Below are 72,089 nucleotides of genomic sequence, written 5' to 3'. Positions count from 1 at the left end.
ATTTGCTTTTCAGGAAATCCGTGGTGGAAAACTTGAGTTATGGCCTAGCTGCACAGCGCGTTTGGACCGAAGGCCGAGAAATATTGTAAGTATGAGATTTTGCTTTTGGGCTGTTTGGGGGTGTTGTGCTTTTTTGAGGGTGGGTTGGCAGATCTTCGGGCATTCCTGGGAAGGTCTAATACCGGATAGAAGTGGTTGGGACAAAATCCACGCTGATTTTTTTTTTGCTATTTCTGACATTTTGCTCAATGTAGCATTTTCGGGGGCCTGTTTGGGGGGCTTCCTGGTGTTTGTGGGTGGGTTTTGGGGTCTGGGAGCACTGCTGGCTATGGATACTTTAGTTTGCAGGAGGTTTGAAGCAAATCCATGGTGGCAGAGGGGAGTTAGGGCCTAGCTGCAGAGCCCGCGCGGAGTGATTTGGGAAATTGGAAAAAAAAATGACTAAGTCCCCATTTTTGTACTTTTGCTCTTTGGCTGTTTAGGGGTCTTCTACTCATTTTCTCCTGGGTTGACGGCTCTGGGGCCATTGCTGGGAAGCTCTAATACCGGATAAAAGTGGTTTGGACCAAATCGGAGGCAGAATTTTTTGTGTGTTTTTGCTGACTTGCTTGCCTTTGAGGTGCTCTTTGGGGAGGTTCCAGCTGTTTGTGGGTGAGTTTTGGGGTCTGGGAGCACTGCTGGGACACTCTAATCTTGATTGCATTTGCTTTTCAGGAATTCCGTGGTGGAAAACTGGAGTTATGGCCTAGCTGCACAGAGCGTTTGGACCGAAGGCAGAGAAATATTGTAAGTATGAGATTTTGCTTTTAGGCTGTTTGGGGGTGTTGTGATTTTTGGCGGGTGGGTTGGTGGGTCTTGGGGCATTCCTGGGAAGGTCTAATACCGGATAGAAGTGGTTGGGACAAAATCCACGCTGATTTTTTTTGTGCTATTTCTGACATTTTGCTCAATGTAGCATGCTCGGGGGCCTGTTTGGGGGGCTTCCTGGTGTTTGTGGGTGGGTTTCGGGGTCTGGGAGCACTGCTGGCTATGGATACTTTAGTTTGCAAGAGGTTTGAAGCAAATCCATGGTGGCAGAGGGGAGTTAGGGCCTAGCTGCAGAGCGCGCGCGGAGTGATTTGGGAAATTGGCAAAAAAATGACTAGGTCCCCATTTTTGTACTTTTGCTCTTTGGCTGTTTGGGGGTCTTCTACTCGTTTTCTCCTGGTTGACAGCTCTGGGGCCAATGCTGGGAAGCTCTAATACCGGATAAAAGTGGTTTGGACCAAATCGGAGGCGGAAATTTTTTTGTGTTTTTGCTGACTTGCTTCCCCTTGAGGAGCTCTTTGGGGGTGTTCCGGCTGTTAGTGGGTGAGTTTTGGTGTCTGGGAGCACTGCTGGGACACTCTAATCTTGATTGCATTTGCTTTTCAGGAAATCCGTGGTGGAAAACTGGAGTTATGGCGTAGCTGCACAGCGCGTTTGGACCGAAGGCTGAGAAATATTGTAAGTATGAGATTTTGCTTTTGGGCTGTTGTGCTTTTTGGCGGGTGGGTTGGCGGGTCTTGAGGCATTCCTGGGAAGGTCTAATGCCGGATAGAAGTGGTTGGGACAAAATCCACGCGGATTTTTTTTTGCTATTTCTGACATTTTGCTCAATATAGCGTTTTCAGGGGCCTGTTTGGGGGGCTTCCTGGTGTTTGAGGGTGGGTTTCGGGGTCTGGGAGCACTGCTGGCTATGTATACTTTAGTTTGCAAGAGGTTTGAAGCAAATCCATGGTGGCAGAGGGGAGTTAGGGCCTAGCTGCAGAGCGCGCGCAGAGTGATTTGGGAAATTGGCAAAAAAATGACTAAGTCCCCATTTTTGTACTTTTGCTCTTTGGCTGTTTGGGGGTCTTCTACTAATTTTCCCCTGGGTTGACGGCTCTGGGGCCATTGCTGGGAAGCTCTAATACCGGATAAAAGTGGTTTGGACCAAATCGGAGGCAGAATTATTTGTGTGTTTTTGCTGACTTGCTTGCCTTTGTGGTGCTCTTTGGGGGGTTCCAGCTGTTTGTGGGTGAGGTTTGGGGTCTGGGAGCATTGCTGGGACACTCTAATCTTGATTGCATTTGCTTTTCAGGAAATCCGTGGTGGAAAACTGGAGTTATGGCCTAGCTGCACAGCGCGTTTGGACCGAAGGCCGAGAAATATTGTAAGTATGAGATTTTGCTTTTGGGCTGTTTGGGGGTGTTGTGCTTTTTGGCCGGTGGGTTGGTGGGTCTTGGGGCATTCCTGGGAAGGTGTAATACCGGATAGAAGTGGTTGGGACAAAATCCAGGCTGATTTTTTTTGTGCTATTTCTGACATTTTGCTCAATGTAGCGTTTTCGGGGACCTGTTTGGGGGGCTTCCTGGTGTTTGTGGGTGGGTTTCGGGGTCTGGGAGCACTGCTGGCTAAGGATACTTAAGTTTGTAAGAGGTTTGAAGCAAATCCATGGTGGCAGAGGGGAGTTAGGGCCTAGCTGCAGAGCGCGCGCAGAGTGATTTGGGAAATTGGCAAAAAAAATGACTAAGTCCCCATTTTTTTACTTTTACTCTTTGGCTGTTTGGGGGTCTTCTACTCATTTTCTCCTGGGTTTACGACTCTGGGGCCATTACTGGGAAGCTCTAATACCGGATTAAAGTGGTTTGGACAAAATCGGAGACAGAATTTTTTTTGTGTTTTTGCTGACTTGCTTGCCTTTGAGGTGCTCTTTGGGGGGGGTCCAGCTGTTTGTGGGGGAGTTTTGGGGTCTGGGAGCACTGCTGGGACACTCTAATCTTGATTGCATTTGCTTTGCAGGAAATCCGTGGTGGAAAACTGGAGTTATGGCCTAGCTGCACTGCGCGTTTGGACCGAAGGTCGAGAAATATTGTAAGTATGAGATTTTGCTTTTGGGCTGTTTGGGGGTGTCGTGCTTTTTGGCGGGTGGGTTGGCGGGTCTTGGGGCCTTCCTGGGAAGGTCTAATACCGGATAGAAGGGGTTGGGACAAAATCCACGCTGATTTTTGTTGTTGCTATTTCTGACATTTTGCTCAATGTAGCGTTTTCAGGGGGCTATTTGGGGGGCTTCCTGGTGTTTGTGGGTGGGTTTCGGGGTCTGGGAGCACTGCTGGCTATTGATACTTTAGTTTGCAAGAGAATTGAAGCAAATCCATGGTGGCAGAGGGGAGTTAGGGCCTAGATGCAGAGCGCGCGCGGAGTGATTTGGGAAATTGGCAAAAGAAATGACTAAGTCCCCATTTTTGTACTTTTGCTCTTTGGCTGTTTGGGGGTCTTCTACTCATTTTCTCCTGGGTTGACGGCTCTGGGGCCATTGCTGGGAAGCTCTAATACCGGATAAAAGTGGTTTGGACCAAATCGGAGGCAGAATTTTTTGTGTGTTTTTGCTGACTTGCTTGCCTTTGAGGTGCTCTTGGGGGGGGTTCCAGCTGTTTGTGGGTGAGTTTTGGGGTCTGGGAGCACTTCTGGGACACTCTAATCTTGATTGCATTTGCTTTTCAGGAAATCCGTGGTGGAAAACTGGAGTTATGGCCTAGCTGCACAGAGCGTTTGGACCGAAGGCCAAAAAATATTGTAAGTATGAGATTTTGCTTTTGGGCTGTTTGGCGGTGTTATGCTTTTTGGCGGGTGGGTTGGCGGGTCTTGGGGCATTCCTGGGAAGGTCTAATACCGGATAGAAGTGGTTGGGACAAAATCCACGCTGATTTTTTTGTTGCTATTTCTGACATTTTGCTCAATGTAGCGTTTTCGGGGGCCTGTTTGGGGGGCTTCCTGGTGATTGTGGGTGGGTTTTGGGGTCTGGGAGCACTGCTGGCTATGGATACTTTTGTTTGCAAGAGGTATGAAGCAAATCCATGGTGGCAGAGGGGAGTTAGGGCCTAGCTGCAGAGCGCGCGCGGAGTTATTTGGGATATTGGCAAAAAAATGACCAGGTCCCCATTTTGTACTTTTGCTCTTTGGCTGTTTGGGGGTCTTCTACTCGTTTTCTCCTAGGTTGACGGCTCTGGGGCCATTGCTGGGAATCTCTAATACCGGATAAAAGTGGTTTGGACCAAATCGGAGGCGGAATTAATATTTTTTGTGTTTTTTCTGACTTGCTTGCCTTTGAGGTGCTCTTTGGGGGGGTTCTGGCTGTTTGTGGGTGAGTTTTGGGGTCTGGGAGCACTGCTGGGACACTCTAATCTTGATTGCATTTGCTTTTCAGGAAATCCGTGGTGGAAAACTGGAGTTATGGCCTAGCTGCACAGCTCGTTTGGACCGAAGGCCGAGAAATATTGTAAGTATGAGATTTTGCTTTTGGGCTGTTTGGGGGTGTTGTGCTTTTTGGCGGGTGGGTTGGCGGGTCTTGGGGCATTCCTGGGAAGGTCTAATACCTAATATCTGAAAGAAGTGGTTGGGACAAAATCCACGCTGATTTTTTGTGTGCTATTTCTGACATTTTGCTCAATGTAGCGTTTTCGGGGGCCTGTTTGGGGGGCTTCCTGGTGTTTGTGGGTGGGTTTCGGGGCCTGGGAGCACTGCTGGCTAAGGATACTTTAGTTTGCAAGAGGTTTGAAGCAAATCCATGGTGGCAGAGGGGAGTTAGGGCCTAGCTGCAGAGCGCGCGCGGAGTGATTTGGGAAATTGGCAAAAAAAATGACTAAGTCCCCATTTTTTTACTTTTACTCTTTGGCTGTTTGGGGGTCTTCTACTCGTTTTCTCCTGGGTTGGCGGCTCTGGGGCCATTGCTGGGAAGCTCTAATACCGGATAAAAGTGGTTTGGACCAAATCGGAGGCAGAATTTATTTTGTGTTTTTGCTGACTTGCTTGCCTTTGAGGTGCTCTTTGGGGGGGTTCCAGCTGTTTGTGGGTAAGTTTTGGGGTCTGGGAGCACTGCTGGGACACTCTAATCTTGATTGCATTTGCTTTTCAGGAAATCCGTGGTGGATAACTGGAGTTATGGCCTAGCTGCACAGCGCGTTTGGACCGAAGGCCGAGAAATATTGTAAGTATGAGATTTTGCTTTTCGGCTGTTTGGGGGTGTTGTGCTTTTTGGCGGGTGGTTTGGCGGGTCTTGGGGCATTCCTGGGAAGGTCTAATACCGGATAGAAGTGGTTGGGACAAAATCCACGCTGATTTTTTTTGTTGCTATTTCTGACATTTTGCTCAATGTAGCGTTTTCGGGGGCCTCTTTGGGGGGCTTCCTGGTGTTTGTGGGAGGGTTTCGGGGTCTGGGAGCACTGCTGGCTATGGATACTTTAGTTTGCAAGAGGTTTGAAGCAAATCCATGGTGGCAGAGAGGAGTTAGGGCCTAGCTGCAGAGCGCGCGCGGAGTGATTTGGGAAATTGGCAAAAAAATGACTAAGTCCCCTTTTATGTACTTTTGCTCTTTGGCTGTTTGGGGGTCTTTTACTCGTTTTCTCCTGGGTTGACGGCTCTGGGGCCATTGCTGGGAAGCTCTAATACCGGATAAAAGTGGTTTGGACCAAATCGGAGGCGGGAATTTCTTTTGTGTTTTTGCTGACTTGCTTGCCTTTGAGGTGCTCTTTGGGGGGTCTCCAGCTGTTTGTGGGTGAGTTTTGGGGTCTGGGAGCACTGCTGGGACACTCTAATCTTGATTGCATTTGCTTTTCAGGAAATCCGTGGTGGAAAACTGGAGTTATGGCCTAGCTGCACAGCGCGTTTGGACCGAAGGTCGAGAAATATTGTAAGTATGAGATTTTGCTTTTGGGCTGTTTGGGGGTGTTGTGCTTTTTGGCGGGTGGGTTGGTGGGGTCTTGGGGCATTCTTGGGAAGGTCTAATACCGGATAGAAGTGGTTGAGACAAAATCCATAAGGGAAAGCCTTTTGGCACTTCTTGTAACTTAGGGTTCGTTAGGGTTAGCAGCAGGATTGCATGTGTTTTGGGGTGTTCTAGATTTTTGCAACTGAGTTATGGGGTCTTAGAGCACTCGAGAGAATGTGTAATTTTGGTTGCAAGTCATTTGAAGAAAATCCATGGTGGGAAAGGGGGGATTTGGCATAGTTAAAGAAAGCCTCTGCCACTATTCTTAACTTAGGGCTCGTTAGGGTTAGCAGTATTTCTATTGCATGTGTTTGGCTGGGGGGTTTTCGAGTCTTGGAGCGATGCTGGCTATGGATACTTTTGCTTGCTTGCAAGTGGTTTGAATACAATCCACGGTGGGTAAGGGGGTATTTGGGCCTACTTTTACTTTCGAAGTACATTTTGTCACCAGTTTTCTGCTATGCCTCGTTTTTTGAGATCTGATTGGGGGTCTTCCACATTTTTGCAACCGGCTTTAGTAAGGGTCTGGGTGGAAGCACTGCTGGGAAGGTCTAATTTTGTTCTAAAACACAGTTTACAGTACACCTAGCTTGAGGGGAAAGATCCGCTAAATTAATTTGCCCATACTTATTTATCCTTCAAAAGGTGACTCAGACAGAGTACGCACTTTCAAAAATGTTGTACTGTCTATTAGGAAAATCCAAGTGTGACTTTTTGCACTACACAGCGTACATACCTTATATTTATTTATCAGTGCTGTTTTTCGTTCAATAATTACAGGCCGGGTTTCAGTCTGTGCAATGGGGAAAAAAGGATGGAGTCAGGCTTCACATTAGCGAGCCGCAATTCAGCATCCGCCAGGCAGGCAGTGGACAGGGTGTCTTCTGGTCACCAACATTGATAGACGAACCGTCAGCGGGAATGGAGGAGTGCCGCTAATAAGAGGAATTGTTTGCTGCATGCAACTTACTTACCAAATTCAACAGGACAACTACAACAATACAGATACAGTATCCTTTCTTTTCTGCAATGAGTGTGTGTGACTGCATTTCTTGGATCTCTTTCTGCTTCTAAATTGATCCCTACAGCCATTCTATAGGTTTTACTTCGGCTATTTTTTAAACCTAATTTAATGTAGCCCTGTACTGTCGCATTCTGTCATTCACGGTTGTCGAAAGTACTACTTACTTTTCTGTATCAATGCATTCAGTAGTGCATGCACTTCCTTTATGTCACGTAAAAGATATATGGTTAGCTTTGTACCCAAAAATTTCTTTATGTTCAATTATTGTTTGTCCATGCTGTGCTTTTTTTTTCTCTCAACAAAACCTACCCAAAAAGAAACCCCCATTCCCATCCATTTTACAAACCCTAACCCTCTTCCCCCGGGTTGTGTGGTTTTGCTTGATGTGTGACTAAATGACATCAATAATTCCACACACTTGCTGGGGAGGATAAGGTCATAGCAACAGGCTGGTGAAGGAATCCAAGGATATATTCTAGACTTACTCAGCTTCAGTACTATTTCTTGTAGTAGTAGCCAATGTCAAAGAAATCCTACACAAGTACAAGTTATACTATCAATACTTTACCATTTGTTTGGCTACATTGTGGCACTGTTGTAGTCTAGTGTACTGTCACCTGCTATATTCTCTATCGTACCGTTGTAATGCTACAGTAAGGACAAACAAGGTTTCCTTTTCTTTTTTTTCCATAGCCATGCAACTGCCACTGTGTCACACCACTAGTACCACCGCAATGAGGAGGAAATTTCAGCCGCCCTGGATTGCAACCTTAATCGCCATTTCCCGTGGAGCCAGCCCTGGGCCTAGCCCTACTTTCAAACAGAAATTACAGGTAAGATAAGCGATTGGTTAGAGGTAGTATAATGGAGTATTAGGAGAGACGAGAGATTGACGGTAGTACTACTAAAGTCCTAGGGCTATTCAGGAAAACAAACTTACTGTTAAACCCCCACCCACCAGGCTCAAAAGCATTAAAAAACAGGTATGGTCAGATAAAGTTTCAAAAAGTATATTTTTATAGCCCTAACAAAATAATCTCCCGCAAGACCCTCCCTAACCCCAACGATTGTCCTTCAAAAGTCCCCAAAAACCCCAACTCCCAATTCCCACCCCCCAAAAGTCTCTAAAGAAGGGGCAAGGGACACTACAGCAGGGTGCTGTTGACTTTAGCAGCCAGGGCATCATGCTCCTTGCGGAGGGTGGCATGTTCATAGCGGAGGCCCTCCACCAAGTTCTTATAGCTTAGGACCTCCTGCTCCAGGTAGGACAGTCTGAGGGATAAGCGGCGCCGGCGTGCCTTGCAAATCCGTGGGGGGCAGCTGCTGTCTTTGCTGCTCGGCGGTGGTGTTTGGCTTTGGTAGCCCGGCTCCGTACCGCTGGAGCACTGCGCTGGCTGGCATCCCGCACGGAGGAGGATGCAGCTGTCCCAGTGGATGTTGTTGTAGTACCAGACTGCGTCTCCTCCTCCTCCAGGGCCACCAGCCACCGATATTCAGCGACAGTGGCATCCAGCCTCCGTTGCCGGGCCATTCGAGCCAGCTCCCTCCTCTTTGATGGTCTCTTGGATTTGGAAGGAGCAACTATATGAAGAAAGAAAGACATAGTCTGTAACCAATGCTCCTTAAGATTAACACAAAATGATTGAGCAGAAAGTTGTGTCACAGTACAAGTAGCAAATTGAAAGCACAGTACATAACTATTGAGGACAGTATCTACGTAACCTCCGACTTCTTCATCCTTGCTCTGACATTAGTGGGAGTTTAAGGAACAAATTCTACGAGCACTATGGACTTCCATTACAGTCGACTATGACAGTACACCAGTCTTATTCTTCTTCTTCTCTCTAGTTTAGGAAAATTGGTACGTTATCTTATGCAAGCCGGCATAATGCCAGTGCAGTGAACTTGCACCCGAGAAAAACAGTCGCACACCATGGTGAGTGAGACAGACTTGCGTTACTGTATCGGTCCAGTACATGCAGGTGGTGAAGCTCTTACTTTTCTATTACGGGTGGCACTGAGAATACTCTGTTAAAAGGGCTACTGCTTAATTAATTTAGCTTTCACCCTACAGTGCAAATGAGTATTAGAAAAGGAAAATGAAGAAGCTAAATAATCTGATTATCTATCACTTCACATGGGATGTATTTGATGACATATGGGATGACTTTAGGTGCTTTGCTTATTATTGAGTGAACAGTGATACACCCACACATGAATGACGTACTACTACTAAACTAAAGTTATTAAGAGAGGTAGGGAGTGTCCACCGTAATACCCGGATATATGCTGTGCTTGCAGTTGCAATACAAACTACTGCTACTATTCATGATAGTATTTGGACTTAATTACAACTTCTTTTCCTTGCCTTTCCTACACTGGAACGGACATGCGGGTGCGGTGTTACATGCTCTTCAAAGTAACACTTAGTTCATCCAGTCACCGTCTACTCTCTCTAGATACACATATGCTATCTTAGAGTCAGATAGTACCATGAATGATCCAGGCATCCATCCATTCAAAGTATATGCACACATACAGTTTCTGTTTCACCCACCCAGGCTGTTCTCCTTCCACCCATCCTTGCTTCATCATTCACCCAGTCCTCCAGACTAGAGTGGATGAGCTAAAGGTTTTGCAATTTTTGCAAGCATGAGTCCGTGTCTCTGACATCATTGGGGATCAATCATCGGTGACTTTGGGAGCTAAATGACTCTGCCACACTATCTAGTCAGTAAGGAGATTGGGGGTTCAACTACAAAGTCTGTTATTACTGAGGTATGTGGAAAGTCTAACAACACCTATTATAATTGATAAGCTAAGCAATGCATTATTTAGTGTCCATAGTTCTGTTTGTGCATATTTGTCCCTGCAACAGTAGTAGAATGGATTGTCCTCCTATCCAAACCAAAAGTAAAGTAGTATCTTATTCTTTCTTGGTGGTAATTCACCTTTTTATTGTTGGCAATTGTCAAAGCATAAACATTTAGAAGACTTGAAAAGACATTATGGATAATCCCAGAGGACTGCACTCAGTGCATAGAGCTATTGCTGACTAGAAGAGGAGTCCAATGGAATTGCCAAATGTGCAATCTTAGTTAGCTACACAGACAGACTAATAAGAATAATCTAGTAAAACCACACGGAGTCATAGTCAAGGCAGGATAAGAATTTAGATCCAGTCTACAAGAAGATCAAAGACGATTTAGAAAAAAATCGAATGAGGAACGCTGGGAAAAAATAAGTACTCTATATTAAAATTAAAACTTACTGGGGCCAGCAAAGGAGCCCTCGCCTGCCCGATCCTGGCCTGCATCCTCAATAGCACCCTCCTCCTCCTCCTCCTATTGTGTCCTCCTCTTGCCCTTGGGGGAAGCTGATGTACAACATGAACGAAAGAAAAATAGAAAACATGGATGATATTTGTCAACCAAATCAAACATTTCAAAAGAACTAACAAAATATTTTGGCGAAATAGCAAATAGACAACTATTCCACAGGATATATTATTGACCAATCTCATGTGGTCTACTACGTTATTAGTATTGCTTGATTTGCGGACCGTCGAATTGGAAACTTCTTATGTAACTCACTAAACAAAGTACTAAAAAGGTTTGCCTAGGATTGGCAGGCAGCAGTCCGCAGCACGCGAAGTGACAGCCAAAGTCCATCATGATTGCAGATCAGCGACAACACTAAAGTTTCCTACTACATTAACCAGTCATTAAAATACTCAAACCATCAATCCACCACCACTATTTCTTCTTATCTCCATGTGTACAAAGGAAGGACTGGACTTGAGTCTGTAGGGGCTGATATAGAAGCCCCTTGCGGCTCATTTGCTCCATTGTTGCGAGATTTTTGTGACGCAGCGTCAGCACAAAAGAGGCGCAATGGTGCGGCGTATATTAACAACGTGACGCATATGGGAGCTGCATCACGTTGTAAAGCCCTGCGCCATCAAGGGGCGTTCCGACGCAAGGGAGGGCGTTCCTGCGCAGGAACGCATCCTAAAAGTGGCTGAGGGAAATCTACAAGATTTCAATCACTCACTTTAACGACAATAATGATGCGTGACTCAAACCCTGCGCCTGCTTCAAGCAGACGTGCAGCTTGACGCAGCATTGGGGAGATAGGGCACCCCAGAGCATTGATGGAGCTGCGCCATAGTTGCGACGCAACTCCAGCAATGCGCCGCCTTTACGGCACAGATGCGTAATGCTTTAGTAACGTTTTGGGCCCATGGTGCGCCACATTGTAAATACGGCGCACCATGGGTGATGGTGGCGTGGCGCACAATTACTGGGGCATCCCTGCTACTTTGCAGGGATGCGCCGGTTTTTAAAAATCTGAACCTTAGTGTGTAGCATTAGGCAGTTCTTTAAACTACACTCATACATAATTTCACAGGCCAATGAAATGAACACAAAATCGAAAAAAAACAAGCATAGTAGCAACACTACTGAGAAGGAGAGCAGTGCACCTGAAATGCACAGAAGATTTTGAAATATAATTTACCTACAATGTAATGAGCGGCATTATTGCTCTTGGTAAAAAACAAAAATTTGCAATATAATAACACAGCAGGAGAAAACAGAGTAGTAAAGAAATAGCTACTACTACTCACCAAGCCCGGGGATCTCAAGGCCAAGCAGGTCGAGCAGATCTCGTTCACGGGTCAGGACATCCGTCCAGCGGTGGGTGGCCTGGTTGTAGGTGCGCCGGACCCGAGAGTGGTGGTACATGGCCCGGCACACCTTCTCCCACCGCTTCCGGCGCTCCCGGATCCCGTACCCGCCTCCGATCTTGCCGCCTGCCATTATGGTCCTGGGGAGGTGGCGCTGTACATAGAACACTAGTGCGGCCACCTCCTCCGCGCTAAAGATCTCCCGTGGCAACACTAGCTCCCCCCTCAAACGCCCGCACGGGAGCCAGGCACGGGGTGCGGGACCCTTCCCCTTCTCCGGATGCTTCCCGGCTCCCTTCACCATGGTCTGGGCGGAAAGGAATAAAGAAAATAGAATAGGGAAGAGAAGAAAAGAAAAGAGTTTAAAAAAGTAGTTTAAAATGAACCAAAAGTAGCAGTAAACACAAAAATATAGGGCTAGAAAAATAGAGGGATAGATAATAAGTAAAATAGATTAAAAAAAACTTCAAACAAGCAAAGGATGGCAGAGATTTAGAGAGGATACAAAAAGCATGCCCAGAACCATAGCAATGAATGAGAAACAAGATGGCCGCGCCCGTTCACAACCGCGAGGGTAAGTCCGCAGGAGATTTTCCTCGCGAACACTCGCGAAATTGTACTGGCGAGCCGCACACTTTGCGAGATTACACTTCGCGCGGAAATACGTCATGCAAACAAGATGGCCGCGCCCTTGAACGACCGCGAGGGTAACTTCGCGCCTTGCGCTACAAGCGGCTCGCGAAAACGCACAAAACCTTGCAAACTGACACGCCGCAAAAAAACAAATTGCATATTCGCACGAATTTGTGGCTTCCGAATCCGATCTCGCGCGTGTTCGCGCCCCGCGAATCCCGCGAAATTGCAGAAAAACGAGTTTTGCAAAACTGAAAGGACTCGGCAGGTGCAAGAGTTCAAACTCATCATTAGTAACCATTCCCTGTAGTACTTCCTGACTGGGGCCCCAGCAGAGTTCAGTTGCTAGTTGCAACAATTGTATGACCCTGCTCTGACCCTCACAGCAGGCTCATAGAATAGCTACAATAGACCACAAAGGTCCTGGAAAAAAAAAACTGCAACAGAAAGCAAATTACTGATAAGGAAGCAGGGGCCAGACCTGGAATTTTAAAACAGTGACACATTAATAAACTAACCCCAAATTAATTCATGTCAGTTGAAGCAGGGCAGGTGTGCTTGCTTTTCCCCCCCATAATCCACAGTGATGATGAACCAGAGGGTGGCATTGATGTAGCAGAGGGTGGCATGGGTGAAACAGAGGGTGACAGTGGTGAAACAGAGGGTGCTGGGAACCTGTGATGATGAACCAGACGTAGAAACAACCTAGTCGCGACCGTTGCGAGCCGACAAGTAAGTTCTTGATTGCGAACTGGTACCAAAACCTCGCAAACTGGCAGAAACCCTTGCGAACACAAAAAGAAAATCTGCAAATTCGCGAGAATTCGCGGATTTTGCGGATTGCGAGTTCACAAATTCGCAAAATTCGCGAACGCCAGATTCGCAAAATTCGCCCATGTTTAGTCTACACACCCTTCAGTGACCACAATCCTATAGAAATCCAATTAATGACACATCTCCTTCCAATTCCCAATCCCCATTGGACAAACTAAGAGAAGCCTGGAAAATGCATAGCTCAGCACAATGCTTTAACTGCAGAATTCAGGATAACTATGAGCAGATACTCGTCCGCCTGTTTAATAAGGCCCACGGCTAACAGGTGGTGGAGGCTTTTGTTAAGTTATGTCATAACATGAAGAGGGGTTTATTAAAACCAGTTAAACCCACCCTTAATGTTTCAAGGTGGTTTAATAGTGCCTGTTCAAAAGCTAATAGGGATCTTTGCCTCACATTAACCCCCCAAACCCAGGGACCATCATTTGGTGAACAATCTGCGTAAGCAATACAAAAAACTCTTGCTGGGATACAATCTGACAAACATCTAAAGAGGGCTTAAGCAAGACATTTTGGGCCACTGTTACTGAACTCTAATCCAGTTTCAGGCCCTCTACCACGATTTCTTGCCATAGCACCAGCAGTAAATTGGAAGGACCATTTTAAGGGAATCTACGCTGCCCCTCATTCAGGATGCCCTTTTAGAGTTGTTAGTGACACGTTTTTATACAACTCTGCTGGAGGTTGAGGCTGCGATCCATCAAAGCCCTGGTGACAAAGCACCAGGGCCTGAAGGTGTTCCAATCAATTTAATCAAACATAATGTGTCCTTGTGGGAACAACTCATCATTGTCATTTTCAATAGTCCTGCTCATACTACCCTACCCCCCTCATGGATCTCCTCTGTCATCGTCCCCATATTAAAAAAAGGGGACTGCTCATTTCCTGCATGCTACAGGCCAATTTCCTTCCTGGACAGCACAACTAAAAGGTCATGTATAACAAAATCATGTGTGGATGGACGCAAAATCTATTCTTTATAGCTGGCAGTATAGTTTCAGACTAAAACTAGGGACCATCAAGCAGTGCCTCATCTCGACCTGGTAATTGGTAAGTATACGGAGGCTAAAACATCTCCGCTTTACCTAGCATATGTGGACTTGACTTTGGCATTCGACTGCGTAAACAGGGGGAAATTATGGCACATTCTTATTTCCTATGAGCTTGACACCGGTTTGGTTCACGTTCAGGCCCAATAATATGAGGGAACGAAAGCTAGAGTCTGCATGAGTCAACACGGAGAAGTCACAGCTGAAATCAAAATTCAGCTGGTGCCAAACAGGCCCAGCTTTTATTTATTTAATATGTGATCAACCTCCATCCCGCACTCTTAGATGCAACTCAGGATGCCCCTGTAATCAGGGGCAACCCAATCCCAGCCCTCCTGTACTTGGATGACGGAGTGCTCATAGCATGAACACCCAGGGCACTGCATTTCCTAGGACACGCCTTTAACAACTTCAGCTGAAAGCCCGAAACTGGTCCTAGGATGCTTGTTTCCAGTCCAGGAAGAACCTGGCCTGACAGTCAGGGCTGGACTGTTCCCATTAGGCGCTGGGTCAAGACTGATTTGCATTTGGCTGGGTTCAAACTGGAATGGCATGGGGAGCAAAAAAACGATTGATTTAGGCCCGGATGTCTGTACTGGCGTGAATGTATGACATTGTTCTGCATTCTGTCCATCAATTGTTCTTTTTGCATTTACTAACTTCATGGACTCTCTCGACCTGCAAACTAATTTTGCCAAGTCCCACATCATGTCTTGCGGCCCTAAGTGCAGGCCCCTATCAACATTGTCAATCGACCCCAACGCTCTGACCAGTACAAGCACCTTCCCTTATCTGGGTATCTATTTATCCTCCCACGGGTCATGGTCTTTTAACATATCTCATCTAACAACAAAATTTCCTTCGGCCAACGAGTCCCTTTGTTCTCTTCCCAAACCACTGGGAAAGTTATGGGGTATTTGCTACTGTAAGGCAATCAAGCACAAAGAAAACAGATTTCTAAGGAGACTGATGGCACTTCCTACCTCTGCTGCTAATTATATAAATCATAAAGAACTGGGGCTGTGATATCTAGAAGACTTGATCCATGTCTGGCCGGCCTTGCTCTGGTTGTCAATATGGAAAAACCCTGAGTCCGTCCTAACAAGAGACATAATACTGGGCTGACTCTCCCAGGATAAGGTTTTCAAATCCCCTGAAATAGTTATATATAGAGTGTTTATAAGTGCATAGGGTTGGGACCTTTTTCCAGGCTCCCTTGACCTGTGTTTCACTAAGCAAAAGGAGTGTGACAGAGGCTTTTTTCCTGCATGAGGAGTCCCAGCTGCTCAGGAGTCTCCAGACATGTGCAACCGTCATAAGATATTTGGACTTATATGACAGTGATAACATTGCTAATTACTTATGGACTGCTCACAGCAGATGGGAACGCTCACCTTTACTTCATTTTAGATCAGGCACTGTTAAATACCTGTTATGCTTTCCCCTGGGCTACACACAGCATCTTGATTTTATATCTTGCCCATGTGATGATGTTTCTAAACAGACTATGCTTAATCTGATCTTTTTCTGCTAATTATACTCGCAATATTCCAAGATGTTTTTAATTCCTGTTTTGAAGAAGTACTGTTACGGCCTAAGTCAATGCAGACCTGCTCTGAGATTCTTATTACTTTTACATAATGATGAAGTGTCTTTAATGTGGGCGCATTTTTAAAGGTAGCCACACAGTCACAAACTTCAATGCACTGGTGAGATATGTTGTTGCAATTTGGTACTGCAAGAGATATTCCATTCTCCTAGCTGAGGCATTTTACATATTAGTTAAATCCTAATTTAAAATGCTATGATGTATAATGTTTTTGTCATTTTATCATGTTCTGTTTTCATGGCTGCCACAATGCTGCTGAATAAAGTTTTGAATTGAATTGAAGTATGTTAGATTTATTACACGTGTATCATGATTATTTCAAATAGCGTTTCTTAAAAAAAAAATGTTTTATATGTAACTGATATTTGAAATATGATAAAGTGATAGTGATCATTTATTCAAAGTGTAAACATGTCCAATTCACACAGGGTCTGTGGGGAATAGTCTCAAAAATTTTTGGGAAAGTGACTGACTTGCAAATTAACAAGTCAGTCACACCAGGATAGTCTACAGCCTGTTTGCGGTGATAACGCTAGTTACCTGGAATTCAAGTGAGAATGAAACTGTAATTGTATGAAAACACTCCATATTAAGGAACTGGGATATTAGAATTGGATTTGCCCCTAGATACAGAGATGTGTTTTTAGATTTTGAAATTGGGCTGAGGACAGGGAAAGTAAAGACATTGATTCATTAAATAAAGATATATTTTGTATCTTAAAACAAGAACACTCTGTTCTTACAACACTACAAAATTTTGTGCAAACAATGTTGGCGTAAAATCATTAATATTGCATAGCGGGCGTGGTCTGGCCACACAGGAAGATGGACGCCTTGAAGGATGAGCTCCGCCATAGGACGGACCCCCGACGGGATCTCCTCACATACCTGAGCGTCTGGGCCTCTTCTTTTCTACCCTGTAGTGGTCGGAAGTCATGTGGAGGCGTCTGGGGAAGTTTTCCGTTGGCTGGCGTTGGTGGTTTCATTGCGCTGTGTAATGATGAGGTAACTGAGCGGCTCCGTTCTACGCCGCGCTTCCTGCTCCACACGCTGCATTAGGCCACTCCTCCTTTACTCCACCAGACCGCGCCTCCTTGCATATTGGAATCATCTTGGCCCGTATCACGCCTCCTTCTGGTGCTTTATAGGTGTTTCTTGGGCTGTGGTGTGAGCAGCGTTTTCTTTACCTGACTGACATTTCCTAAACGGCGTCATCTGCTTGATGACGCATTCTTTTCTCTACAATTTTTCCTTCATTTAAATGGAAATGAGCTTCTCATTACCATAATAGCTTGCTCATTAATTTTTGACACTGTGCTTCTTGCCCCACATGGGTTTGATGCTGTTGTATATTGTGGTCATTTGTGGGAAGATGAGAATACCGCATATGCTGCTTACTTCTTGTACCTTTTATTAAGAAGTATTCTCCTTATAATTTTCAGCATATGCCTCTATTACCTTTGACCACAACTATCTGAAGTACACTCATGCATGATACTATTTATTAATTTATTCACTGTGGAAAAGCGAACATTGTTTAACACTTTGATGGAATTGCATCATTATTTGCTACTAATAGCGCAAAATGACTTGCAATGCTGGGAGTGTGCCCATATTTCTGATGAGGTCAGTTCTCGTAGTGTCATCAGAGCGCTTTTACCACCTTCTTTTCAGTCAGCCACAGTGTTTGATGCCCTTTCATAGACAGTGATTCTCTAACACGATGCAGGCATTTTCGCTGCTGGGGACATACTTCCATCATTTTAAGCGCGCCATATCAGCTGGTTCTTCTCACTACCATCACAGCTGTTACTACGCCCTCTTTGATCATTCTACGAATTTGAGCCCTGCTTTCCCATGGATAAAATTTTCTCAATACCATAAGCTTTCGCATTATTAAGCTGGCGCAGTCTATTTGGGCTTGTTCTTTGAGAAGAAGGTAAATGTTGTTTACCTTTTGATGGTGTTTTCTTTTTCCTCAGCTTCTATTTCTTATGAAATTCTCTTACTGACTCCTCATTTCATATATATGACAAGCTCAGTTTGCGTAATTGCTTTGTATGTTGTATTGCTACTTATTGCTTCTTGTTGTCAATTGTGCAATTGCTTTTAAAATTGCTACTTACCTCGCTCCCATATCAATACGTTACTGTAAAGCGTCTAAGAAACGCAACATACAAATGTCTACTAATAGAAACGGGAGTAAAATACCTAAACAACCAATCTTCGCAGAAGTTTTGAAACAATCTACTATTATGCCAATGAAAGGGAACTCGTCCTCTTCAACGACTTTACCTCAAGTTTCACCCTCTCACAGTGAACGGGCATTGAGGATCACTATGCAACGTATATTGCAGGAAATTTCTGGAGTTAATCGTTGCTTGGAAGGTATGGATATCACAATCACCTCTCTGGCTGAGGAAACTAAGACTATTAGAGCAGATCTCACAACCTTTTATACCAGAATAGAAAGTCTTGACTCTAGACTTATGGCCATGGAAAATCGTCTGGATTCAGTTCGAAGTTCCAAACAAGATCTTCTCCTTCTGCACAGCAAAATTATTGATTTAGAAGATCGTTTTTTTTGGGTTTCCGGAAAACATTGAAGGGCATAACACTAAACTGTTTTTCTGTAATACCCTTCCAATACTGACTGGCATTTCCCCTACTCCACCTCTTGAAATTCAACAAGCTCACAGATTTGGCCCTCCTCGCACAGATCCTGGTGCGCACCCGATACCACTTACTGCCTGTTTTCTTCACCATGGACAAACTCGACAAATATTGGCTGCAGCTCGTTCACGAGGTTCTTTTCTTTTTAAGGGTCATGTCATTCATGTTGCAGCGGATTTTTCAAAGGAGACAAATGAACGACGGAAGGCGTTTCTCTCCATGCGGCCTCAACTACATCAGCTGGACATCAAATATGGATTATTTGAACGTGCACACTTCCTGATCACCCAAAATGGAGAATCAAAGGACTTCTATGATCCTGAACTTCTGCAAAAATTCCTAGATGACATCAACTCTCAGGTTATGGAAACGCAATCCTCACATTGTGACCAGTCCCAACCATCTTCTTCTTTCTCATCGCAATCTTTGGTGCATGGCCCACGACCTTCTAGTAATTCTAGACAGCGAGGTAGAGATTTGAACAGACCCAATCATTCCCAGGAAGATAAAACTTCAGCTTTACATTCTATCTCTAGACTTACAAAGGAACCTTAGAGAGACAAATCTAGATCACCTCTTAAAACTCCTTCAGATGCTGACTGAATAATTTACTTGCCTATTTATAAGACTTGCTGTGTTTTTATTATATCTTATACTCAACATCGAACTTTTCTCATAATTGTTATTATTATATCTTATACTCAACATAGATCTTTTCTCATCATTGTTATTACTAGAGTTAATTAGTTTGACTTTACATGCTATTTTATCTATTTATATTGTTAGATAATTTTTAGCCAGTATTGCTTTTATGCTGTAAGATATCAAATATCACATTGTTTGTTGCACGTTTAGACATAGTTTATAGTACATTGCATGTCTATTTCTCATCCTCAATTCCTTTTAGGGATAATGGAATTATTTTATTCACATCTGTATGTTTTATCTTCCTATTTTGCTCAATGAATTAAGGTTAGTATTGTTATTCCTTCTCTTTATATATCTGGCTTTTACAACTATGTATATTTCTCCCCTCCCCTTATTTTATAGTGTAATACGTTCTCTTTCATTGTAATAACTCACCTTAGTATATATTTTTATTGCTATAGCTTGGATATTAAGTGCTATTATATTATATGTCTTTTGTGTCCTTTTCATTATGAGTGCTCATATTATTAACAACAGTACAAAAGGGGGTGGTGATGGACGGAGCATCTGAATCAATCAAACACTCACACCCAGTCAAAAGATCTGGGTTTAATCCATCACCGTTCTTTAGCCCACTCTGCCACCCCAGTTCAGACATGGCTATATGCAAATCAGTCAGACCCTGTGCCTCATGGGAACAGTCCAGCCTGAACTGCCAAGCCATGTCTTCCCTGGACCGAAAACAAGCTTCCCTTGAATTTAAGGGAATAAGCAGGTTTCAGTAAATACTTGTGTCACTGTCAGCTCTGTAGATGGCATTCTGAAAAATGTTGTTTATCATCTGTTTAGGTGCTGCTTTGTCTGTTGAGTCATCGATAGCAGAATACCAGTACTACTTAATATCAATGTCATAATATTGTGGAGGTGTAATTACTATTGTGTAATTAAATGTATTTGAGCTATCTAATGGTGTTTTATTTCTTGCATTTTGTTTTTATTGAGGCAGTGGTAATACCTTTTTTGCCTAATTATCTTTTATTTCAGTTAGAATAGTAATCAATATATTTCTGTCGATTTTGAGTTTTACAGAGGTTTTGGGTAGACAGTTTTTTAAAATCCATCATTTTAATTTATTTTCCACTACAAATATTTATTGTATTTATATTTGTAACAATTATATTTTGAATGTTTGTTTAATAAGTTTTAACGTTATTTTTATCTATTTTTTTAGGATTTTGGGCTTCGTGTTCATTTTTTATGTTATTTTGTTATTTTATATTTGTGTACAATTTCACAGTTGTTTTGGTTTATTTTGCAGGTTGTTTAGTTTTATAGTAGTTTTAAGTGGGCAGTGTTTTAAAATGATTTCTTAAATTAAATATGTATTTACATTTTCTTATTGGCTAAAAAAGTTTACAGATATTTTTATTACTTGAACCTTTTTGACTAACAAGTGTTCTTTAATTTAAAGAAAGCATTTTTTTTAATTAATTGTTTCAAATGAAAATGTAAACTCTGTGAACTGGATTATTGTTTCATTTTGAATTTGGAAGTATCTGTCAGGTATACTACATTTATTGCCTTTTTATATATTTTATTTTCATTTTGCAGGTCCTATATCCTAAAAAATGTTGTTTTTTGAATATTTTTAACTTTAACATGTAATACATTTATGATTTTTTATAATTTGTATTCATGTGCATGTTTTATTTTATTGTTTGATATTGATTATTTGCAGAAGGAATAGTAATTCTTCTACCCTATTGCTAATAGTTTTTCCAATATTGCTAAGTTTGGAGTCACAATAGTAAACCTGATGCCCCCAGCATCTACAGCTTCCCCAATGCTGTTTAATTTGGAGTGGGAGTAGCAGATTTGAATCCTTCAGTGTCCAATGATTTCCCTGATGTTGGTTAGGTTGGGGTGAGAAGAGTAAATCTATCAATGTTTTCTCCAATGTTGCTTAGTTTGGTGTGGAAATAGTATATTTAACCACTGTAAGAAATTAGGTTGATGGTTGAGGGGGCTTGAAACTGTACTCAAGCACAATCCACAGTCCTTGTCAGAGGGAAGTCACAAGCCAACCCTAAATTAACCTGTGCTCAATCTGCTGGCAGCTTGGCACAGAGCAGTCAGGCTTAGCTTAGAGGTAAAGTGTAAAGTATTAGTGCAACACTTCAAACAGTAACACGACGGAAACACAACATAAATGGATCCCACACCAGATTTGGTGAACTGGATCACTCTTTAATAAATAAGGCAGGACCAAAATGACTAAAATCCATTCAGTGGAACTGGAGATATGCAATTTTAAATATTTTTGTGAAAATAGCGCCAAAAAGCACAAAGCACTAACTGTGGATATCTGGTCACACCGGACCGGGATAAAGTCACAAGTTCAGGCTGACCACAATGGAGTGCGGGACGGCTAAAGGGACCCAGTTAGGCCTGCTGAACAAGAGTACCTCAAATCCTACTTTGCAGAGCGTTGTAGGGTTTGTGTCGAAGATGGATCAAGCAACCAAGGCGATGCGTCCGTTCTGAGGAGCTGAGGAGCTGCAATGCAAGGTCCTGTGTCATCATCAAGGATCTCGTCAATGCAATGAGAAGTTCAGCATCAAAGATGCGTTGCAGAGTCAAGGTGATGAGTCGGTTCTGAGGTGCTGCAAGGCAGCAATGCGAGAACTCGCGTCGGGTAGGCTCCCTTAGATGAAATATTTGTGATGGGAGAGCCTGCGTTGGGGATATTTCTCACAGCAGCTGTTCTGATGCAAGCTGAAAGGTCACTGCAGAGTACTTGTGCTGAGAGAAGTCTTTGCAGCATCTGCGATGTGTCAGTTCTGCTCGAGATTGCGCCCACACCAAAGTGGATGCTTTGGTTATGCTGGACCCACAGATGGGCAGGCAGATTACATGCAGGCTCACCTCCAAGAGTCCAGGACTGAGCGGGCACCGATTGGCAGGGTAGGACTCACAGATGCCAAAGTCCAGGTACTGGGTTCAAGGTTTTTGGAGCCTTCTGGCCCTAAGGATCTGGTCAGGAGGCCAACCAACTAGCCCTTGGAGTCACGCTGGGGTCCTAGGTTCAACAGATGCAGGTCCTTCTCACCTAGGCAAGAGGGCAGCAGGCAGCAGGTCAGCACAGCAGGACAACAGTTCTTCAGAGCAGCAGTCCTGGCAGGGCGGCAGTCCACGGACGTCCTGCCTTCCCTGCTCCGGCTGCAGACTAACTACAGGGAGTATGCCGATCTTTGTGTGGCAGAAGGACACTGCCTATTTAAATGTAAGTAGGGCTGTACCCAGCCCTCCCTTTCTGCCAGTGATGGCCCCTACAGGCAAACCTAAGCTTTCTATTGTGTGTGGCTGTCTAGAGGAATTCACAAATCCCAAGTGTCAGCTGCACCCAGTCATGTGACCCAGAGTCATGCACCAGGCACCAAATGGCTAAGGGAGACAAATGCCAGCTTTCTACAAGTGGGATTTTCAAAGTTGTAATTTAAAATAGGCCTTTACCCCAAGAGAGGATTTTTCATCACAACTCCAAAGACTCTAAGCATGAACTGGTGAGTGATGCAATATGTGAGGTCATAAGCAGTACATGGGGGGTAAGTTATAGTCAAGTCAAGTCAAGTCAATGAATTTATATAGCGCGCTACATACCCAGAGGGTCTCAAGGCGCTTGAAGAAGGGTAGGGAATTACTTGTCGAATATCCACGTTTTAAGTTGCTTTCTGAATGCTAGGTGGTTCTGAGTAAGGCGAAGGTGAGTGGGAAGTGAGTTCCAGGTTTTAGCTGCCAGGTAGGAGAAGGATCTACCTCCCATGGTGGTTTTGTTGATGCGAGGTACAGTGGCAAGGGCTTGGTTGGAGGATCGTAGCTGGCGGGAGGGGGTGTAGAAGGACAGTCGAGTGTTGAGGCATTCGGGTCCGATTTCGTAGAGTGCTTTGTGTGCGTGGGTTAGGAGCTGGAAAGTTATCCTCTTATTGACGGGGAGCCAGTGGAGGTTTTTCAGGTGACCAGAGATGTGTTCTTTACGCGGGATGTCTAATATGAGCCTGGCTGAAGCGTTCTGGATGCGTTGGAGTTTTTTCTGGAGTTTTGCGGTGGTACCGGCGTAAAGGGTGTTTCCGTAGTCCAGTCGGCTCGTGACCAGAGCGTGGGTGACCGTTTTTCTAGTTTCGGTGGGGATCCAGCGAAATGTTTTTTTGAGCATGCAAAGAATGTTGAAGCAAGATGAGGAAACGGCGTTGACCTGCCTGTTCATCGAGAGCGAGGAATCCAGGATGACGCCCAGGTTCCGTGCGTGGTCCGTCGGGATGGGTGCTTTTCCCAGGGCCTCTGGCCACCAAGAGTCATCCCAGGCGGAGGGGGAGGTGCCTAGGATGAGGACTTCTGTTTTGTCCGAGTTCAGTTTCAGACGGCTGTGCTTCATCCATTCTGCTACTTCTTTCATTCCTTCATGTAAGTATAGTTATCTTAGGTAACTACAACTGCTGTATTTCACTGGTATATATATATATATATATATATATATATATATATATATATATATATATATATATATATATATATATATATATATATCCCAACGAAATGCGTCCGCAGGGAGCAACGGACCTCTTGTACGGGCGGTCAAGCGCTGGGGGCGGACAACTTCCAAAATGCACCAACAAACCACCAATTGAACCAAAAGGAGCACGCCAGACCAGATTGCGGGGGTAACTTGCATTTAAATTTGTCTAGAAAATAGCCTTTCAAAGCTCTTCCTGACGCGTTTCAGCCGCTCATGCAGCCTTGTTCACAGGTGAGCTGACATCCTTGATTCTGTGGCGAGTCACATGGTTTTATACGCCAGCCTCAAACTACACAGGTGTGGTTGTAGTTTGAAAATGTATACAAATCTATATATATATATTCCTTTCAAGTCCACTCCGGGTGTGAAAGAACAGAACCGACGCAGCGCGGAAATCCATGTGATGAGTTAATTAAAACAACATAGTTTGCCAAGAAATGCATTTCGGGCCATAAAAACAGCCTTTGTCATAGTTAGCGAGCACCACTTGTACACCTCTTTTATACAGAGTAGCAGAGCACTTGGTCTATGAACATAGAATACATTTTACATGACCACTGCCCTCCACGAGAAATACCAAAACAGCTGAATAACTCCATTATTTATTTTTTCGCATGCATTACATACCGCAGTAGTGATACGTCTTTTGGCTTGTATATACACATATATATATCAGACTTGTTTTTTAAGATTTAATGACACAAATAGACGCGTTTTGGCATTTCGCCTCGTTCAGGGTCCTAGATATACACTGCATCCATTTTATTTTAAACATTTACACAAACAGTGAAAGCGAACTAAACCCATATTCAGTGAATTGCCTTGTAGAACATGGCGCCATTTTGGGCTAGTAATACATACCATGTGTTACACATATCACTGCTATTGTTATTATAAATTCATTATTCATTTATCCATGATTTCAAATAAATTCTAATTTTAAGAAAACCTAGGAAGTACCTTTCATATATATGTATATTCACTGAAAAAAACATAGGTTTCACACCAGTTATAGTTAGGAATTAGTATTTAAAAAACCTATTAAATTCACTGAAAAAACCATAGGTTTCACACCAGTTATAGTTAGCTGGAAATTCTACTGACATAAAACCATAGAAATTCCAACGTTATAGTTAGTTGGACTCACTATTGCAAGCGTGCCTGCAATGCACTGCTGATGACGTCACATATTACATCACTCATGACATCGTCAGTGACATCAGGTGACTTGCCAAACCTGTGGCATTGAACTTTCAAGGGGGAACTCTAATAAAAAATATTCATTTGGTAATAACACCATGATCCGGCACATGCAGCGCAAGCATCCCAACAACTTTGCTGCTGCAGAGGTGAGAGAACTGGCCAGCAACCCTCCCCAATCTTCACCCAGCACCTCCAAACGAAAGCAACCCACTCCATCGGGACCAGAAACAAGGGAGATGGTCCCAAACATTCAACAAAAGTTTGGGCACTACAAGATTTCTTGTATTTTTTGTGGCAAGACCATCACCTACGGTGAGCAAAGCATAACGCTCATCAACCGTGCTAGTAACAACCACAAATGCCCCAAAAATCCTTAATTTTTTCCTGATTTTTTTTTGCTCCAGTTGAGCCGTTTTCAATTCCCTGTTTTTTGTTTCTCCCCATAAAAACAACAAAAAAATATAAAATAGTTCATAAAAGCCAAAAAAAGTACAAAATGTTCAAAAAACATTAAAAAAATATAAAACAACAAAAAGATGAAAAAACAGTTCTTTTTAGAACTACCTCCAATTTATAAAAAAAGGCTCAATTTTTTAAAAACTCTAGCATTCTTTTTTCCCCATGGAACGCTTCCCGGTACGCTCGGCGGTGCGCGTACCGGGCGCTCCCCCTGCGCAAATCAAAAAAAAAACCTAGGGGGTCAAGGGGGGTCTACTCTGTCCCCTTCTGGTCATTTCCCCCTTTGTTTTGGCCACCTCTTGTGTCTCGATCCTACCGAGACACAAGACGGCGGCCGCTCCGGACTGTTTGGAATGTTGACAGACACCCGAGAGCCAATCAGCTTTCCGCGTGCGAACTCGCGTAGCGCGCTGGTTAGCGCCCCGGTGCGCGTACCGGGGAGCGCTTATGGATATGTATATTTTTTTTAACCTACATTACTCAAAATCCACTGGAGCACATATCTTGAGACATAGCAAAGGCACATCGAGCTACCAGTCCCTACAATTTTGCCAAGTTTGGTGGAAATCCATTCAGCCGTTCGGGCTAAAAGTGAGGTCGACCGCCCTATGGAAGTTAACATGGGGAAAACACGTTTTGGGACCCCCCTTTTTTCTCGGCCCCCGCTTGACAAATCCCCCCAGGGAAGGACCGGGGCGCCGCGAGGCAAATTTGAGGAAATTTTCAAGCAGATATCTAAACCGGCGCCAAAGTTATTCACAATAGAATGTTGAGATTTTCTATTGAAAATAATCCTAACTATAACTACCTACTGGCGACCGCCAGTAGGTAATATACATATATATATATCACAATTCATAATCCAAGTCCCAGTGGGCGATGTGATTTATCGTGGTTATAATACAGCTCTTACGAAAATAACCTAAAATCTAATTTATTGTGAATGCAAAACATATGGAGAATGAGCTAGAATGCTTTAACATAGCATGTGCAAACATATACAAACACTGCCCCTATGGCACAATTAAGCTCCAGTGGGCTAATCTTTGACTGATATTATAATATTGGGGTATATCCCCAAAATTTTAAAATCAGTGCATGCATCCTGAAAAGTATCAGCAATACAGTTTTCAACCATTTAAATGAACTGTCAGTTCTTCACTGGAGTTCAAACCCTGAGGGACAAGAGTTCCGAAGTCAATTTAAAGATTTTGACACCAGTTTCCGAAGTTCCAACTCCTGGTTACGACTTCTCACATTCATTAGTATTCCATCAATGACCACCATATGTAGTAATCTCTCATCCTGAAAATGACAGTCATAAAAGAGACTTGCCACTGGATATAATCTGTTATTATGTCTGATAGCACGTACATGCTCTAAAACTCTTTTTTCACACAATATATTGTGCTCCCTGTATATTTATTTTTACAGGGACAAAAGAGAGCATAAACACAGTAAATAGTATTACATGTGAGGAGTTTTCTGATAATGAATTCTCTCTGTGAGTTAGGTAACACAAATCTGGTACAATCTCTGCTGTTACTGCAAGCCTTGCAGTTTTTACAACACCGAAAACCAGGATTGCCAGTGCTTTTACCAACGTCTTCCTGAGTTATCAAATTGTGACTCAACTCATCACGTAAAGATCAACTTTTCTTAATAGTGAACTGAGGAGTGTTGCTCAAACATTTTTTTAAGTTATCAGCCTTCCTTAGCACATTCCAGTGTTTATTTAAAATTTTACGCATTTCTTGTGCTTGGAAGGAGAAAGTTGTTGTGAATCTTATAGTTTCTGTACTCTCCTCTTATCTAAGTGGGTGAAGCAGTTTGTTTCTACTGGTATCCTATACTTTCTTAATAGCCTGATTAATAGTTTTCTAGCTGTATCCTCTAACTGAAAAGCGCTGGCACATGATCTCCTTTTCCATATGGAAAGCCTCTTCTGTGCTGCAATTACACTTAGAGCATAGGGAATACTCGAAAGAGACTGGTTGGATGTGCACTCTTTGCACTCAGGAAACTGTTACCTGATGTTGCTTTCCTGGAAAGTTTTATTTCTAACGTATCACCAATTACATTGATTTGCACATCCAAAATTCAATTGTTGTTTTACTTACATGATCAGTAAGAATTAAATTATATGGATTATCATTCAGCCTTCCTACAAATCGCTTTGCAGAATCCTCATCCCCACTCCAGATGCAAAATATGTCATCAATAAAACGCAGCCACAGGACAACGAAGCTTATGAACTCTTCTAGCTGTGTGGCCACCTGCTCCTCCCACCAGCCCATGGATAAATTTGCATAGCTGGGGGCAAGGCAGGTCCCCATTGCTGTGCCCTGTGACTTCCGGTAGATTGAATTACCAAAGATAAATACATTACTTTTCAGACAATAATTAATCATATCTAAAAGCATTTCAGAGTGAAAAAATAACGAAATTGACTGTGTTTTCAAAAAGTGTCTAATCCCTTGTAAACCGAAATCAAGTTTGATACTTGTGTAAAAACTGCTTACATCTAACGTGACCATAGAATAGCTCTCTTCCCAGTGGATACTGTCAATGACTGTCAGAATGTTTTTTGTATCTCTGATATAAGCAGGCAAACCCACCACAAATGGTCTTAAATAGTGGTTAATGTATCTCGAAGTGTTCTCCAATAAAGAGCCAATAGAAGAAACAAATGGCCTACTTTGGGGATTTATAGCATCCTTATGTATTTTGGGGAGGAGGAAGAGCAAAGGGATTTTGGGATGTGTACATTTCAGGCAGTTGTATTCTTCCCATACAATTAGTCCTCTTTCTCTCCACTCACCCATCTCCCCAAATATTTTGTTAGATTTTAGCACTTTGTTTCTATCTGAGACACTATAACAATTTACATCATTCACCTGTCTTAAACCCTCTGCCAAATATTTTCCTTTATCTATGACAACCACATTACCGCCTTTGTCTGACTGGCGTATTACAATGGTCTTGTCAGATTTTAAATTCTCCATTGCGGTTACCTGGTCCCTACTATATATATATATTCATAGTCATACATTTAAAGTAATTAAAAAATCAATAGGATGTAAAAATAAATCTATACTAATATAATAAAGAGAGAGCCCAAACGTTTGAGGCGGGTAATCTTAGGAACCACAGCACCAATCACAACACCCAATACAGCGTTGGAAAGGGCAGTTGCAGCAGAAGGACATAGGCTATGCAGACACCCACCATATACATTTAAAAGGTAAAAGAACCGTGCCAGCAAAGTAGTCTCTTGTGGGCGTGTCTGCGTTGTGCTGTGGGCATGTGCTGTGGGTGTGACAAACGCTGGGGGTGTGTGGTATGTTCCGCCCTTCATGCCATGTCTCATATCGTGTGCTGTGGGCGTGTGCTGGGGGCGTGGGCTTCTGCAAGGCACGGGATTACGGAAAAAAAGCGAGCGTTGTGCCAAATATTTCATCGTGTTTTCTTCCCAGGTTCTGTACATTCCAGCTCCGGGTGTCCACCCTGCTCCCTTTAAATACCCCTGCACCCCATAATCATAACCCACCCTTACTCCTTAAAATATCCCAACACCCTTATGCACTAACCCATTTTAACCCTATAAATATACCCTGTACCCCAAAACCCAAACCTATCCCTAAACCCTAAAAATACCCCTGTACCCCAAAACCCAAACCTAGCCCTGAACCCTATAAATTAACCCTGGGCGTAGTTCGCGTAGCCGCACTCCGCGGAGCTACGCGAAGATGCACTTGCACTCCGCGAACCGACGCATAGCTCCGCGAGCATGCGTAGTAGCTTGCTTGACCCGTTCGCGAGCCATTTTTCGTCTTCGGGAGCGCCGTGGAACTCTGGAACCTGCTCGACACCACATCTCCAGACGTCGCCTTCCTCACGGAAACATGGATGAACGCCTCCTCAGCGCCCGACATCGCCGTCGCCATCCCGGACGGATACAAGATCACCCGGAGAGACCGCGTCAACGAGACAGGAGGAGGCATCGCCATCGTCCACAAGAACACCATCCGCATCACGACCAACTCAGACGACACCCTCACAGCCTCTTAACATCTTCACTTCCAGATACACACCGACCCCAAGACCACACTCAGAGGCACCCTCATCTACAGACCCCCAGGTCCTCGCACACAATTCAGCGAAGACATCGCAGACTTCATCAGCCCGCACGCCCTCGCCTCCACTGACTACATCCTCCTAGGGGACCTCAACTTCCACCTGGAGAACAACAACGACAACACCACCACCACCCTGCTGGACAACCTCGCCAACCTCGGACTCATGCAACTGGTGAACACCCCCACCCACTACGCCGGACACACGCTTGACCCAGTCTTCTCCTCCAGCAAGTACATCTCCTTCAGCCACTCCACCGGACTCCACTGGACAAACCACAGCTGCGTCCACTTCAGCTTCAGAAAGACCACGACTCACCACCACCCACAACAGGTTCCCCGCAGGAACTGGAACAAGATCACCACCGACCAGCTCACCACTTCACTGAGGCAGAACCCTCCCGCCAGCTCAACTTACCCCAACCAAGCAGCCAACAACCTCACACAGTGGATCACCAATTGCGCTCGCCCAACCAGCCTCGACCACTCGCAGTCCGGCTTCCGCGCCAACCACAGCACCGAGACCGCCCTCATCGCAGCCACTGACGACATCCGAGCCCTGCTCGACAACTGGGAAACAGCGGCCCTCATCCTCCTGGACCTCTCCGCAGCATTCGATACGGTCTGCCACCGCACCCTAGTGCAGCGCCTCAGCAACATCGGAATCCAAGAGAAGGCACTGGAGTGGATCATCTCGTTCCTCACCGGAAGAACCCAGAGAGTCCGCCTCCCCCGTACAGATCCAAGGCCACCGAAGTCATATGCGGCGTACCACAGGGATCATCACTCAGCCCCACCCTCAACGTCTACATGAGCCCCCTCGCAGCCATCGTACGCCAACACAACCTCAACATCATCTCCTATGCCGACGACACACAAGCTGATCCTCTCCCTCACCAACGACCCAGGAACCGCCAGAACCAACCTACACGAAGGGATGAAAGACGTAGTTGAGTGGATGAGGAACAGCCACCTGAAACTGAACTCAGACAAGACGGAAGTCCTCATCCTTGGATTATCACCCTCCGCCTGGGACGACTCCTGGTGGCCCCCTGCCCTGGGAAGCGCACCCAAAGCAACGGACCACGCACGCAACCTGGGCTTCATCCTGGACTCCTCCCTCTCGATGACCAGACAAGTCAACGCCGTCTCATCATCATGCTTCAACATCCTACGCATGCTCCGAAAGATCTTCCGATGGCTCGCCACCGAAACCAGGAAGACGGTCACACAGGCACTCGTCACCAGCCGACTGGACTACGGAAACACCCTCTATACCGGAACCACAGCCAAACTCCAGAAAAGACTCTAACACATCCAGAACGCCTCCGCATGACTCATCTTGGACGTCCCCCGACACAGCCACATCTCCGGAACCCTGAGAGACCTTCACTGGCTCCCCGTCAGCAAGAGAATCATGTTCCAACTCCTCACCCACGCACACAAGGCCCTCCACGACCTGGGCCCCAGGTACCTCAACAACCGCCTGACCTTCTACACTCCCACCCGCCAGCTACAATCGACCAGCCACGCCCTCGCCGCCGTGCCACGCATCCGAAGATCCACCATGGGAGGAAGATCCTTCTCCTACCTGGCAGCCAAGACTTGGAACTCCCTCCCCATCCACCTCCGCCTGACCCAAGACCACCTCTGCTTCAGGAAGCAACTCAAGACATGGCTATTCGAGCAGTAGCGGACCCCCCTCCCCCAAGCGCCTTGAGACCCTCTGGGTGAGTAGCGCCCTATACAAATATCCTGATTGATTGATTGATTGATTGCCTGCATGCTCGGGATGTGTAGCGCGCAAAGTTACCCATGAGGTTTGTCCCAACCGCTTGCGTCCCCTTATTTCCGGTCACTACTAACGTGTTTGCGAGTTATTCTGTGCCAGATTGCAGTTTCTGCGTGTTCGGCAACTCGATCTTACCGACAAGCATCCTCGCGCACGCGAAAATGCTATTGAGCGCGCGAGAACTACGCTACGCAGCAGTTTGCGGAGTATTCGACAACTTCGCGTTCTCCGCGGAGCGCGGAGTTGCCGAAACTCTGCAACCTCCGCGAACGGAGCGTAGTTCTTCGCCCAGGGTTACTATAAATACCCCTGTACCTCAAATCCCAAACCTACCCCTGAACCCTAAAATACCCCTGTACCCCAAAACCCAAACCTAGCCCTGAACCCTTAAAATACCCCTGTATACCAAAAACCAAACCTACCCCTGAACCCTAAAAATACCCCTGTACCCCAAAACCCAAACCTAGCCCTGAACCATAAAAATAACCCTGTACCCCAAAACCCAAACCTACCACTGAGCCCTAAAATACCCCTGTACCCCAAAACCCAAACATAGCCCTGAACCTTAAAAATACCCCTGTACCCCAAAACCCTTAAAATACCCCTGTACCCCAAAACCCAAACCTACCCCTGAACCCTAAAAATATCCCTATACCCCAAAACCCGAACCTAGCCCTGAACCCTAAAAATACCCCTGTACCCCAAAACCCATACCTATCCCTAAACCCTAAAACTACCCTTGTACCCCATAACCCAAAACTATATCTGAACCCTTAAAATACCCAAACACCCCAAAACATATACCCCTATACCCATACTTACCTTATCCAAACATTTAAAAAAACATGCTTTTACCATTCAAACATTTACAACTAATTTAGTTGTAAATATATGTGTGGTAAAAGCATATAAAATGTAATGCCATGCGTTATAATGGCATTGCGGAGTCATGGTACTTTTGTAATGAAAGTATGCAAAGTGTTGGTATGCGGAAAGAAAGCTGCGGAATAATGGTTGTTTACCCTCCCCGGTAAGTACATTGGTGGCACGGCGGCCCACATCTCCAGCAACATACTCATGTTTTTTCACCACCGATTTGAAAAATGCACAGGTCTCTCTCATTGATGGCCAAGACCGACATAACATTTAGACCCACCTTCCGCCACAAGTTCTAGAATTGCAAACTTTAGAGCTGGGGAGCTCCGTTTGAATCTCAGCATCAGCTCAACATCCTGTGATTCCAGGCAAATCGCTTTGTCTCCGAGTGCCTACCACAAATGAATGTGTTCTTCTGTAATGTAAATTGTGCTCATGTCGTGTTCTCGAGTTTGCGCTATATAATATTGCTAGGAAAAATAAAGTAGGGAAACTCGAGTTCACACACTACTGAACGCGCACTCTTAAGTGCATCAGCAGTGCACTGTGAATCAGAGAGTTTCACTGACCTGTCACAGATAAGAAATGCTATCAAAATGAAATCCTACGAAACAATATACTACTGGCCGGCAGCAATTCATACCCGGACAACGTCGGGACGGGCTGCTAGTGTTTTTATAAAGTATTTTGACTATATATATTTCTGGAAAAACAATCACACAAATACAAGTGTTTGAGTGTTTCTATAAGTATATATTTATATATAGGGCACAATTCTGATGTTGGACAGACTGGAGTCCGTCCAACACCGTTTGGGAACTGGAACCGAACGACCTCCTGTCGTCGGTTCCAGCCCAAAAAGTAAAATGCCAGCAAACACTGGTTGTTACAACCCTATTCTTTACAATGGGAGCATGCACTCCGAATGGAATGCATGCTCTCATTGTGAAGAGCAGAGGTGCAGTTCATCCCTGCACCCAGTGGCATACACCTTGAGGAGCTGAGAATCTGCTCACCATAGGTGCCCCCTAGACCACCATTCAGAGGCCTATTCATCCACTGGGGCCCTGCTGGGGGCCCCCTAAGTCCAATTCCAACAGCCTTTCTGTGTCAGAAAGGCCGGCACAGAAAGGCTGCGGGAATCCTCCATCCTAATCCCTCGGCTAGAAATAGCCACCCGAGGGATTGATTGAGGATTTCCGAATGGCAGCTGGGCTCTCCGAGCCTGTCGCATGCCATTCAAGAAATCCAGTTTAGATTCCTTTCCGACAAAACCCATAAAAAATGGATTGGTCGGAAAGGAATCCAAACAGCCAATTCCGATGATGGTCGGAGCCGTTTCCGACTGAATCTGAATCGGCCCATAGTATTAAATATTACTGAAATATATTTATTTTACATTGCCTTACATTTATATATTAAAATAGTTAACATTCACTACTTTAAACTCTATTTATATTTAGAAAATCTATATTATTGTATATTTTTGGACAATATTAATGTCATTGATATTTTTTTTCAAATATGTTGTACTTATCATTATACTTATAGGATCACAATATTGTGGTAAACAATATTTTTGACACACTGTTTTTGTCAATGATATTGTTTACCACAATATTGTGACAGTGATCACCAGGAAAACCCTGGAGGTAATGGGCAATGAAAGCTGATAAATGCTTCCCTCGTCGTCATGGGAAACAGCTCCTGAAGCGAGGGAGTCGTTTTTTTCATTTCCAAAAAGTATGATAGATGGCTCCATTATGTTGACGGAGCTGTGCACCAAACTTTAAACATATTTTACAGGGGCAACAGTCACAGCGGTTCCTTCCAACCATTTACAAATGACTGCCTGCTTGGTGGTCCTTTCTAAATTGGACAGGTGGAGTAGTCTCGGCCTGGTGCATGTTAAGACCTCCGCCAGGCCAGCAGAAATGACTTCTTTTCACCAAAACATAAAGGTTTTGGTTGTATTAATGTACGTTTAATTCTAGCTTGTGATAATTCGTTTTTTCCTTAAGCACCTATTTTTAATCATTTCTTATGTGTCGTAGTAATGCCTTTAATTATGTACAATAAATGATTACTCCCTCACTACATGCCCTCTTGCAGGGATGATGCCTGTTTTCAGCTACCTAAAATTAATTTTGATGGTAGGTATCTAGACTATAACACCTGTTTCTTGGACAATAGTAATACAGCTGATGCAGACCCTTTATAGGAAAGAGCAATTAAATGACGTTTCAAAATGCATGAAAGGGAAATGCAATCCTGGCAAATTAAGGAGGGCAGCTGTGTATCTTGGCTACAAACAGAAAAAATAAGATCTATTACTGTGACTTTTAAATAAACTCATGTACTACAAACAAAAGGAGGGTGGTGGTTATGTCCCCTTGGAGATCAGCTAAAATACCAGCAGGGATCTTTTACTAGCTTAGTATTAATAACCGACCACTTTTAAAGAAATGGTTAAAGCAGAGAATGTTTTCAAAGAAATCCTACTGTTAGCACGGGCATTGATTCACCAAAATGCCTGGGTTAGAGGTAGTGAAATGACATGGGCTTGGACCTGCCCTATGATGTTACAGAAAGTGACATCACAAATCCTTTCAAAAATGACACCGAAAAACACTGCATATAAAAATCATCCCCTCTAGCAACAAGTAAATGATACCCAAAATTATTACGAAAGGCCACTACATGAGCATTGATGGTCAATCAAGTATCAGTAATTCCTATTTAGAAAATGCAATAGTGCTTCGCAATAATATCACCTTTCCAGTTTTAGGACAGTAATTACTTTTATGCCCTCTTACCTGCTTGCCTATCCTGCCCATGAGCACACTTAATCACTCCTGTACCAGAAGTTACACACAATTCTGCCAGTGCATTTCTACCCTAGTTTGCAAATCCCGTAGTGCCAGATGTACAAACTTTTCATTTTGTGAATCACTAATTTCGATTTTTTAATGACTTACAATGAGAGACTCACAAAATGAAACTTCTAATGTGTCTCAGACACATTAGCGATTCCCAAATGGGTTGCAAGGGGCCTGCCTCATCAATATTCATGAGGCAGGTAGCAATTTGCGACCCATTAGGAATAGGCAATAACACAGCGATTTTGACCTGCTGGGGACAGCAGACTACCATGTTTGTGTTTGTTGTTTAAATAAAGCAACTTTCCTTTAAGAAAAACGAGGTTGCATTTGAAAAAAAAAATGTGTTTAAAAGAAAAAAATTAAAAGTATTATTTTCATTTTTTAAGGGCAGGTAGTGGTCCGTGCTACCACTGCCTGCTCTGAAAAAATGTTGGCACCCCCATTTACAAAGGGGGCAGGGGTCGCTTGCAGAGCCTTAGCCCCTTTGTGAACGGATTACCACCCACTTGCCATCAACTAGAAGGTGGAAACTGCAACTGTTTTGCGATCGCATTTCCAGTTGCTAAATATTCTGACATACCAGTGCGACTCGCTATTAGGAAGTGACACCCCTAACACGCCCATTCCTAATAGTGACTCACAAACTCTTTCTTGCAAGTCGACAATAGGTTACTGACTTGCAAAATAGTGTTGGTACATGCTATAAAGCACTTTCTGATCGCAAGCGGCCCAATGGGCCGTTTGCGACCAGTAAAATGCTCCGTACATCTGGCCCCTAGTTAATTTTTCAGTGTAATGTGTCTATTAATGCCTTAACGGTGCGGGCGTTCTGAAGAGTGGGCGGGGCTGCGTCGGCCGTTGGCCGGAGTCAGCACTAGGGAGGTAGTGCTGCCGTCTGCCAACGGCTGACGGCAGCACCCAAGGGGTTAAACAGCTCTGTTAGTAATCCTTACCCATAAACAACAGCACATGCATATTTACCTGTACTGTGTCAGGATCTCCATCTTGACATTGAGCAGACCCTGTTATCCTAGTACTGGTAGTCATATAGCACATACAATGCACCACGATCCTGACTTGCACCTGTGCTATTCCTGGAGCAAACTCAGAGCTCTATCGGTGCACTCCTCTCTATATAACTTTGGTAGGCTTATAACTCTCTTACTATTGATCCTCTGTTGCTTTAAAGTTATTTTCACTCTTTATTGGTCTCATAAATCCATACGCACATACATTCTAAAATCTGTGGAAAATGGCTCTTCATTTTGGAATTGAGAAACTACTTGCTCGTCATTTTGATTAAGGAAAGGTGATTTTTTCTACATGTTAGTTCCCTATACCATGTGCCTCTCCAAAGGACACCACATGCCAAGTCACCAGAATAATTAGAAACATATAGCCAAGTATATCTCAAACAGTAGGGCAATGGAAAAAGGCCACCTGAGAACAAATGAACTAGTCCTCATCTTTTGTACTTGTACCCTAAGGATACAAGAGCCAGCTAGCCACCATCCTGCAGGCTAATTGCAGTATAAAAAATAGAGAAAATTGAATAAGCAGCAGATGATATGAATATATCTGACCCATTCCCAAGCTGTTGGATGTGACAACTGATCCCAAGACACTGATCAAAATACACATCTGTAGCCTGACAAGTCCTTGCTCATTTTCAAACTAGCTTGTTTTGTAGTGTCTGGAACAATGGATATCGCTTGGTGTGCTGTAGGTGGAGGTGAAGGGGTGTTTGCATCAGCCTTTCTGAAGACTGAGAAGACTTTGGCCCGGTTCCCATGACTCCCCACATTAGCTTCCTGGCCCTTGCACTGGGAGCAATGAGTGACACTGTGCATGTGGATGGACCACCCTACAATAGTGACTTTGAACTCTGCTTCAGTTAAAGGGACCACTTGCTAAAGCCATAGACAGTAGGACATTGTTCTCTAAAGTACAAATGTTTCCAAATCTAGAACTTCTCTGATGCTGGTCATTTGGAAAATGCTCTAGCTCTGTCTTTCTGCATATTTTTTTTCAATCTTTTCACACATCACCTTTGTTGTTGATTTTGATAAGTACGAGATGAAATTTGAAGAGTAGTGAAATCACACAACGGTGAGGGTAAAAAACATGCATGCAACATAACCTTATTTGTGAAGTCTAGATTCGTGAAGAACTCCTTTCTTGCCGTGGGAAAAATTTGATAGAATGTGTGTAAATCATTTTTCCAATTATAAGAATGTGAAGAGAGGCACAACTGGATGCTACGTTTACTGGGACATTTTGCATGTTATCCTGCCTGTACCAAAATATACATTTCCTTTCAAATACTGTAAATATTGTCTAAGTAAAAGCAATAAACAGAAGTTCAATGTATTCTTTTCCTGTTTTCCTTTTTGCCAAAATAGGATTTTTTCGTAGACACACTGTAAAATATAATTAGATTTCTCTTTCCTATTGAAGAAGGAACAAATCAGTTACAGGTGTACTGTGATTTCCCGTGAAAGGGACATAAGGGGATTTACATTTAAAGTAATCATAAAGGCAATCGCCTACGTGCTAGCATCGTTATACTGTAATCTCGCTAAGAAGAGACGTTGTATTTTATTTTTATTGTTCAAATAAAATAAAAAACGATTGTACAATTCTGATAAAAATAAAGAATCCGTTATAGACAATGGCTGGAATTAATTTTACTTCGCTTATTCCCACACCAATAGTTGGTACCCTGGACTTGCCTACTATAAAGGTAGTCAACTTTGTTTAATGCAAATTGCCCTTTTGGAATTGACATACACGCTTCTCTTTTTACTGCAAAAGCATGAAATTTAAATAGTTCAATGAACGCGTTTATGTACTACTACTAATTATAAATGTTATGCTGAGGCAGCACCAGTGATGGATGAATATGAATTTAAAACAGATGAGCTTTACTTTCAGAAAATGTGCTTACGTTGTAAGACATTTTGCAGGGTTGATTTGTAGACCTTACTTTTCTTGCCCATTGTTTTTCTAGCGTGTGATGTTATGGGGCAATTTCTTGGCAAAAAGTAGTACCTTACTAACTCTAAAGAGGAAACAAATAGAAGAAAATGTCCTTGGCAGTCCTGCCTAAAATATGATTAGTAAATGGCATGTGCTTGAAAGACTTGGCTAAATTTGTGCCTACGTTTTATCAATATGCCAAAAAATATAAAAACAGTTTATTTTGATGCTTACATTTGATTTGCATTAATTGAAGTGCAAATGTTGTCTTTACTTCGCTTTTTTCACAATTAAATACATTAAGTCAAACATCCACTTTGTATTTCAATGTACATCTGCATTTCTTCAGCCACGGAATATTCCAAGAGGATCAACATCTAGTTTAAGAATAAATCCAAAGAAATGTGCAGAGGACCCAAAAGAGCACGCAATTGTATGGACTATAGACTACAAATTGAGAGAGGAGGTAAAGGAACATCTACCCAGAATAGTCAAAAGTCCCGCCTGTACTCGTTTCTACACTGGCTCCCCATTTAGAAAGCACCGGTCGGCTGTTTTCAATGAATGGTCATGTACTTGTGAGTGCCCAGCTGTGCTCTTTCAGCTTCACCTCCAGCGGTGCCCTTTTTGTGGTCCTGTGGTTCACTGATCGGGCTAATGGAAACTTCCTAGGGGCAGATTTACTACTTCTGGCCCATCTCTGCTAATCAACAGGGATGCGCCAGAAAAGTTGCGACATATCTGCCAACCGTGCGCCACCACTGATGCGCCACATTTACAATGCGGCGCACCATTGCGCACAGATGGGTAGATGCGTGTTGCATCCCCCGCGGAAAGGCGGCGCATTGCTCCACCAAGGCTCGGGGTGCCCCTATTCCCAACATGCTGCGTCAATCCTTACGCCTGCTTCAAGCAGGTGCATGGTTTTGATGCAGCACAGCCTTAAAAGTGACTGACTGAAATCATATAGATTTCACTCAGCCACTTCTAGGAGGCGTTCCTGCAACGGAACGCCCCCCCCTGTGCTGAAACGCCCACATTTGGTGCAGAGCTTTACAACATGACGCATCTCCCTAAATGCGTCACATTGTAAATACCCCGCAGCATGGCGCTGGCTTTGCGCTGCCGCTGCATTACAAAAGTGACGCAACGGCAGCACAAATGTGCTGTGCGGAGCTTGTAAATCTGCCCCTTAGTGCTTAAGGGACATTTGCAATTTGCTGTGGTGTGCCAATCGATTTGATCCATGTATCCAATCTATTAAACATCTAAAGTGAGTCCCTAGGGTCTCATGTGAGACACAGACATTTTTATTCAACAACATGCCATCTCTTACTAATAAGACCTTTTTAGGGCTGAGTTCTCGATGTCACTTCACTTTCTCAAACTTAGTCACAGAAAAGCCAGTTTATCCTTTCTAATTCCCTAATTTTACTCCTCTGTTAAATCTTGGATTGATTATTTGATTTTTGCACAGCACTTCTTTCTTTTCAGCATACTCTGGATTCAGTAGAACATGACTATTGACTACTATATTGAAACATACGTGCTTTAACTCTGCTTCGAATGCTATATTATTATGCCTAATAATTCCAAACTGTTTTTGTAATGATTGCATTTGTTTATGAGCGATGCAGAAATACTTTATAACTAGTAGCCATTAAGCCTTGTGTTCTAAAAAGTCATAACTTCTGTGCTATATTAGAAACATATATATGTACCTATGTGTATGGTAATTATATAGTGTGAACCTAGCCAAAAGGCACCGGAGCACTGTACAAGGTGAAAGACAAGCATAAAGTCAATGTTTGTTAGGAGAGGTACCTAGGTTGTGGACGGTTAATGCACTGTGATGTATGGGCTTTAAAGAAGTGGGTCTTCACCTCTTTTCTAGATTGCAGCCGCATTGCAGCAGTCCTGCGGGATACACAAATGCTGATCCAGATCCTCTGTGCATGAATAGAAAATACCTGCTGCCTGTTGGTTCATTCTTTTTTTACACTCTTTAGTCTGGAGTCTATAGGTATCCTTTCTGCAGTTGTACCAAGAATCACCGGAGATGGTGAGCTTGTCAGCTAGATAAATGTGGTTTATGGTAATGACAGCTTTGTAAATGACGCAGCTGGTGTCGAAGGTGATGTAGCCTGGCGATGGTTTCCAATGAAGTTCCATCTGCATGGGGGTAAGTGATCACATTTCTTCAGGCCATGGATTTTAGATGCTGCAGCTTGTAGGGTACTCTAACAGGGGTGCCAATGTGGAGTTTGGGAGGCCATGGATCATGACATTACTACCACCCAGATGTGAGAGTGTGAGGGTTGGAAAAGCAGTTATGAAGTCTTTTCTGGAAGAAAATGTTTCACCTTCTTTATAAGAAATAGCTGGTATCAGGCTGTCTTTGCTTTTTTGGCAGCGTGTTTCTTGAGGATGACGTTGGCATCCAAGATTATTCCAAGTGACTTGGCATGTGGAAATTGTTATAGTTTGAAGCCATCGAATTTCTGTTAATGAGCCAGGCTAGTACTACTGTTTCTTGTTTGTTGTTCTTGACAAATAACAGCAATTCTGCCAGAGCTTCAGGCAGACGCTCTATATTGAATATGGATGATGTGCAGGCACTCTTTGAGGCATAAGATATCTGAAGCTGATGAGACTTTCAAGAAGAGTTGTGTATCATTGGCATATTGGTGAATTTCGATGCTGTTATCTATAGTGAAGTACCATGTGGCTCCATGCAAAGGGTCAAGATGACAGGAAACAGTATGGAATCTTGGGAGACTCCGTTGGTGATAGGGATCTTTGGAGACATGGAGGTGCCAATAAGAACAAACTGTTGTTGGCTAAAAGGGTAGGAGGATAACCCGAGAAAGAAATTGCTCATGAATTTGAGGATCCATGGTGCATATGAGGGTGGGATGGCTGACAGGGTCAAAAGAAACTCAGTCTAGTAAATCAAGAGACGGGGTCCTCTTCATCTGTGGTCAAGAGGGCACTGTTTATGATGTGCGGCCTGTTCTGAAGCCAGACTGGTAGTCGTGCAGGAGATGGTTATCACTAATGACTAATATATTTCAAAATATCAGTTTCATAACTGAAAACACATCTTCTTGGACTCTACTTTGCCCAATAACTTCATTCATCCCTTTTCAAATCTGCTCCTTCTGTCAGAGCTTTGCTACCTTTTTGCATTGCCTCGCCTGCCTCATCTGTGCTTCTCCAAGTTTTGGTTCTTTCAAGATTAAATAGTGGAAAAGTCTAACATTTCAGTATATCTCATATTGTGCCTTCTTTCTTGAAAAATATTTGATTTCACTCAATTGGTTTCTTCGAGCTATATTTGCCCACTGAATTAATGTTTATGAAAGGCTCTTCAGATTATTCGCTCAATTACAAACCCACACAATGCCTTTTTTACAGTGAAACAACTATGAGATAAACTAGCATGTTTCAATCATATGTAGATCTAAATATCATAAAGCTTACAATCCAATGTTTTACAAAAATATTAATATTATCCCATGTGATGGCTCTCATTAATGAAGACTAAGCATCCTTGTTTGAATTTCAGGGACAAGAAAGGGGCATTTGAGGGTGACACATTATTACATGTGGACTGACAGATCTAGAGGCCATGTCTGGGCAAATGCTTCACCTTTGAACTTAGAGGATCATGTTAACAATAACAGTAATGCTCTAGAGATATACAATGTTCACCAGTCAGGTTTTGCCTCAGGAGCTTTACAGATATTCACAGTAATTATTGAGAGCTGCAGCAGTAAAAACACAAGATCACCTGATGACACCACACAACTCCTTTTAATTTTTTGAAATGTTTCTGCAGGCTTTTGATGCCAGAAGGGATTTGTATTGATGGATGTTGTGTAATTAGGTGTTTGAGAAGATGTCCAGACAGGTTCATCCTATTGAGGCAAGGCCTGAAACATTAGGTCTGTTGTTCCATGCCAGATATCCTCTCTGGCAACAAAATAGAATGGCAAAGGCCCTGCAGACGTTTCTGGAGAATATTAAATGGTGGGATGTGTATAGTTATGGGCACACCCATACTGTTTCAAAGGAGAAAGAAATGCTGGTTACCTGGTTACCTGGCATGTTTGTTTCTCCAGAACATTACTCAGATGTTGAGAAAGATGGATGACGCCTAGGTATAGAGCAAAAACAGACTGAGGTTGTGGGCCATTTCTAACCAGATGTCCATTTCAGCTGATGCTTTTAGCTGGGGCACTTTATGGAGAAAGAAATCTAGAAGACAAAAGTTCCATGTGGAAGAAGGAACTTTTTTATAATATCATGCAGGTTCATTTCTCCATTATTTCCCAGTAGCCTAATGGCTGTAAATTGGAACATAAACAACAGTAGCAAGCAGTACTACTTATATAATTTACTGGAAATCTTTGTGCATGACCTAACAAACTCGAGACCGATAGCCCACATGTGTTTGAGGATCTTGTAGAATGCATAGCCATATAAAAAAACCCTGCTAACCTTCACATAGTTTATAATTAAAGGTATTCTCATGTGCACTTCATGCTCCTCAAATATTGCATCTTCCAAGGTCTGGATACTTATGACCTGATTACGAGTTTGGCAATGTGGTAGCGGGTCATGACTGCTCTGCACCTCAACCACCCAACTCAACCGCCGGCCACCCACCAGCGCATAGACTGGCGGGCGGTCCATTTGGAGTTCCCACAGCGGTGCCTGTTGTAGTACATAGGTTGGCTTTCTAGTTATCTCAAGAATGTGTTTACTGTTCCTATTCCATGTTCCATGTTCCACCTTCCCTGTTGCTCTATGTGCATTCCACTCAGTGGCAGTTTACTGGCTTCTGCTGCTGTGGATGGTCTGCTCTTATGCTGTATCCTACTTCCAATAAACAAACCTGTGGAAACTTACCCTGTCTTTGGACATCGTTTACTACAGTATTTTGGCGACGCTTCTTGAACCCCTGCAGTTTCTTCTATCATCTCGTCACAGCAGAGGGACGCAAGAGCAGACCGATTCGAGTTGGATCTACTCTACGCTGCCTCAGAAGACCTGACAGCCTCTAATTGGACATCGCGACGGAACTGGCAAGTGTTTACCTGCGCCTGTCTCCGTTTTACCTCGTTTTGTCCTTCTGTCGTCTTCTCAGCCTGCCTCCTACTCCTGCGCTGCCGCTTTCACTCTGATGACGCATTGGAATTCTCCGGGGGAGTCAGCGATTCTTCCTGTGACGTCTCTTGGAGCTTTCCTTCCTCTGCGCGACTCATCCTAACGCGCTGCGTCTTTCAGGAACTGGCGTATTAGCGTGTCAACGTCATCGCGCCCAGGAGCCATTGTGGGTTTCCATGGTATTAGCGTGTCAACGTCATCGCGCTGAGGAGCCATTGTGGGTTTCCATGGTCACCGATCCGACTCCAGCAGAGCAACGACGATGCGCTCGTCTTATGCGCATTTTTCACAAGTAAATCGTTGTTGTTTGTAGCGTTTTTGCCTGGATTACGCTAACTTTTCATTTCGTACTGAAACGTTGCCATTTGTTTTGAGTTTTGTGTTATTTTGCCATTAACATCATTTAGTACAGTCTCTGCCTCTCACCACAGTTCTAAACATGTCTGACCAATCTTCCTTTCACTCTGGCTCTATTGTCCTACCACCTAGTTTTCTCTCCTCGCCTGGCCAGCCCAGCATATCATGGGAAGACTGGTTTCCCATGTTTGAGAATTATCTGGATGCCTTGGATGCCCAAGAGTTTTCTGCCAAACGCAAGAAGGCACTTCTTTTGGGTTGTCTTGGTAAGGAAGGACAACGTGTCTTTAGGTTCCTGCCGCAAGTCCTAGTACCTGGCGCACAAGCACCATTGGATGAGTATAAAGAGACTGTGTCTCGTCTTGAGATCAGGTATGCTAAGGAAGAGAACCTAGTTATGAACAGATATAAATTTTACACCAAAAGTCAAAGAGCTGGTGAGAGCATAGATGACTTTGTTTCTAGACTACGAGAAATGTCAGTGAAATGCAAGTTTGGCAACATGACTGATGAACTGATCAGGGATCAGCTCATTGTACAATGTAATAACAAAAAGATCCAGGAACGTCTTTGGGCAGCCAAAAATCCCAATCTGCAAACAGCAATTGATTTGGCAAAGGTTGTTGAACAATCCCAGGGGTGTATGAAAGAGTTGGAAAAAAGAGCTATTTCAAGTGACGTTGGTGAGGTGTCTTGTCATTCGGACATGTGTCCTAGTCAGGAAGATGATGATCAAGACGAAGTTGCTCTTCTTAAACAGAGAAAATTCTTCAACAAGAAAACTGTCAATGCTAAGACTAATAATACTGTTAAACCTTTTTCTTCCAGGCAATGTCTTAGATGTGGCAGTCTTGCACATGCTTCCGATTCAAAGTTTTGCTTTGCATCCAAGCAGGAATGCATGAAATGTGGTAAATTGGGGCATTATGCTCGTGTTTGCAGAGGTAGAGCACGCTCCTCTGTTTCATGTGTTAATGACATTCCAGGGGAAAAAGATGGCACTGACAAAATTTTAGTGGTTGGTAAGGACGGTGATCTTCAACATGAAGACCAGAAACGCAGAAACAGACCTAAGGCTCTTTTCATTATTATTGACAAGGACATTTACTTGATGGTGGACACTGGTTCGCGTTACACCATTATTCCCAACTCCATGTTTGTTGATTTGTGGGGTGCCGGTCCTCTTTTTCCTACAGATATCTCTCCTGGTGGGTATCAGGGTGAGCCACTAAATATCCTTGGGTACTTCGAGGCTAACATTGTGTTCACTACGAGACATATTTTTGGAAAGGTATATGTCTCGGAATCTGGTCCTGCTATCCTTGGTTGGATACACCAATATGATCTTTGCATTGTGGTCAATCCTCGAGCTGACCCTCAGGTTATGGTTGTGGAGGACACTGAGTTGTCTTCTTTGCTCGCTCGATTCAAGAATGTGTTTGGTGAGAGTTTGGGAAGGCTTAAGGGCTATTCACACAAAATTATAGTTAAACCCAATTCAATCCCCGTTCAGCACAAGGTAAGGCGCATTCCTATTATCATCAGGGATGAGGTCAAGGGCTTACTTGATGACATGTTGAGTTCTGGGGTCATTGAACCTGTAGAGGCTTCCCCTTGGGTTTCGCCCATTGTCGTCACCAAGAAGTCTGACGGCAAACTCCGTTTCTGTGTCGACCTCAGGTCTCTCAACCACTGTGTTGTCGCTGACACTTTCCCGTTACCTAATATATCTGAGCTAGTCACCACTCTTAATGGGGCAAATTTTTTTTCTAAATTGGACCTAAGGAGTGCGTACCACCAAATTGACTTACATAAAGATTCTAAGTCCCTAACAGCTTTTATCACTCCTTGGGGTACCTTCCAGTTTACTCGTTTGCCCTTTGGCCTCAAGTCAGCAGCTAGCGTTTTTCAACGCATGGTGTCAGGTATTTTTGAAGGTGTACCTAAGGTGGTCTACTTCCAAGACGATATCCTGATTTATGGTCTTACTGAATCCCAGCACAATTTCACACTCAGTGTTGTCCTTGAAAAGTTATCTGAGGCTGGTCTAACTTTACGTAAGGACAAGTGTTTGTTTGGTGTGTGTGAAGTAGACTATTTGGGCTACACCATCACTTCCTCTGGCATAAAACCCAAAAGGAACTTGTGTGAGGCTATTCGTTCTGCACCCTCACCTTCTGACAAAGACCAACTTCGCTCTTTTATGGGTTTAATAGAGTATTACTCTAAGTTTGTACAGAACTTTTCTGATAAGACTGTGTCAATAAGATCTTTGCTCAAGCGGGGTGTGGGTTTCACTTGGGGACCTGAACAAGAAAAATGTTTTGTTAACATCAAAAATGAGATTTGTGATGCCAAAATGTTATCTCCCTTTGATGTACATAATAAGTCTATTGTCACAGTTGACGCCAGTGCGCATGGTCTGGGTGCTATGCTGTCCCAATTGAGTGGTGGGTCAGAGGTCACCATTGCTTTCGCCTCCAGGACCCTCACTGATACTGAGAAGAACTATTCTGTTATCGAAAGGGAAGCATTGGCTGCCTCTTGGGCTGTCGAATATTTCCGTACTTACTTATGGGGCATGAAGTTCATTCTACGTTCTGACCACAAGCCCCTCATCAAAGTCCTCTCTCCCGGTGGGGCCGGAAAGGGTTCTGCTCGACTTATGAAGCTGGCAGCTAGGTTGCAAGAGTTTCAGTATTCAGTGGAGTACATTCCTGGTTGGAGAAACGTCCAAGCCAATTGTCTTTCCAGATTGTCTTTGGATTGGCGTGCTCCTTGTAATTCAGTTGTGTCGTTAGATTTGGATGATGTAGCGGTAGCCTCTGTTGAGGATGCTGCTTTTGTGGGAGAGGGTGTTTTTTCTTCCAGTGACTGGTCTAGGGAAATGTCTGCTGATGCTACTCTTCAAGAAGTCATCAAACTTATAACATTGGGCTCTAGGAGAGAGAGTGCTGTCTCAGTTGCTGTTCGGCCTTACATTAAGGTCTTAGATGATCTTTCTATTGTTGGTGACATCCTTTTTAAGGGTGAGAAATTTGTGCCCCCCTTTGGTTTGAGGACCAAGCTTTTGGCTTTGGCACATGAGGGACACATGGGTCAGACCCTCACCCAAAGACGTCTTAAGGATCACTTCTGGTGGCCTGGGGTTGACTCACAAGTTGTAGATTGGGTTGTAAATTGCTCTCTCTGTAGAGAAGGGGAGAAGCGGTTGAAAACTGGTCCGAAATTGGCTGATAGTGCACACATTTCATCTCCAAATTTGCCCTGGCATACTATTGCTCTTGATTTTATTGGCCCTATGGGCGAGCTAGGGGAGAGTGATAGATTCGCCATTGTTGTCATTGATGTATTCACCAAGTGGTTAGTGGTTCATTTTACCAATGATATCACTACTTCCAACTCCATCAGGTTTCTGGGCGACCTCTTTAAGGATGAGGGTTTGCCTTCTGTCTTAATCACAGATAATGGTCCACAACTCATCTCCAAGGATATGGAGACTTTCTTGAAGGAGTGTGGTGTTTCCCATCACCACACATCTTTATACAACCCTCAGGGTAATGCGGTCTGTGAAAGAGCCAATAAAGTGGTTAAGGGTATTATTCAGATGGCATCTAGTGGTGGTCACATTGTTAGGAAAATGGTGAATGAAATGCTATGGGCATATCGTACCACTCCTTTGGCTAATGGGGATTTGTCCCCATTTCAATTGATGAGAGGACGTGATCCTGGTCTGAAACTAGTTCCCTCGTGGATGAAGGATGTCGTTACTCTGCAGGCTCAGGGTAATTTTCCAGATGATATTCAAACTGATGTTGATTCTTCTTCCAATACCACTTCCTCTTCTCCTTTTTGTGTGGGAGATTTAGTCAAAATCAAACTGGGTAGGTTAAAGAAAGGCCTCTCTAAGTTCAAGGGTCCATTTAAGGTCAAGAAGGTGCTTAACCATTGCGTCATCCTTAACAATGGTGAATGCTGGAACTTCAGGAGAGTTGCTCTCTACAAGAGACAGAGGACCTCTTCCTCCTTGGTCTCCGTGCACCCTGATACTTCTGATGCCTCTGTTTCTTCCACCCCATGCCCTGTTGATTCTGATACTAGTGGTTACTTGCTGGCTAATGATATTGATGGTCACCTAGTTTTTAATAGTGTTTCCTTTGACTCTCGTGCACAGGATGAAGTCAATGTTTCTGGTGGGGGTGATGCTCCTGCTCTGTTGCAGGGCCCGGTCCCCATTCAGAGTTCTTCCCTTTCTGCACGTCCTCTTAGGCCTCGCCGGCCTCCTACTTACCTCCAGGACTTTATTTGTTAAGTTTCCTTTTGTTTTTGTTTTTGTTTTTTCAAACAACAGAAAGGGAGAAGATGTGTAGTACATAGGTTGGCTTTCTAGATATCTCAAGAATGTGTTTACTGTTCCTATTCCATGTTCCATGTTCCACCTTCCCTGTTGCTCTATGTGCATTCCACTCAGTGGCAGTTTACTGGCTTCTGCTGCTGTGGATGGTCTGCTCTTATGCTGTATCCTACTTCCAATAAACAAACCTGTGGAAACTTACCCTGTCTTTGGACATCGTTTACTACACCTGTCAAAAACGCACTACAATGGGAACACCAAAGCCTGTTACTGCACGCCATGTGAAGTCCATGCTGTGCAGGAAAGGGCGGTTCATGCACACAGGGGGGCACAACTTTTGCCCCCTGCATGCATCTCATGGGCCTGAGGCACCAAGGGGCCCTGTAGGGCCACCTTTGTTTCCTCACCACCACCCTTTCCAATGCGGTCTTACCGCCTTGGTTAGGGTCATAGTGAGGAAACTTGTAAAATGCTTGGCAGAGCCACAGCAGCCTGCCATTCATATTGCCGACTCAGGACCACCGCACCCGTGACAGGGATCGGAGACCCCTGGCTACTGCAGCGGTCCTGTCATGGTCCGACCGCCGTACTTGAAATAGGGTGGTTGGACCATTGATGCGGCAGTCCTAACCACCACAGCACCTACACCTTGAGTTTGGCGGGCCTATGGATGGCCAAACTCGTAATTAGGCCCTTAGGTTTCAAAAATAAGGATTCAGAAAACTATAGCAGTATAAGGATTACACCGGCATTGGTAGTAAAGTAAGTAGGCTTGATTCTAGCCCCGGTTCAAAGTCTAGCATGTACCCATGCTAAATTAAAGAAGAAGTAATGACTCATGTTGTTCATTTGGGGATAGGTATTGTATTTCCTTTACCTCTTGAGTATTAATGGCTAGACAAACATCAGTGGGTCCAACAAGGCAAGTTAAAGGGTGACACTAGGATCAATTGGTGTGAGGGGGGATCCCATATCAGTCCTTACCTGACCCACATTATATTTTACTACAAAGTGATTTGACAAGTTTGTGAGGTTTCACTTTGAGCCTGGAAACTTTCAATGGACACTACAAATGTACTTTATTTAGAGTAACACATGCTTTTAAATGTGCTTAGGAGGGCCACATGTCCCCAGCCATCTCCCTTGATGTTTTGGACTCCTAAGAGAACTCTGAAACTTTCTTCACATTTCAAAGTAAAAAACATCACATTTATTTTCTGTTTCTAAACCAACAAACAGGCCAGCCCACATTGACTCTGCAAATACAGTGAAGATTTTTCCTTTTTAATGTAAAATGCTAAACGACTTGTGGAACAGTCGTAGAGATCTTAAGCCTTCTTCTCACTTCTCCATACTTATCTGAGGTTAGATATTGAAAGAGGTAGCTCATACCTTACCCTTCCATACTAAACACAATCAACACATATGTGATATAAGGTGCAGTTCATGAATGCCTTTTAAGTGGCCAGTTTTCACCTCTTTTCAAGAAACAGGATACAGATCATGGAGATTTAAACAACATATACCCTGCATAACACCTCCCAAATGTAACGCTCATGTTATTTCACCCACCACACTGCTCCACCCCATGTAAAACTGACATGATGGAATAAACCTTCTGTCTGCAATCCATTTATTGTTGAAAATACAAAATATACAAAATCTCGGGGCTTTATCGTTGACAACAACATGAAGGCACATGTGCAAAATAATACTTTAGATAAAAGGTCCCTCCATCATACTTTTCAAACAGCCACCAAATCAATTTTACTTTCAAGACTTGTTTTCTGGCAACTCTTCACTGTCCAGTACACCAAAAACACAACTTTTCCCATTAAATACACCCCTCAATGCAGCCTGACTGAAATCTGGTCTGAGAGACCAGCTCACAATACTTGACTTTAATCACCATAAAACTGCACCCCTTTGCAAGCAGGAAGATAGGACTATACATCGAAAGGCTACTATCTAATCCACAAACTTGTCTGGAGTGCAGAATCTTTCCTTAAAAAAACAAGTACCTTGAAAAAAAATACTTGTAGCTGTTATTCTTGGGAAGTGCGGCAAGGATATGGAAATCCATCCTTCTCCCTATTAGAATAAACTCCTCCTATCACAACTTCAAGAAAGCCCTCAAGGAACTACTTTCCCACTGTAATTCTGTAACGGTAAGACTGAATTTAGGCCCATTCCCGTATCTGCACGAATCTGTGAGCAATTCTAAACTCATTTCGCTGTGAAGACTTTACAGATGAGCCTGACTCTTATTCTAGTATATTTATCCATGTATATATCTCAAATATATTTAATTACTTGCTATCTTAGTGGATATCAACTACCTCATCTACTAACTTCTACACAAATGTCACATAAATTATTCCTTGCTTACTGTGCAACTCAATTATACTTTGTACTGTATACTCTGTACCATTTAATTTGTATTGTATTCAATGCAAAACTTTTATCTTAACTGGTCTGCTATGAGGCTTTGGCGGACTTTTAGCTATGGTGGTGACATTTATTTAATTTTTTGTTACACAAAATTTGTGAAATGTATCTCCAGTTCGCAAGAGGCATTTTCACGTACCTTTGTTAAGTACACATGCCCCTTTCATTAAATAAAGTATCATGAGATCCCAGTGGAAGACTGATTCCGACAGAAAATGCCTCGCCTAAACTCACAAGCCATTTTTGCATGAGGTGCGTGCTACAAAAAAAAGTCATGCAAGTTGCCAGCAAACGATGTTATGCTCAGAAGTGTAATTATCAGTGGCGGATGGCATGGATCGCAGGTGGTGGGAGGAAGGGGTAGGAATACACATTTTTAAAAACATTACCTTGAGGCCAGGTCCCGAGTGTTCTCTGCTCCTGCTCCCCTGCCTCCGACACTGACAGGAACAGGAACCAGGCAGCCAGGCTCCCTCCCATAAGCCGATCATAATGCTGCAGTGCGGTGTTGTGATTAGCATGAGCGCTGTGACATGGCGCTCAGCCAGGGGCTGGAGGGGTGGGTATGTTCTCCATGCAGGCTGTAATGCAGCCTGCATGGAGAAGGTGGGCAGTGCAAATTACAGGTTTGGGTGGCCGGAGTGGGCCGACCAAACAGTCATTGCGCAATTAGGAGGGGGCATACCACTCCTCCCGTGCCCTGCTCAGAGAGAAGAGCAGCCCCACCCACCCACCCGCCTGCCGAAAAAAGCAAGAAACAAAGCATAATGTGAGTTATTATCATTTTATGTTTCTCACTGCTTAAAAGCAGTGGGCTGATGCTTCATGGAATTTTACGAAGTTTCAATAAAAAAATATGCGCAATTTCACACTTCTCTGCGTGTTATGCTGGTGAATCTGATTTTGTTATAGAAACATTTGATTTGCTTTTCTTCTTCTCATATTTCAAGACTTTTTCTATTCAAGAACACGCGTGCAGTAATATTTTTAGGATTTTCCCATTTTTTAGCATTCCAAGGTGACTGATCTGTCGAGAGGAACTTGTCTATCACCTTAGAATAGTAACGATTGAGAAAAAAAGATGGCCACCAAAGCAATAACCAGGAGGGATCCCACAAATTGCAAATGGCAGTGAGTGTCCTAGTAGCAGTGTGTAAGGAAATGCCATTAAAGGAAAAAAATTATTACAATTTGCAAAATTAAAAAAAAAACAATTTTTGGGGAAAAGGACACATTGATCCATCAGTCCTGGTTCTTAAGGGAACTACTATTACAGCAGATGTGCATGTTTTGTATTGGGAAATGCGAATTGCTGTTGCTCATGTTGAGAGGAGACAATGGCTAATCACTTATTAACTCATGTGTTATCCTGTCCTGAGTGTAAGCAAAATGAGTATGACAATTTCACTGGCCAAATGATGATGACCAGTGACCCAAAGCTGCTTTATGTATGTCTAATATATATGATTCTTCTTTTATTTTAATTATTGTCTGGTGAGACAGCCAAACCTTCTCAAAAACCAGACCTAAGAAAGGATGCACACCACTGCACTGACTGATATACCTATGACATTCACTTCAGTTTGGTTCAGCATGTTTTACTACAATTACCCAGCAGGTCTTATAATTTCAATGAAATGTCAAGGATCATATGGACATTGATATTGCTCTCCTTTTTCTACTTTGATTGTAACTTCCTCTGTAGAAGGTCTATCATGCATCAAATATGCATCCATCCACCAGTCATGCATCAATCAGCTCATGCCTCTGTTCAGGTACCTGTTCCTCACCATTCATACTTCCTGCTTTTATGTGTTCCTGCATATGTTTTGCTGGTGATCCAATATGTGTCTATAACTGTATTGAGTTTGAGTTTCAATGAGTATGTAATGTGAGATGAATGTGTGTGTGTGTGTGTGTGTGTGTATTAGCCTAGAAGTGTATGGTTGGCTGTTTCTGTGCATTATCTGTTAACCTGCACCTATGTTTGGCCTAATTTCAAGTATTTCAGTGCATGGGTACGAGAATGTCTGTTGGCCTTGGAACCTGGATAACTGTGTGCCTTCCGTTCATGAGCACATTTCCATCAAACGTCCCATGTGCAGTGGTAGGTCCTGTATGTTTGTTTCCATGTCCCATGAGTGCATGTGCATGTGCATGTTTTATTCTGTGTCTGTGGCGCTTGTTATTTCTTGCTAATCAGTGTGCATGTAGTCTGGTGGTCTCTGTGCAAGAGTGCCTATATGTCTTCTGATCCGTATGCAAAGTTAGTTATAGGGTTGATCATGTTTAACGGTACGTGGGTTATTTAATGGTCTATCCAGAATTCTGTTTGACAATCTTTCTGTCTGTCCATCATCCAACTGTCAATTGGTGCCTGTATGTGCATCACCTGTGAATGTTTTTATTTTATTTCTTGGTTGTGTATCTGTAAGTCAGTATATTTTTTTCTGTGTATATATGTGCTTCTATGTGTGATCTGGTAAATAGTAGGCTTAATATGTCTCAGTTTTTGTAAACAAGTGCCTGCATGTCTGTTTGTATACATGGGTGCTTATATCCCTGCTGGCATTAGAGTATATGCATTGATGCGTGCATGTGTATTGCTCTGCATTTGTGTGCTTATACATTATGAGCCATGTGTGAATCTGTGCATGCAAGGATTGTGGTACATTATATGGTATGGTTATGTGAACATACTGTGTAATACACTTGCAAAACTGTCTTGGATGCAATCAGGCACATTTGTAAAACCTTTAGTTCAAGCCTGGGTAGCTGTGACTTCCAGCAGTAAGGCCTAAACAAAGGAATTAGAATAAAGAACTTTCAAGCATCAACACCAAAATAAGAAAGTGACGCAGCATAAAAGAAATCTGACACCAATTTATAAACATTGATTGCATTGTTATGAATTTTTAGACACCAAGATGAGAAAAGTCCTCAAGAGGGTTCCAGAGATAAAGATTATTAAAGAAAACATACATCTCAGCTTTTTAGGCAAAAAAGCACAATCAAGCATTGGTAACTGTAAAGTTTGAAAACATTTGAAAAGTTTGAAAGAGTTCTGTTCAGCTACACTGGCTCAAGTTGGATGACCAATTCCAACAGGGAAAAGGTCAGGTGGGCCGATGTGGAGTATTTGGACAGTTATCTGTTCACCTAAGTACTGTTCCTCAATTTACATCAAGACAGCCATAAACATCAATGGAGTAGTCCTGATTTTGGGGATTCAGGATACTGAGGATGCTGAAGGATGCTCTGGGTGAGGTCAAAGGGGGTGTCCTTGTTGTATTCCTCGGTCCACTGCTAAAATGGGGCAACTTTGGCCACTGGGGTGGTATCCCTAAAAGTCTGCAGCTGGGCTACTGATTTCTGTACACAGTGGGTCTAGCGGTTTACTTGCTGACGGCTGTTGTCTGCCTTTGGCAAACAACCGGGACTCAGACAAAACTCCTGGCTCAGCAGATTCTCAACTTTTGGCCATTGGTTTCTTGGGTTGCGATTTGAAGAAAATGGCTGTTGGCTTGACAAAATGAGCTACTTTAGATTTGATGGCTCTGATGCTCATTCCAGGGAGTCATCCAACTGACCCTCTCCCTTGGGCTGAGTGGTCGCTCCCCAGTGTCCTCCTGCTGTGTCACTCGGTATCGTTGCTGCTTTGATTTGTTTATATTTCTGCCTAATAATTGCTGCCTGCTGTGTGCCTAGCTGCCTAGCTGCCGCTCTGATAATTTTGCACTTTACAATTTAAAAGCGCCGCTTTTTCTGTTTTAGCGCGTTCCCGCTGTGCTCCCCCCTCCGCCTCCATTTTGTTGGTGTTGTTGTTGTGGTCATCTATAGCCCGCCCCGCCTCCCAGCTGAGACGCCCTCGCCCCTCCCCCTCCACCACCCATATATGACAGGAGTTCCCGCGCGCAGCGTTCATGCGCAGCGTCCGCGCCCAATCCGCGCCGAAGGTGCGCCAAAGGTAAGCCCGTCTACGCCCGTCCGCGCCTGGACCGCGCCCAGCGCCAGACCCCCTGGCCCCCGTCCCGCCCAGCCCCCCCGCATTACCTACGATGCCGCCACCCTCCTAGCCCTTAACCCCGGCCGCGCTCCCAACTGCGTCCAAGCCGCCCCTGGACAAACCCATGGACCTTTCTCCTGCTTCTCCTGCAAATTCAGCGGCACCGTCAACATCTCTGCTACGACCACACCACAGATTCCCGACCCCAACCACCTACAATGCATCCTTCTCAACACCCGATCAGTCCACAGGCACGCCATTGACCTATGGAACCTACTAGACACCATTTCTCCGGACATCGCCTTCCTTACGGAAACATGGATGAATGCTTCCTCCGCACCAGACATCACCATTGCCATCCCTGAAGACTATAAGATCACTCGCAAAGACCGTACCAGCCACACAGGAGGAGGAATCGCTATCGTCCATAAGAAATCAATCCGCATCTCAACCAGCTCTGACGCCAACCTCGCCAACTCCGAACACCTTCACTTCCAGATCCACATCGACCCCAAAACCACACTCAGAGGCACCCTCCTCTACAGACCACCAGGACCCCGCGCAAAATTCAGTGAAGACATCACTGACTTCATCACCCCACACGCGCTCCCCTCCAAAGACTACATCCTTCTGGGAGACCTCAACTTTCACCTCGAAAAGATCAACGACCGCAACACCGCCATCCTCGTGGACAACCTCGCCAACCTCGGACTTAAACAACTAGTCACTTCCCCCACCCACATCGCAGGTCACACACTCGACCCCATCTTCACATCCAGCAACCATGTCTCCTTCAGCCACACCACTGACCTCCTCTGGACTGACCACAGCTGCGTTCACTTCACCTACAACAAACCAAAACCCAGCATCCACCTCCAACCTACCCTGCAAAGAAACTGGAACAAAATCACCACGGACCAAATCTCTGCATCGCTCCTTCAAAACACCCCAGCCCTCTCTTCTAACGCTAACGAAGCCGCCGCCAACCTCACCCTATGGTTATCCAACACCGCTGACACCTTAGCACCACTGAAAAAACGTCATAACAAACCTGGAAGCAAGAAGGCCTCATGGTTCAACGATGATCTCAAGAAGTCCAAGAAACTCTGCCGCTCCCTTGAAAAGGCCTGGAAAAAAGACCCAACCACCAGCACCAAGGACGCCTTCAAAAACGCCACCCGCATTCACCACCAACTAATCCGAAAAGCCAAGAAAACAGCATTCAAGGATCGACTTGACAACAACGCTCACAACAGCAAGGAACTTTTCAACATCGTCAAGGAATTTTCCAATCCCTCGGCCAACTCCAACGACATCACCCCCTCTCAAACCCTCTGCGACTCCCTAGCCTCATTTTTCCACAACAAGATTGCAGACATCCACAACAGCTTTGACAACCAACCCGGAAACCAACCCACCCTACCATTTGCTGATCATCTTCCCCCCGTGAACACCCTTAACGACTGGAACCCAATCTCCACTGAGGACACCATCCGCCTGATGAATTCCATCCACTCAGGATCCCCCACAGACCCATGTCCTCACCACATCTTCAACAAAGCAGACTCCGTCATAGCACCGCACCTCCGAGACGTCATCAACTGCTCCTTCAACTCCGCCACCTTCCCGGAAGACTGGAAACACGCTGAACTCACCGCCCTTCTGAAAAAACCCACAGCGGACCCCACCGAACTCAAAAATTACCGCCCCATCTCGCTTCTTCCATTCCCGGCCAAAGTCATCGAGAAAGCTGTCAACAACCAGCTCGCCGCCTTCCTCGAAGCCAACAAATCCCTCGACCCCTCACAATCTGGCTTCCGAGCAAAACACAGCACTGAGACCGCCCTCATCGCAGCAACAGACGACATTCGAACTCTACTGGACAATGGAGACACAGTCGCCCTCATCCTCCTTGACCTCTCTGCAGCATTCGACACAGTCTGCCACAAAACCCTTTTACAACGCCTCAATAACATCGGAATCCAAGGAAAAGCACTTGAATGGATCACCTCGTTCCTCACCGGAAGAACCCAGAGAGTCCGCCTTCCACCATTCAAGTCCGAGGCCTCTGAAGTCATCTGCGGCGTACCACAAGGATCCTCACTCAGCCCCACCCTCTTCAACGTATACATGAGCCCCCTCGCGGCCATCGCACGCCAACACAACCTCAACATCATCTCTTACGCGGATGACACTCAACTGATCCTTTCTCTCACCAATGACCCCAGCACCGCCAAAACTAACCTACACGAAGGAATGAAAGAAGTTGCCGAATGGATGAAACAAAGCCGTCTGAAACTGAACTCAGACAAAACAGAAGTCCTCATCTTAGGCACATCCCCCTCTGCATGGGACGACTCCTGGTGGCCGGAAGCACTCGGAAAAGCTCCCATCCCGACAGACCACGCACGGAACCTAGGCGTCATCCTGGATTCTTCACTCTCAATGAACAGACAAGTCAGCGCCGTATCCTCTTCCTGCTTCAACATTCTTCGCATGCTCAGAAAAACATTTCGCTGGATCCCCTCCGACACAAGAAAAACAGTCACCCACGCTCTGATCACGAGCCGACTGGACTACGGAAACACCCTCTACGCAGGTACTACCGCAAAACTCCAGAAGAAACTCCAACGAATCCAAAACGCCTCAGCCAGACTCATATTAGACATCCCACGCAACAAACACATCTCTGGTCACCTTAAAGACCTCCACTGGCTACCCGTCAATAAGAGGATCACTTTCCGACTGCTTACCCACGCACACAAATCACTCTACGACATCGGTCCAGAATGCCTCAACTCACGACTGTCCTTCTACACCCCCTCCCGCCAACTACGTTCTTCTAGCCAAGCCCTCGCCACTGTACCTCGCATCAACAAGACCACCATGGGAGGCAGATCCTTTTCATACCTGGCTGCTAAAACATGGAACTCACTCCCCGCTTACCTTCGCCTTACCCAGAACCACCTAGCATTCAGAAAGCAACTTAAAACATGGATATTTGACAAGTAATCCTCCTCCCCTTCCTAAGCGCCTTGAAACCCTCTGGGTATGTAGTGCGCTATACAAATTCTATGACTTGACTTGACTTGACTTGACTCTCAGTCAGTTCTTTGGTTGGGGGCTCAAGAGTGACTTTTCCACAAGTCACAGGCACAGTCTTTTCTTTCTCAGCCCAAGGTGCATTTTAAGAGTCAGTGATGTCTCTCTTGGAAGGTTCAGGGGTCAGCATGTCGTCTTTCTTCAGTCTTTTCTTCAGTTCCATTGTGATCTGAGGTTCAGGCTTCCAGTTGTGCTATATTTATGTCTAGAAAGTGAGCTATGGGATGATGTGGCCACTAGCCAATGGACTACCAGGATCCCTTCTGCCCGATGATGACATTCAGGTATGTGTGGCCTCTAGCAATCACAGAGTATACTATTCTGCCCTCTCCCAACATGTCTGAACACTTTCTTGACTGTTAGGAGCTTGGTAACCCAACCTAGAGGTGTGTCTACCTATGGACTGCATGCCCACAGTAAAAATGGTTTGGCAACTGGTGCCCCTTCTCTGTTCCCACCGCCAGTCTATCTACCTGAACAGGGTCCAGCCCTCAACAAGTGTGATCACTATTGGCCAACCAAACATGGCTTCCCCTTTGAAGCTCACCTTTTGGGCTAACACCCTGTTTGGCTTCCTTCACAGGGGGGAGATGACACCTTCCTCTGTGACAGGCCTCTATTGCTCCTGAGCCTGGGAGTTCACAGTACTCCCTAGGAGAACAGAAGGACGTCTGGTTGCCAGCAACTGTGCAAAGCCAATGGGCGAACCGGGCAATAGAGTCGGAACTTTCTAAAATTTGCCTTTCTTTAAAAGTGACATTACATTCGACATGGGAATCAAGTCAGGTTTAAAGCCACAATTCATTTGATACCTTGAAGAATCAATTTTAGTAGTCCCATTCAAAAGTTAGTCGGACTGGGAGACCAGCCAGTAACTCTGTATTAGGCAACGGGGCTGCTAACCTTTCCACTGCAAAAACAACAATTTGGAAGTTTTTCCTGTTAGGGCACATAAAAAAGTATACATCCCACTTGATAATATGCAGCTCCATGCCTTAGGGCTAAATAGGCCTTCTTTAGGGGAGACATATCTATTGTTATGAGAAGTGGGGACTTTACCATTGGCTTTATTTGCAAAGTCAAACTAGCAGTTTAACACTGCTCTACCAGGCTGCATTGGCAGGCTGGGAGCCATTTGGTACTTTGTAACACACAGGATGGCACAATCAGTGCTGCAGCCCTGGGTGGACACTGTAAGTCACAAGCTCTGATACTCTTGGTACTCTATACTAGGTACTTATAAGTAAGCCAGTTATGTCAATAGGGGGTAGCCAATTTGACATATATTTTGCTATGGCTTGGACCACTGGCTCTGAGGTCTGGCAAGCAGGCCTCAGTGCACGCTGGGAGTCAAAAAAACGACAGCACCAGTCCAAAACCTAGGGGGATGAACGAGCGAATAGAGGCTTGTGGGTGATCATGCAAAAATAAATATTTCCTTACAGTACAAAAATGTTGTGTATCTGTTTGCATTCATTTTAGTAATGTTCCCCGGTTTGATGTATGGATGATTTTCTAGTTCTTCTCTGTACAACTTTTAATTGCTTGATTTCTTTAATAATTTCCATAATTTTCTGACAATCACATGTAGCAACATTTCCCAATATGGGAGACAAAATACAAGTGCAGTCTGCAGCTAAAAAGCACATGCCAAGTCCATTTAGTACAGAGATAACATTGAAATATTTGGATAGCTTGGAACTGATTGAAGGCACGCAGGAAATCAAATTGAATGCACGTGGGTATATCACTTAGTCATTGTTTCTTTCCTTTTCATTTTTTGTACAGCACATTTTTTTGGCCAATTTGAAAGGCCCCAAGCACCAGAGTCAAAAAACATCTGTTCCTCCTGTTTCCCATCTAGAAGTAATTTATGTTCTCATCTTTGTACCATGCTGTTAAATGCAGAATGTGTGAAGACGGATAATTTACCCCTTCAGAGCTTCATTTTCCTTAAACATGTGTGAAAGAAATATGTTTTTTGTACATACGTACTGCCATGTTTCATGGTCAACACTCAGTTAATAATACTTAATAAAGTCATACCTGATAAAAAGAACAAAAAGTAAATTCCCCTGCCTAAAAATGGCAATATCATATAGTTAAATCTGAACTATGTAGCTCTGAGCGCGCATCTTTGCAATCCAATGCACTTTCACGAGCTGTTGACGATTTGCATCTGCAAATAGATCATAATTTGCTTCATTAAACACCTTTTCTAGGTATGTAAAATGACTGATTTCGAAATCCTTGATTTCAGGTAAGATCTCCATTTCAAGTTGATATTAGCCTACCGCACATGGGCTCACATTCAAAGTGGCATGTTATTACCCTCGTCAATCCGCTGCATAGGGCACACGTGTGATAAAGATAAAGTTAGTAGTACAATAGTTTGAGACAAAAAACAATGGACACCGGTTGTAAGGTAAAGACAGTATATGATGCTTTATATAAGTCTTTTTTTCTCTCTGTTTTTCCAAACGCCAGCCGACACGTGTTTCATCAACAGGGCAGTGCCTGTGACTCATCAGGGCTGTAAAACATATCATTATAAGTAAAAAAGGTGATTGAACATACTTATGACACAGAATGAAAGGACTTCAGCAGCAGTCCCAAACTATACGTGATGTGTGTCAAGTGATACCACATGGGATGTGCACGACAAAAAAACAGGGGGGGGGGGGAGTAAAACTAATAACTAGTTCAGCACATTTAAATAACATGTGCAGATTGATGCCTAAACGTAAAGGGAGTATAAGTAAAAGTGAAGTGATAACTACGAACCTTAAGCGTGTGTCTATGAAGAAGAACTCTGCATTGGTGATGTGAGAGAGTGCTGGTGAAAGAATATGGCAGGGGCGATATACTATTTCAGCATAGCATGTGTGTCTGAGAATCCCCGGTCAAAAATTATGCGCCACGGACAAAATGATATTCCAGAGCAAAACGGATAAAGGTGCATTGAATAACGGTGCCGCCAGATGGGCATGGGGATATTAAGGCACAGACAGTGATCAGAAGACTAAAAGTGCCATAAGGACGTGGCGTATGGGCGGTGACGATGGCGGTATTAAACATGCTATGGTCAGTATGATCTTTGCGCGAAGAGAAGCTGTGTAAGATCGGACATCGAGTGCGCGTGGTGGACAGTGCACGTGACTTCTACAACATTCCTTCTTTTTAACAAAACGATAATAATGTCAAGGGTCACTACAATCTTAGCTATGCGCGGCAAGCGAGCACCCTCTGAAGTAACACAAAATAAATATTTTTTTTCAAGGACATTCGGCGGTTTGTAAGCAACTTGATTGATTTGAGACAGTGTCACGAGCATTAAATCAATGAAAAACAGTCTTATATAGTACAGGACACGCACTGTGTAAGGTGTAACAAGTGAGGGAAGAAACACTGTGATTATAACGTTGACGGTGGAAAAGGATGCGGAACAGTGAAGCATAAACAGTACATTCGAATTGTGAATCCATTGTATGTTAATCAGAGACATTTGGGCGTCTACATTACGCAGGAGGATATCGCGCCTATGAATGTTTACGAAACACTACTAAACAACAGTTGTTTGCAAACGCCGGAACGGATTTCTCAGCGATATTCACGCATTTCGCCGCTATCGCTGGATATTTTAGCACAATGGAGAAAAGCATTGCTAATAGCATGTTTTCTCAGATAACATATCCAGAGATAGGCGGCGATAAAAAAATCGTTGCTAAGCGTATTTAGCGATAAATATCCCTACTTATTGGTAATATGCCCCTAAATCTTTACACTGCTACCAACATAGACTTTAAAACCTTAGCTTAAACATCACACCCACATGTGCGCAAAGTCACATCACAGTTAAATCATTTACTAACGATAACTCTCAATAGAGTACTCTGCTTTAAAGGCTATTGACAATCATACATTCCAGTGGAATTAAGCAACACGTGTAAGTGCTTTGACATATATATCACCTTATTTTTCTAACTGAACAGTATTAACACATAACCTACAAGTCAATGGCAAGCATTACTTAAGGCAAACATTACATTTATTATGAAGTCCCAACGATACAAGATTATTTTGACTCCTGTCTAACAGCATTAGTATAGAACAAGCAGTGGCAAAGCCAATCTGTCTCGTTTTTGGGACCTATTAGTTTTGTCAATGGGTTTAGTCATTTTGCCCAGCATCTTTGATGCTGTGCAATGTAGCCAATAAACAGGAAAATAATGTCTACATGGCTGGCTGTGTGATTTTGTAGGCTCACACATCAAGCATGCAAACGCCTACAAAATGATGGAGGGTGGGCAGGGAAGCAACAGGAGGGCGGGGTAAGCAGCATTGAGGGCAGGTAGAATCAGCATGGAGTTTGTGTGAGTAAGCAATATATGGGATTCATGTAGGGGGAAGCAACACGGAGCCTGAGGGGAGGGAAGTAAACAGAGACAGAGCAATGTGGAGGGTTAGAAGCAAAAGAACACGAGAGGGGGCAACATGGGGTTAAAGCACACAGGAGAGCGACTTGAAGGTGGAAGCTTTATAAAAGTGAAACCTTCTCCCAGAGCAGCTCGCAGGACAAAGATGTGAAAATTACATGATTTACAGTGTTATGAAAATAATTGTGCTGAGTGAAGTGGGCAAACTCACTGATTAGAAAAAACACATGCAAAGAAAGTCTGCTCTTAGAAGTACAGGAAAGGCCAAAGATGAAATGGTTCAAAATCAATAGTACACGGGAAAACAAGTGGAAGGTTGTATGTGTTTAAAACACTCCAAGGAAAACGGTGTTGTAAAAAGATTGTTTATAATGTTATGAAAAGAAATGTACTAGGATAAATGGGGAAACAGAGAGAACAGGCAAAATGCCTGCCCTGTTATGGAGTACTTTTAGAAAAATAAACAACCTCGAAAAAATAGACACTTGTGGAGGGATAAAAGGAGCCAATCAGAGAGATGGTAAGCAGGTTGTGTTCTATAGGGGCTGGGTGGGGAGGCAAAGACTAGATAGACAAGCTAAAACAAATAAAACCATTGGAAAGGAAACAAAAAACGTAGGGGCATATTTACAAGCCCCTTGTGCTGCCAGTACATCACTTTTGATCCCTGTCCTTGTAAAGACGACCCCTTTACACGCAGCACTTTGCGTGAAAAGGGTGGTGCTGTGGGTGTTCTCACACCACATCTATGGAACTAGACACATTTCCAGATTTACCAGGAATAGTAAACCTGGAAATGCGTCAGTATGCTACACCACCCTAAGGGTGGTGTAGCAAGAGGAATGAGGAGAAATGTTTTCATTTCTTCCCATTTTGTTTCCTCTTTTCAATGCGTGCTGCATTCTACAGCACGTATTGAAGGAGGAAAATGCCTATAGTGATTGTTTTCGTGCAGGAAGGTCCCCCTTCCCGAACAAAGACAATCTCCCCATGATGCAGGCATCCTTGCACTATGGTGCAAGGGTGCCTGCGCCGGCGCAGGGCAGCTGTTTGTGCGCCAGCACAGGGCAGAGCACAGGAATGCGACATATCATTGCAAATATGTTGCATTCCTGTGCTCTGAAAGTGCCTAACGTGGTGCAGCCAAAGGGCTTGTGGTGTTGAGCTGCAGCACTTTCTTGTAAATCTGGCCCTTAGAATAACTAAGGTAAAAGATAATGGAAATCAATTAATGTAGTTGATTTCCAGGTCAGCTGTATGGCAAGCTTCGGCCTGAACAGGGGGCCGAGGCTCTGAAAAGCAATATGGGGCATACAAATGGTGGAAAAATACAGTGCAAATGCCAATTACATAATAGAATGATCAATTATAAAAGCTGTGGGTTGAAAGAACAAAGAAGTTGTTATTGTGTTCTGAATCACAGGATGGTGCGAAATTCTGCGGTATGACGTGGAATCTGTTGTGCACTATATTGATGTTGCCGCAGTGGACAAGCTATAAATGTACTCACAGGATTAGATGGATTGATCTGCTCCAGGGCATACAGGAACGCAGATATGCCCAGGTTATTTATCAGGGGATCGGCATTGTCGTGGAGCTTGATCTTTGGCATGTTTTCTCCGCCTTTGCGTTTAGTAATAGAATTGACCATCATTTAATGAGGCAGCTGGCAGCTTCCCAGCATGAACATCACATGGCTCAGCTGGCTTCCAAAGAATATGGGCTTATTGGTTGCAACAGCAAAATAATACAGAGCAGGGGCGTTACACAGGCCCCTGCCGACCCTACAGTGCAGGTGGGCCTCAACCCGTCAAGGGGCCCCAAACCTTTAGGGGGGCCCACATACATCCCAGGGCCAATGTATATCTGCAAGATACTTGGGCCCCTCATCACATTCTGCAGGAGGGCCCCATCATTTTGCATTACAGTAGTGATATAGAGCACAGCCTCGTAGATGAGCAGGTATCAACAAGGGATGTTTTCCTACTCTGGGTGCTAAATTAATTCACACACAACTGGCTATCATTGTCTGATGTTACTTGAAACTTCTTCTTCTGAGAAGTTCCCTTTTGCTGACAGCTACCCTCTTGAATTCTACATATGGCTGCCCCCCACCTCTTCCCATCCCTTGCGTTGCTTCCTCGCAAGGATATCTCCTGCACTAGCGAAAGGGGCAGCTGGTATATACATTGTCATACTATACATGGGTACAGCCAAGTAAGAAATGCTGAACCCCAGTGAGACTGGGGACATGGAGCTGCTCTCCAGACAGACTGGATGGTCCAAAACATTCTCACCACATCGAACTTTAAACCAGCCCCGAAAAAGGGGTTCACCAAATGCAATGTTTCATTATTTAGAAATAATGTATCTTAGGCATTGCTGGGTATTGAATTTGACTTCCAGGTATTAGGAAAATACCTTCTTTGAATTCTATCCTAGCTGCATACGTACATTGAAACATGTTTATGGTGGAACAGAGAACTTTCCATTTCTACACTCAAAAGCTAAGGACATGTATTGTGACATCATGTGTACCTTATTAGTAAATAATGGTGCATGCAAATTACACTGCCCCCCCTACTCACACTGTGTTTGATGCAGCTACATTGTTAAAACTGGAGATGTGAGGGCATACATTTGCAGGGCGTTTTATGTGGCAATCAACAAAGTGGAGCGAGATGGATAGAAATGTAATATTCATGCATGTGAGCATACATTATGGATTCGGGGTGTCGAACATACGTTCAGGAGCGCATAAAGCGAGACAAATTTTCCAAATAGTCACATCAAATGAATGTCATAGAATCGATCTAAATCCAGCTTATATACAGTGGCCATACTGAAAATCAGGCAAGAATGCGTCCCTCCTAATGCTATGTTCGACATCTCTGATATATAGCATGTGTTATGTTGTTTAAGCTAACCACTGAAAAATATGTTTGACACTCTAAGAAAAGGCAAATATTACAAGTAGTAAAAAATATTCCCTACCCATTTCGGGCTGGCTATATGGCACTTATATGTGTACTTGATCAACTTAGAAATATTTCTAATCAAGGAGGTAGGTCTGCTCCGATATTTCTGCCTCTCTCATCGTCATTTGATTCTGTGTCTCGAGCAGCAATTGGACCAGTATCAAATACAGGCCCGTTCAATGGTTATTTTTTCCAAAATAGTTTTCAATCATTATCTTGTGGAGTTCCTCAAAGTTTTCATTGTATATATTGCTCGTTCCTTAGTCGGATGCTTTGTTTTTTCCTTTTGCCAGATTCGTAGATTATTTGCTGTTTGATGACAATTTGTCAGCTGCTCAAAATATTTTTGGGAGTTGCCTTTCAGATGTTTCTGACTGCATGAGCAAAAATTGTTTAACACTTAAATCAGATTAAACAGCTGTGCATATTTATCAGCTTACTCAACTGCAAAGTTTCACCCATCTCCTTTTGCATTCCTCTGCTTAAAAAATCATCCCATATTTATCATCAGATTCACATTTTGCAGTTATACCTGTACTTTATTTGTGCCAGTGTTTTCCGGTGCTCAGCACCGGCACTTATTTGTAACCACTGGCACATATTTATCGGTGGCTCTGTGTGTGTATTTTTAAGCAATGTTCATTAGTAGAGCATTAAACTATTTAGGGGGCGATTATGATGTCGGGCGGACACAAACAGGACAGACTGACCTCCGATAGGCGGTCTCGCCCACCTTATTATGATGCAACGAACACTGTTTGGTCACATTCCGACATTCCCGTATGGGAGCGTGCATTATGGCCGTAAACCAGCCATAATACATGCTCCCATAGGCAAAGGGGAGGTGTTGTTCATCCCTGCACCCCATGGCAGGCACCTCATGGTGCCTGCGCCAAGTGCATGTATCAACAGGGTGCACCTTAAGTGCCCCCTTGGCCTCCAACTGGAGGCTTAACACACAAGGGGTCCTGCTGGGGGCCCCCAAACATGCTTTCTGACAGGGTTTCCATGTCAGACAGGGCAGCATGGAAACCATGCCGGAAAACGGGTATCGTAATCTCAAGGGCAGAAAGGCGCGCCCTTCGGGATTATGAGGAGGTTCCAACTGGTCAATGGGCTCGTTTCACATGTGCTTCTGAGTGAGCCTTCTGCACAAGTACGTAGACATCCACAAACTTTCTAGAATGTTCGCTTCCCTCTGCTCTGGTATCCAAGGGCTCTTGGAAAGAGGCCCAACAGTATAAATGAGTATTCGAAAGCACAAACTAAGCTGGGTAAAAAGTATCAATTGGGGTATGGGCTAAGAGGTGATTCAGCGTTACGTACAATAAAATGGGCTTGTTTTTTTACTTATTTGAAATATAAATGTAACCACATAGGCATTGAGTAGTTAGCATCAACCACCTAAAGTGGTTTTAGAACTACAGTCAGCACCTACCTTACTTAACCACATGTGCGCCAGCACTGTTTCACCCCCGGAATTTTTTTATTTCAAGTTTATATCTGTTCAACAAATGATGAACAGATATAATGAAATGAGAATCGACTTATCACGTTTGAAAAACGTGTCAGAAATGACAAGAGTGTTATTAACCTGTGGAATAAATGATAACCAAACCTGTTAACAATCAGGTGTTTGAGACATGCTCCAAGGCACACTCACTAAGCAGTTAGCAAGTGATGCATTGTTGGGCATGCAAGCAAGTGCTATAGGGGTCGGAGGAGTAACTCATATTTCCCTATGAAATTATGACTTCAGATTCATGACATAACACCAGAGGATATAATGAGAAACTGAATGAAACCCACAATTTTCCTACACCTCCGTGAATTTAAAGTCTTCATTTCAAAATGGAGAAAAATATTTTCTGAGCTTATGGGCTAATTATAATACCTTGCTGACTGGTACAACCCAGGTCGGCAAAAGCATTCTTCAGTCAGAAACACTAAAATGTGGTCTGGTAGGTCAACTTTCATTCATAGAATACTTCTTTAACTGGTGCACAATTGAACTGTTTGAAAGAATTGGTTTATTAACCATAACTGCCAAGTGGAACTACGTCATGCGTGACATTTATTCTCAGCCAGTTCTGAGCTATACGCCATCTGCACTTTGCATGTGTGATTTTAAGCTCATACTTTTAAAGATTAATTTTCAACTGCAAATGCTGGAATTTATAGTGGTGTTGACTAAAAAAATAGAACTGGTGAAATGACTAAAAAAATAGAACTGGTGAAAGATGCCACAGCTGACGCGAGGCCTCTTGGCTGCATTGCATCCTTATGAAATACTCTTTGCTCCCCACCTAAGTGTAAGAGAGTCATAGCTACAGAGTTTCTCTTATAACCCTATTCACCAAAGGTCGTTGATGAATAGAAAGACCTCTATATATCATGACTCCAAATTAGGAGATCATCTCAGTTTGACTATTAACTGGAGTTTCTATGTCACACAAAGAAAGGGAGGGGGACCAGGAGCTAGTTAATGGTCCAGTGCCCGTGATCCTAACTAACCATGAAGTCAACACAAGGGGGGCACTGTTCCAGAGTGGGTGATGCCAAGAGTCAAGCACTCACGGTGGGGGAAAGAGTAGAAGAGAAAGAGAAAGAGGGAGAGGGGTGCTAGGTCTAGGACTCAGTGGAAAGACAAGTATTGTCTCTTGTTGCCCTCACACACCCCAAAGGTTGTCATGCTTCATCATTGGGCAGTTGCTTCTCGTCAGGCCGGTGGTGCAATGCCCTACAGGTCCCCCAAAGGGTCACTTTAGCGGATATCTTTTAGGAGAACTGCTGTTGGGTGCATGTTGGTGTGTGGATCGAGCCCTCAGTGAAGGGTGGTATTGTTCTTGCAATGAGTTAAAACTGCCTAAGGGTCACCAAAATACATTTTAATGGAGAGGTACCCTGGAGTTACCAGCCGAATCAGTATTACAAGTTATGCGGGAAAACCACATATAATTTCTTTTGCACAAAAATCTAATTTGCACTTCCTTCATGGAATGTGTCCCCCTTGGGCACTACTCCTGTCCTTCAAAATAGGCTCTGTTTTGGTAAAGAAAAGTAGTCAGCAAAATAATTAATGTATTTTATTCATACATTGGGGCCCATTAGGATGTTGGGCGGATCGCCACCGCCATGCATGCAGTGGCGATCTGCCTGACATTCGTCACCGACCGCCACCCATTTCCCCCCCGCCATATTACACTTTTCCACCCCGGTCGCCTTGCAGCAGGGGCGGAAAAGGGTTCATATGGCTGGCGGTGTCTTTCAGACACCGCCAGCCATATTAGGATGGCCAGGATCAGATGCCTGCCACGGAAAGGCATGCAGTCTTCACTTTGGAGGCCCCTGTGGGCCCCCATGGTGAAGGCGAGGGGGGGGCGCATATGGGGGGTACGTGTGGTACCCCCTGCATTTGCATACGCAATGCGGCAAGCACCGCACGGTGCCTCCCGCTTTTTGTATGCAAATGCATCACAGGCATTTCAAGCATTGCGGCGGGTGCTGGTGTGAAAACCGCCCGCCGCAATGTTATAAATGCATGATGCGCCCGCCACTGTGGCGGGCGCATCATAATATGTTAGGCCGGAACGCTGCACAGCTCGCGGGCGGTCCCGTTTTCCGTGAGGGTGGCGAGCGGGCAAAGTCCGCCCGCCATCCTAATGGGGGCCATTGTGTCTTCATTTCAAAATTTCTTTCACAACTCATAGTGTAAGGTCTATTGCTTCCAATGCATTTCGGGTATTAGTTAACCCTTCATCAGGGATTAGTCCTAGGATAAACGTAAGCGACATGAGGGACTTGATTCTGAATCAAACATCATACATATATATTACATATTATATTGGGGTAAGTAGTCATGCTGGATATTAAAAAAACAATAAAGTTTTATCGTTACATGTGGTTTCAAAAAACATTGTGGAGTGTATTAGATTGTCAAAACGATCTGATGTTTGTCGTGAACTGGATTCAACATTGTACTATTTTTTTTGCACAGACATTTAGCCCGGAAAAAATGTGAAAAATTTGAAAAAAAAACAGAATAGTGAGGTAAGACCACAATGGGAGACTAACGCACCCGAAAGTACTGTGGATTTCAAGTGCAGAATTACCTCAATGGTAGTCCCAAAATCCCATAATGACAACTTTACATGAATATTACTCTCTTTACCAGAATTGAAGGCATTCTTGTAAAACATCAAGGGGTCAATTAGGATGTCGGACGAAAGCACGTCCGCCGGTCCTGAGTGGACGGAAAATGCCTTTTTTCCGTCCGCCAGCCACTGACTGCCATTTTAGGATTAGAAACACTGCAAATTTCCGTACGCCGCGGAAGATCAAGCACCGCTGCGCAAACACACCAGAGCACGCAGCTTACGTAACCATTCCAGAGAGACCGCCGTACGGAATGACGTTCCGACCATCGCCGAGATTACGATTGTGGAAATGACACAGCAAAACGCAGCGGAAAAACCACCATCCTGAACACGGCGGAATCACCCCCGCGGAGAGGCAAATCATTGTACAGGTACCTACCACAGGCAGCTCGCCATCATGGAGCCAGCTCTGAACGCTTTTCCAATACTCTTCTTGCTCCACCACCAGCAAGTCATGGGAGCTCGCCGACGACGACGCAGGTAGGCCAACACACCAATCGCTGTCCGAAGGGGAGTACCTGCCTGGGGCGTGACGTGGGGAGGGGGAGGTGCATGTTGTCGATACCGCATTCATGATACCACCAATATATCAACAATGACAAGAGACAACCAGTAATGACACAGAGAAACCAGTACACTTGAGTAACTTGCTTTATTAAACAAAATAGAGATATACTCCCACAGACAGCCTAGACGGACGTCCAGGGTACCGACGGACAGAGCGGTGCTCCGTTTTACCTGCGCTGTAGCCAGGTGTGGTGGGGCGTGCATTCCCTAATAATTAGGCGAATCTCAGGTGATATAATTTATCTCCTTATATTCTTTTCTACACTTTCACGTATTTAATTTACACTAAGCAGTAGCATAAGTCAATGTCCTGAGGAAGCAGTAGGAGACCATCTGGCTCCGCTTTTACTGCAGAAACATGTCGACCATACATCTTTCTCAGTAGTTATATGTTTATACTACTATGCACTGGTTTTATCTTGGGAGTGGATAGGATCTCATTAAAATTGTTCTTTTTCCACTTCTACTACCCAATTTTAAGATTTTTTCACATTTAGCACATATTAATTTATCACATTTAGCACTGCTAGTCAGATTACCTCCTGATACTACAATACACCACTCTCACATTTGAGGCATATTCATTAGATGAGGCTACGACCTGCCAAATCTACTGTGGGTAAAACCACTCTCCTTCATGGTGAAGGATCCCAAATGATGTAGGGCGGTACAGGTTGGTAATCTGATGGGAATAATTTATTTATCACGAAATACTCTCAGTGGATTTCGCGGTTGTACCCTATACACACAGTTAGTTTGTAGATAGTTTTTTGACCCATTGCTATCCTGGTTGTTGGTATTCATAGTTGTTAGGGATGATATCAATGCTTGGTCTGTAAATATTCCCTCGGACCCTCCTTTGTCTTTTTTGTATACTCCCACAGTAGCCAGGAACACAGGCTCTGAATAGGACAGAGCAGGGGCACAGAGCATCAACAGGCCATGGTACAGAGCAGGTACATCAGTGGCAGTACATGAGAGGGGCCAAGTGCCTCAACAGTCCAAGGCACAGAGCAGGTACATCTGAGGCAGCACATGAGAGGGGCACAGAGCATCAACAGTCCATGGCAAAGTACAGAGCAAGTACATCTGAGGCAGCACACGAGAGGGGCCCAGAGCATCAACAGGCCATGGTACAGAGCAGGTACATCAGTGACAGTACATGAGAGGGGCCAAGTGCATCAACAGTCCATGGCAAAGGACAGAGCAGGTACATCTGTGGCAGCATGTGAGAGGGGCACAGAGCATCAACAGTCCATGGTACAGAGCAGGTACATCTGAGGCAGCACATGAGAGGGGCACAGAGCATCAACAGGCCATTGTACAGAGCAGGTACATCTGAGGCAGCACATGAGAGGGGCACATAGCATCAACAGGCCATGGTACAGAGCAGGTACATCAGTCGCAGCACATGTGAGGGGCCAAGTGCATCAAAAGTCCATGGCAAAGGACAGAGCAGGTACATCTGAGGTAGCACAAGGACGTGTGTCCTGCACAACGCCCCATGGACACGAATAATGCAAGGGTTTTCACAATGTAAATTCAATACACCATCGACAATCACATATCATTGAAGTGAACTGCACCTCACAGCACAGAATCAGGTGGACTGTGTGACCTATGAGCTCCGGACACAGTGGCAGGATCTGATACAGGATTGGGAGAGATAGCCACAGCACTACTGACTGACACGTGAGCCATAGACCCAGACACACCACCAGCACCAGTAACAGGAGTGTTAGACACAGCCACACATCTAGTGACTGACACATGAGCCATAGATCCAGAAACACTGGCAGCACCAGTAACAGGAGTGTGAGACACAGCCACAGCTGTAGGGACTGACACATGAGCCATAGACCCAGACACACTGGCAGCACCAGTGACAGGAGAGTGAGACACAGCCACACATCTAGTGACTGACACATGGGCCATAGCCCCAGAAACACTTGCAGCAACAGATACAGGAGTGTGAGACACTGCCACAAATCTACTGACTGACACATGAGCCATAGACCCAGACAAACTGGCAGCACCAAATACAGGAGTGTGAGACACAGCCACAGATCTACTGACTGACACATGAGCCATAGACCGATACACACTGCTCGGACATGTCCCTGTACATTGTCCAACAAGTAACATACCAGCATCTGACACGTGAGAGTGGCGGACACACACAGTGCCAGTACCTGAAACAGGAGAGGGTACAACTGACGCAGTGCTACTACATGAGGCATGACAGCGAACAACAGACACAGTGGCACTATCTGACACATGAGAGTGAACTGCAGCTGACCCACTAGGACCACTGAAATGATGAGCCACAGGGCTGTATGGGCCAGGAGGCAAGGTGGCCCTGGGAGCCGGGGACAGCTGTACTGGAGCGACCTTGGGGGGGGCAGGTGTCACTGGTGAGTGTCTCCGTTTCTTTGGGATATGGAAGGGCACCCTGGACTGAACTGGACTGGTAAGTGGTGTAGCCTCATCAGAAACATCACCCAACAAAGGTGGATCATGTGCTTGTGTAGGTCTGCTCTCTGAGACGTGCTTGACCCTGCTTGACGTTTGCTTTGTCCCTGCCTTCTACCCTCTGCATCATGTGTAATGGGGGATGCAACAACAGTTTACTCCTTCCTCTGCTTCTGCGGGGTGTGGATGGGAGTAGAGGTCTGGGGGGACTCTGGT

This window comes from Lissotriton vulgaris, chromosome 6, assembly GCF_964263255.1.
Source record: "Lissotriton vulgaris chromosome 6, aLisVul1.2, whole genome shotgun sequence".
NCBI classification, from domain to species: Eukaryota; Metazoa; Chordata; class Amphibia; order Caudata; family Salamandridae; genus Lissotriton; species Lissotriton vulgaris.
The sequence above is the reverse complement of the archived record's forward strand: the minus strand, read 5'-3'. Positions refer to the sequence as shown.